This window comes from Protopterus annectens, chromosome 13.part0 (genome assembly GCF_019279795.1).
Source record: "Protopterus annectens isolate FY-2018-M chromosome 13.part0, PAN1.0, whole genome shotgun sequence".
NCBI classification, from domain to species: domain Eukaryota; kingdom Metazoa; phylum Chordata; order Ceratodontiformes; family Protopteridae; genus Protopterus; species Protopterus annectens.
In genome coordinates, this window is record NC_056747.1 from 1110114125 (window position 1) to 1110186213 (window position 72089).

The following is a 72089-nucleotide window of genomic DNA, read 5'->3' on the forward strand; positions in this document are numbered from 1 at the left end:
ATTAATAGAGCATACTATAAAATTGATTTATACCTACATGAGTCAGTGTGTCTTACTGGAATAAATTCTTTTTTTCTACTTCTGGTCTGTGCCTTATTGTCGGATTTGCCAGTCCTGTGGTTTGATTTCAACTACATTACGTTTGTTTGTGAGTTCCTGGGTTGGAGCCTTTTGTTTCTTTGGAGGTTATTATGTATTCCTACATCTCTCTCTATGTATGTATACATATATGCATATTTTATATATATATATATATATATATATATATATATATATATATATATATATATACATACGTATCCATATGATAGACAGGTATATCAACATGTTTGTCTACCATACTGTATACACACACTAACATACTGCTAAACATACATAACTGTGAAACCTACTTTGTACATTGCACTACAACCTACAGTCAACCTACATTGATATGTGCACATAGATGCTCTCACATACAGATGTATGTACAGCCTTCACTGATAGTTGCTGTATGTCCCCTGCCCTTTACACATCTTCATATACATATGGATACAGACCAATGACACATATGGAGGGTTCACAGTATGTAGACCTTTATAGTATTACTTCACATTACCTGTGTTTCACAGCTGCTTGTGTTGCTGTCTGGTTTTCTGTCCTGCTGCTCCACTTTCCAGTTGTCAGCTTTCAGGTGGCTGTTGCTGAACAGTTTTGTTTGTGTCTGCTTAATTTTATTTTTCTCTGTCTCTATCTCTCTGTCTCTGTCTCTCTCTCTCTCTCTGTCTGTCTGTCTCTCACGTCCTCCTCAGGGTGCAATGAAAGTATTGCATGTGTGGACTGGGAGTACAGCATACGTTTGTAGGTATCTGCATATGTCCATGTGATGGCCTCTGCACCAATTGTTAGCCAGCATTTGCTAATTGCATGCAGCCAGTTGTGTACTGATTGCAGTTCTCACTGTGATTTCAGAACAGTGCTATAAAAAGGTATGTGAGATAGGCATAGCCCTTTCAGATTTTAAGGGCAGGGACCATGCTGGTATGCTGTGGACAATGTTCTGTGAGTGTAAAGGTTGGTATCTCTCTCATATTTCCAGCTGTGTTGTAGATTAACATTCCTCCATTCATTTCTCCAGTTTCCTGTACTAACTGTGTATGTACACTGACACCTACAACTACTACTACTGTTAATGTGTGTGTGTGTGTGCTTTCCTTTCACTTTTGCTTGCACTTTGTTGCTAAGGCTTCAATATTTGCCCTTTACAGTCACTACTTGTATGCCTGCTAGGTGTCCTGACTGTAGTGTGCTAGCTACTGTAGCTTTCCTATTTTCCATGTACATTCACACCTTGGAATGCTTGCTATATCTGCTAGGGTGTTACAGCATGCAGTGTGGTCCGGCCATGGTGTGGGCCTTGACATCTATTAGGGTATTTGAGTATGCTGCTGAGCAGGCCCCAGAGACTCTCAGGTTCGTCTGTTATCTGCCTCATGGAATGGTACATATCAGTGGGGTACACCCATTAAATTGTCTGGTATGCTGCAGTTGTGACTGTGGGTTAGCATGAGCATATGTATTACTACACTTATTTTGCCATGCAAGTGGTGAATACTTTCAGGACTCTCCATAGTTACCATTGCATGTGTTACACCTTTCTGCCTACTGTTTGTACATTTCACATGGAGTCTGTGGGGCATCCCTGTAAGTCATTCACTGTTGCTATGTCTAGGCTCTTAACTATTCAAATATGGTGGTGTCAGACCTCTCATGTGTACAAATATTTGCAGGTTGTCCACATTTCCGCCTCATATTTTGGTCAATATCTCATGCACAGCTTTTTCTGGCAAATCACTCTGGGCTCAAGTCAGAATATAGTGACAAACATTCAAGTTTCAGACTTCATACCCTTCCAAACATCCCACAAAATGCAGACCCTGTTACTCTCTGAACTGTCTGCGTTTGTTGTAACATTATTTGTAATTTGTCCCTGGTTTTGGACCTTTGCTCCACATATTTTATTACTTGGTCCGGATGTGTTCCTGTAAGAGGTTGTGGGGTATGGGCAGTGATTATCTTGCTGTGAGTATGTGTGTGGCTTGCAAGGTGCTACAGTGGCATTATTACCTACTAGCTACCAACTAGCATGGCTGTTTCTGTTCACACACTACTATTATGGAAATCCACCAGTTTTGACAGTAATTCTAAATTACATGCTTTGTGTACTACACATCCTATATTCCCTTTACATTCATTCCTACTATTACATGATATATTTATTTTAGCACAATGTTCTTGTATAACAGTCATGGCTTAGTGGTAAATCATACAGACTACTGTTTCCAAGGTCCTGGGTTTGGGACTGCCAGTGGAATTTTATTTTGCTTCTGAACTGACTACAGGACCTGTCAATTAAAATGACTAAGGCACTTTTAAGCAGTTGTAACCGGGTTAGCGCTGGTTTGCGTGGAGCTCACGCATGCGCACTGGCATTTAGCTCTGCGCACACATGTGCACACCCGCTTACAACCGCTTAAACGTGCTTACTCTTGCGCACACCCGCGCTATTTTCTTTGAAAGAAATGAAAATGGGGAGACAGGAAAGTGGTGAAAAAGGGGTCACAAAGAGGGTAAGACAGTAGGGAAACAAGCTTGGGTTTTGCAGGATGGATGTAGGTAAGGCCCATAGCTGCCCATTTCTTCATCAGCAACAGCTGTGCATATTTTGTAATTTGGTGTGACATTTGATACCTTCCACCCCTGAGAGAGGTGTAAGGACAACAATAATACTTGTTGTACAGCCAATTGTAATTGATAGTTTCCATGTCTGGTAGACATATGTGCGGTATGGGGCGTAATTTTTTTGTGGGTACAGAGTGCCCTTTTTTTTTTTCAGGTGAGAGTGGTATGTCAGGTGAAGGAAGTCGGTATAGCTGGGAAGGTAGGTTGGGTAGGTCAACATACAAGACAAACAAGATGCATACAGGGGCGGTGTATGACACATGTGGGGGGTTACACAATTGACGGGGATGGAGGTTTGGATATCCAGAGCCCATGAGCCCACAGATGGCAACAGTGGAACTGATATCGCCACCCATGGGCAGTTGCCACTGTTCCTTCACTGCCCAGGACGGGGCTGTGCTGGGGGCTGTGTAGGACAGGCAACAGGCATGCCCGTAAGTTGTGCCACCTGTGCCTCAAGCTGGCGTAGGGGCTCAAGAACAGAGTCCCGGATCTCCCTACGCACCACAGTCTAGACGCTACGGAGGGTGAGTGGTGGTTCTCCTCCGGCCACACTTGCAGAGGGGGGGCGGGCCCCATCCACTACAGTGCTTCCACCTGCAGGTGGCACAGGGCCACCAGAGGATGGTCCAGACTGGGCACTAGTGCCAGGTGCACTCGCCAGCTGAGGTGGGAGAGGTGGGTCCGCTGGAACCCGCCTTCCCTGTCGTTCTATGTTTTGCATTATGTCATGACAGTTTGGGTTAGTAACATACAATACCATTCGCAATTAGTTGTAACAGCATGCATTAGTATTCCCATTAACCAAACACCCAGATATTCACACCATTGAACAGCAAGCATAACACATGCATAATTTGAACAGTAATACACAGTCCAACAACATGCAGGGTTGATTGATGGCAACAGGCCATCAGGTTTGGATGTATGAACAGGGCAGATGCATCAACGGACATGCAAATATTTATGACCCTTCAGGACAAATGTCCAGGGGTGTTAATTGTGATTGCACATACCATTTTCACATGGAATGGATTATATGTGGTTAATGGGTGGGGTGAAGAAAATATTATTAACACCTTCGAATACCAATAGATATGCTGTACATTTCTAATAGCTACAGATATATACACACTACTGTTCTAACTACAGTTTCCTATATGATAACTACTTCAATTTGGTGATAGGACTGTTACTGCTACATCAATATACATTTTATTGTTATTAATACACGTTCATATCTGGCTTTGTTCAGCTACATCATCCTGCTACATTTGCTTTATATAGCTATAGACAACTGTGGATGTTTGATATTTCAGATAATCATACTATCTGCATATTGCAGACTGACAGCAACATATCCAGATTTTGGGATATACATTCCAGCTGCAGCAACACTTTGGAAACATTTCGCAGTTTGGTTCTACTTGTCACATTCATTTCATTCAGTACTGACTGCAGTATACTTTATACAGGGGTTATTACTACTTTATTGGTGGATTTATAACTCTTTCTCACACCCTCTCACTTGTTTTCATTTTACTATTCAGGATGGTGCTTACTTCTAGGCTTTACTGACATGTTTTACCTGTAGTTATTACAGTCCTTTCCAGCAGTCTCACTTCTGTCATGTTTCAGTATTTCAACAGGGATATATTTCACACATGTGAGTTGCTCATCTTCTGCAGATGTACTTTTCAGCCTGCTGCAGGTTGTGCACTATGATATTATAGGTGGGGCATCTTTATTTCAGACTTTATTTCAGACATTTTCATTTTTCTGTTTGGATTTCAGACTGCAACACACTTTTGTAATCAAGCAATACTTGCAAACACTTTTACACTGTTACTTGCACATTTTATTACTTAGTGACTACACTGCACTCTTTTGCTAACTGTCATACTTTTATATTTCTTTACAGTTACTGGGAATGGATTACTGACCTGCCTGGTGGCACAACCGCACCAGCCTATCACCATAGGCTCTGCGGTTCGCAGAACGGACACCTGCAGCTGTAATATAAATGAAGTAATATTGGAATACACATCTCTATAATATCAGCTAATTTAATTTCTTACATACATAATTAAATGTAACTTACTCAGTAGTGGGGCATTGGGCTTTTGCCGGGCCTCCTGGATCCAAAGGTTCAATTGGTCCTGCTTGCATCTCTTCAGGTCCGCATGGTGGTGACGGACCTGCTCACCAGTCCTTGGAATCCCTGTGGCACTGGTAAGATCATGAGCCAACCGGTCCCACGCCTCAGCCCTATATGCTCCCCACAGGACCTGGCCCTGCATGAGTTGGGCCTCATGATTGTGGACTAGGAGCCAGACCATGTATCTGGACTCCTCAACGCCCCACCTCTGTGCTCAAAAGCAACTACCCTCACCTACACCTGACATTCTGGCTGCAAGTCAGTTCTACAATTGTTTATGCTGTGTATTCCCACCTATGGGGCTTATATATGCTGTTTTTCCCGCACTTATCTGTGATTGGCCATTTTGGAATTGTATCCACTTCACAAAACCTGCTTTGTCATGCTCCACTTTCCATTCATTCCTATATATTTGCTATTACTGCATTTCTAAGTACAGCTGTTGTAGCTTAGTGGTTCAGTACCTTGACTATGGTGCAGGGTATCCTGGGTTCGAACCTGGCCACTGCTTTTTATATTTTATGACTGTCTAGACAGGCTAGGGGGTGTGTCTGTGTAAAGGCAGTTTTGTTACAGCTTGCTCAACGTTGCCCGTCAGTTAGCTTGTTGGCGCGGTGCGCGGCTCCACGCAAATGGGGTGCGCTGGTTTATGCCTCATTTGGCTGTCAGCATGCATATCATGCTCAGCTCAGCTAGGGGCACACAGTTTCAGCATGTTAAACCACTGCTCACCTATGGGCACTCAATATGCACCTGTTAAACTACTGCTCAGCTACGGGCACTCATTTTGCACCAGTTAAACCACTGCTCACCTACGGGCAGATGCACGCAACTTGTTAAACTGTAGCTCAGCTATAGGCACATCTGGCATTTTTTTATTGTTTTGTTACCTCACATTTCTTCAAAATAAATGGACTAGTTCATTACATTTTACATAAAATGTGATTTTATATGTGTACATGTTTGTCAGGGACTTGTTTCGTGCTTATTTTTCTAAAAATAAAAGTTGGTGTTGTGGGGGCTTGAATCATGAATGCTCTCTACCGCTACGCTATTGCTTCTTGGCTTGCTTTGCATATTTAGTTCTTATATGCTTTCCCACTGACTGCTAACTGTAGCTGCGCTACGGGCATGCCCGTGCAAACGAGCGCACTCACGGTTAAACATCTTTACAATTTAAAAAAATATATCACATGTTCATTTATATATTTTCTGTTCATAGTCTGTGGGGGCATGTGTTGTGTTGTGTTTATTCACATTTCTGTGGACTCTGTCGTGGGTGTTTACTTTGGGCACTTTTATTCTTCTGGGGGCGTGTCCGCTTGCAGGGCTCGGCCTACGGACACGCACCCTACTGTCTTACACGGACCGTGTTAGACTTAGGTGTGATTCAGCATGCTCTCATGAATATGCAGAGCATGCTGACATCAATCCGTTTAACTGCAGCCTCCGTGTAAGAGTTATAACTCTTACACGGAGGCTTCGTGAATCCTGCCCAATATGTTTTACTTTTCCTTACCTATGGTATTGGCATTGTCTAAGTAAGTTGAAAAGTTTTCAAAGCATTTTTGAAGTATTTTATAGTCAATATTTGTATGACTGTCAGTGGCAGAGAGTTCCATAGTGTGCGACCTGCTACTGGGAAGGCTTTGGATAACTTTAAGTAGTATTTTGGTTTTCTACATGTACTGCATGAATTAGCTGATAGACACGGGTGCCTGGCATGGGTTTGTAGTGTAAGAGATTTTCAATGGATAGGAAATGCCTCAGATTAAGCAGTTTTACAATGAAGGTCGCAGTGTGAGTTGAGCATGTATGGGGACAGGTAGTATATTTACTTTTGCAAGAGTGAAATGGTTGTGACGTGTTTTAGATGATGAATATCCAATTGTCAGGCTATATTTAAACATCTTTGAAGCTTCTCTATGCTTTTGAGTTGTTCATGTACTTGCCAGTTATAGTTAGTAAGCAGTTTGAGAGGGTTCTGATGAAGTCCATTAATTAAACCACTGAACTATTGTTGTTCTACAAGTTTTCACATATTGTGCCATTCCCTGTGGCATGTTTTTGTTTTTGATTTAAGAGTGGAATTAAGTTGTTCTTACATTTTTTCTTAGTATCTTTGGGGATGGGTTTTGGATAATATGATATCTCTTCTGAAGCATTATCCATTTCTTATTGAAGCAGTGGGAGAAGTTGAAGTTTATTCAAAGGAAGTGAAAGCATGTTTAAAAGAATAGTTTATATAAGCATAGACATTGCAAGGGAATACTGAATGTATCACTTTATGCATAAAAATTGTTCAGTCATAGTTTTCTGAGAATGGGCATTTTATTAAATATTTACTATATTGTGGGACGTTTCATTGTTTGTTTGGATGTTTTCTGTTTTGAAGAAGACTATCTGAATTTATTCATTGATAAACACCACACTGCTTTTATTGCTATTTTGTGCAGTGGGGCTTCTATATAGAGTGGTTGCTACTTTCACCAAAGTTACAGGGACTTTATACTTGATAATAAACAAGCAGTGTAGAGGGGGAGCAAGTCCCTTTTACAGGGGTGGGGGGGTCTCTTCAATAAATAATACCTTCACTTATTTATTTATTTGCCAGCAAACTGTTTTGAGATATATTTTTGTGTGATGTGACAGATTTGCAGTTCTTTTATCTTATCCATTTCATGTTCACTATTACTGTGTTCATGAAATTTTCAGCAATCGTATTTAAATAATGAAAATATGTTTTTTGTTAATATAGAAGAGAAGGTCTTTGCCAGTTAGGATGGCTACATAATGGATATAGATATTCATTATTTTTAAAAAGTGAGAAAACTGGGAGAAACTTATGTTGGAGACAAAGGGTAGAACGTATGAAAAAATATTTAAATTAAAAAATATACTCCTAAAACTTGTTTTACATAAATTGATTTATATAAATGGCATGGTTACCAGATAAATTAGAAGGGACTCTTGTAGTTCTAAGATCATACTTCACTTGGTATCTCAGACTGTATTTGATAAAAATTGACTTATTTCTGATGGCAAATGGGGTTAAATATTAGCAATCGTATTTTTTTATACTATTTTTGTGAGAGTTTTGCAGGAAGCTATATGAAGATTGAATTGGACATGGAATTTCTGTGATAAGTTGAGGAATAAATAAAATAAGACATTATCACAAAATGTGCTTCTAGGGCACTGATGAAAGTTTGTAAAAAGTCAAAAGCTTACTTACAAGGAACAATTGCATAAACAGGCAAGTGGAATACATGAGTAAATGTGTATAAAATGGAAGGGATATCAGGGAAGTAAATTGGTTATGCGAAAAGGAATAATGGATACAAGAATCTGTCCCTAAACTATGATTTACATGGAAAGTCTAGAAATTCATCCACTCATGGTAATGCTATCAGAAAATACTTTATTTATATTTAGACACCAGACAGAACAGCAATGCTTTTGTAGCAGTTTGAGCCTGACTTTGCTCTCAAGACATTTTCAACTATTTTCACTTTATTTCTACTTTTTTCTTTCACATCTAGGCTACAGGTACCTATGCAGGAAGATCTGGGGAGTGCACTACAAGTGCCAGAGTGCCAGGAACTCAAAAAACAGTGTCTTGAGTCCAGGACTCAGGAGATTGTATTTGCACTGAAGAGAATGGAGCTTCTGCACTTTGTCCAAACACAGTAGCCATGTCTAAGCAAGATAAGTGCAGCAGCCATGGGAAGGGAGGGGGATGGGATTGCAGGTTAAGGTTTTAGACGGTGATAAGTTGGTGGGTTTAGGTTTAGGAAGCAAGAGTTTAGGGTTACGGAGCAGGAGGGAAATTTAAGATTAGGGAGTGATTGGGGATTTTAGGTTAGGGAGTAATTGGGGACTTTAGGGTTAGGGAGCAGGAGAGGATTTTAGGGTTAGGGAACATGAATGGAGTTTAATGTTTAGGGAGCAATCACAGAATTTATTATTAAGTACTGGGAGAAAAGTGCTATGATTAGGGTTAGGGATTGGATGAGAGTTTTAGGGTCAGAGTTAGGACCCTGGCAGAGGTATGTAGATCAGTAGAATTGGGTGGTGGGAGGGTTAGATAATTAAGTAGGACTGGGGTAGTGGGAATTAGAAGATTTGCCATTTAGAATAAGTGTCAGCAAGCAAGTGTGTTGCAAGGGTTCATATTAGCTTGCAGAATGCAGATTGGTAATGAAAGCCAAAGCAGATTTTTGTCAGAAAGATGTTAAATGACCATAAAACACAATACTGATTAGCTGTTTTGAACAATAGCTGTTATTACTTGGATGTTTTTATGAAATAGGGATCAGTGATAATTTCTTGAGTGCAGTTGAAAGGGTGTATGTTTGGCTACTGAAAAAACAATATCTGCAAACTGCTGAATATCAAATGTAAATCATTGAAAAGTAACATTACCGAATGCATATAACTTTGAAAAATCATTCATCAAATGGCCATAGTTGGCCAACAGCCAGGAAGTAATGCGATGCATAAGGTAAGTGAAGAAAACCTTTTAAATTTTCATTTTTCCCCACTGTAGTGCTATCTCAGAGTTGGTGTTTGTAGTTAGGGGGTGTGTGGGTGGCACAGCCCTCCACATTGGGGGTGTGGAGGTGAAACCCCCCACCTTGGTTGGTTGTGTTCATGATGTTGGCCAACTATCGCTATTCGATGAATGATTTTTCGAAGTTATACACATTCAGTAATGTTACATTTTGATGTTTTATGTTTCATATTTAGCAGTTCACTGATATTTCTTTTCGGTAACCAAACATAGATCCCAGTTGAAATTCAAGTTGTGTTTACAGGTAATGTGGTTAAGTTGGTCTAAATTGCTTTGGGAGACTACTTCTCTTATACAGTGATTTTTCTGTGAGGAAACAAAAGAATTTGGTAGTATTTACATTCATAAATTGCCTACCTATTGTATATAATGTTTAGAGTATACTTCAGTACTTTGTAGGGTGCTTTTAAACCTAATAATTAGGTAGTAAGTATATTTTATAATTTTGAACATTTAAGATTTCAAGGCTATTATATTTACTACTAAAATTAATTCACATTTGTTTTCCTACTCTGTTAATAATTACATGTTGTTTAAATTGTCTATGAGATTCCCTAACTTCTGTGATTACTCCATGTGTGGAAATGTGCTCTGTTTTATTTTTTGGGGAATTTCTTCACATGGGCTATGTCAGAAAATAGTCTATTGGGATCATTGTACTACCTCACTAAACAAACTAAAATTTATTTATCAATATGCAAATATAAAAAACTTGACTGCAGAAATTGTAAAAGGTTTAATTATGTTTTGTTTTGATTACATTGAAATATTAACAAGGTATTTAAATCCTGGGTGTGAAATCGACAGTACAGATAAATGCAGTTTATTATTAATGTCACTAGTTGTGGAGAATTATTAAGACTGTGGAAACTGAGTGTATCCCCTAGAAGTTCTGTAGAAAAAAAAATCTATCAGAATATTTGAAATAAAGATGCAGCAATAAAATTAAATCATTGAGAAATTGCTAAAAAGGGACTTCACTTGCAGATACAAGTTAAAAAAAAGTTTAGCAACTGGTAAAAGCTAGTGTGTTTCTCACTAAGCCATTTCTATACTAGAGATGAAACAAATTGTATAATACGATATATCTTAGAATAAAACCAATACCAATGGATATCCAAAGTTGTTGTTATATTCCAAAAAGTGATTCCACTCAGCCTTAAATACACTTGAAAAGTTCAGCAGCAGGCTAAAAGATGAAAGGGGCTGTACAGTGCTAATCTATGTATTTATCCTTTGTTAATTAGAGAAGTTTCACTAGGCTGGTGTTCACTTTTCAGGGTATCCCTAAGCAGTAATTTATTTTAGGAGAAATTTAGCCAGGGCTTCAGGGAGTTTCCCCTACTCTTTACCATATGGGGATGCTAGTGATGGTGGTACATCCTACTTCCTGTTTCTATTCAAGGTGTGTAGGCAGCCCAGAGAAACAGGAGGAAGTATGGCGAGTGCCAGCAAGCAACCAAGATTGAAGTATGGAGAAGGAGAAAATGAGAACGGAGACGGCTGAGCCTTTTTATGAAAGGCAGCTAAACAAAATGGAATCAATGGAGAATTTGTCGATATTGGAGGACAATGGAGCATTAAATAAAATCAGTGGAGTGGCTCCATATTTGGAAGCCTTATTTCAGGAAAAACTATTTGAAGGAGAAGAAGAGAGTCAGCAGGAATGTATTATTACAACCCTTAAATACGGAGGGTTGCGGGGTGTTTATTTAAAAGAAATGACCAACCAAAGTGAACCAGCAAGTGAACTGGTCATATCATGGAGTGAAATGATGGAGAAAATACAAGAAGAGGTCATAGAACAATTTACAAAAAGGAAATTATACACACAGACAGTAAAGGAGGGAGAAAGAAGTGAAGAGATGAAGGAAATGAAGAAGAAGTATGTAATAAGAATAAGCAGTAAGAGAGAAACAGGACTGGAGGAATATGAAATATGGGACACTATAGTTGCACTACTGGGTGTTTCACCCAAGGAGGTTAGAACTTTTATTCTTATCAATAAAGAAATGTACTGTGATATATTTTATGAACTAGGCCAGTATATGGAAAATTTCTTAGAACAAATATGAGACAAAAAAAAGAGTTATGAAGCAATTTAGAATGGAAGTTGAAAAAGATGAACTGAAAGAACATTTAAAAACAATATGCAAAGATGTGATGGGTGCAACAAAAATATATCATGAAAGAGGTTGGGAATATGAGATTATTTTTAAAATGCAGTGTGATAATGTTATGCATATTCCTAGTATGATTAATGTGAATGGTAGTGGAGGATCTATTAAATACAGAGGGGAACCTAAAGCATGCCTTTTTTGTGGAAAAATAATCAATTGATTAGTGAATGGGATAAACTAAACTGTTTTATTTGTGGTAAATCAGGGCATGAAGCAAAAAAACATGATATGAAATGTAAAAAATGTGGAAAAGCTTTACATAGATGGGTAGATTGTGAAGAAAATGTAGAAATTGTAGAAAAAGAAGGTATACAGGATTCAGTACATGATAAAAATATAGAAAAGGAACAAGAAAACCAGGAAAAAACAAATATATAATAATGGAGGCAAAACACAGGTAAAGAGAAGGGGAAGAACATTTGCTCAATATGAGTGAAGAAGAATATGTAAACTGGCAAGTAGTGAGAGGAAAGAAAATTCCATAGGAAAAGGTTAAAAGAGAGGAAAAGAGAATTTAAAAATTTAATTGTGAAAGAGAATAAAAAAGGTAAACAATGATATATGAATAACATCAATATCATTTAAAAGCTGAGGATTTTAGCTTTAAATGGAAATTGTATGAAGAGTATCTGAAGAAGAATATGTATTTTAGAATGGTGTACTTCAATGAACATGAATATTATCATATTGGAAAATACTAGCATTCTAACAGAAGAAGAACGATTACAAACTGAGAATATAGGAAAAGAAACATGTTCAGGTATAGGTGTATTATGCAAAGAAAATATCAAAATCTTTGACTTTGCAATAGTCAAATTCAGAAGAATAACAATATTAGACTTAAGGTGGAAAACTAAGGTTTATAGAATTATTGTATTATATGCATATGTTACAAATAAAAAAGAGAAATAATATTTAAAACAATTCTAAATTCTGTAGGTATTAATATGAATAGAATATTAGTCAGAGATTTTAATTGCAATTTATGAATATGAAAGAAAAATATCAATGATGTTAAAATGATATGTGAAATAATGGACAGTGGAAAGTTATACATATGTGATAAACTAAAATTGGATTTATAGAAGAGGAGAAATGAAAATGAAAACTGACTATTTCTTAGTATCAGACAGATTAAAAATATTACAAAAAGGGATACAAAGACAGGTTTTTCAGAGCATATAGCTATATGGATAGAGGTATATGAGAAAAAAAGAATACATAAAATAGGCAAAGGTATTAAAAGCCTCAGTGAAAAAGACAAATAAAAATGATAGAAAAGAAATGCATAAATTATGGAAAGCTCATACAGATATGGGAATATTTTATGGAAATTGGACAAGTTGGTGGATAAGTTTTAAAGAAAAATACAAAATGTGATTTTTGGAATGTCAAGATGAAAAGAGAGGAATAGAGAAATTAAGATACAAATAACTAAGTCAAGAAGTGTTTAAAGAAATATAAGAGATAAGAGAATCTTCTTTGAGAAAGAAAAATAAATATATGATATAAACTAAGAAAAGATTAAAAGATTGTTATATAAACAAATATATTGTTTACAAGGAAGAAAAGAAGTAGCATATTACTTGAATAAATGAGTAAAAGAGAACAAAAGAATAAGAGAATTAAAAAATAGTGAAGGAGAAAAGATAATAAAGAAAGATGGAATATTTGAGGTAATTCAAAAGCATATAGAACCAAATTTTGTAAAAAGCAAATGAAAACAAAGTAGAAATGGATAGTTAAAAGAACTAAATGAAGAAGATAATGAAAATCTAGAAAAAAATATAAATGTGAACGAGCTAAATGAAACATTAAAATATATTAATATGGATATAGCTACAGAATTGAAGGGTATTGAATGTCATATGTACAATGTATGGAAAATTGGCAAAACGTCCTTTTTATGGAGGTACTAAATGAATGGTTAAGGAAAGGTATAGTACATAAACATATATGTATGGGAGTCATGAAATTTATATTGAAAAAAGGAGATACATATTATATAAAAAACTGGAGACAAGCAGCATTGAATAATATGGATATAAGACTTTTATGAGAATAATAACTAAAATACTAATACATAAAGTAGATAAGTTGCTTGAGCAAATGACCGTTGGTAGAAAAGGGAAAGGAAGTCAAGAATTACTATGGATAGTAAAAGAAGTAATATACATTAATGTAAATAAAAAGATAGAAGCAAAAATTAAATTAAAATGTTAGAAGATCTAAGTAAGTCATTTGATAAAATACAGTATGAAGCTTTATGGGATATACTAGGGCCTTATAACATAAGTGATAGAATAGCTAAAGTAATTAAGTCTGTATATGAAAAAAATAAAATAAGAATAATTTAAATGGATGGCTAAGTGAAGAAAGTAAAATAGGACATGGAATCAAACAAGGATGCCCAGCAAGCAGAATCATATTCGCTTTAGTTATGAATGCAATTGTTAATAAAATCACTAGAACATTAAATATGGCAGGATATAAGTTAATGGATGATATGCGATTATCAATAATACTTACATATGCAGATGATATACTATTAATAGCTAAAAATAAAGAAGGGATGGACGAAACCATTAAAAAGTCAATGAAAGAGTTAAAGACAATTGGCTTATGTATAAATAAGGATAAAAGTAAAGGTTTTGGATTCATAGGAAATATAAGAGATATACAGTTTAACAGAGATACTATAGATATATTAGGAATAGTATTTGTAAAAAGTGAATATATTAAAAAACAGTGGGAGAAAATGATTTAGGAAATAAGAGACATATGCATATTTTAGAAGTCATATAAGCTATCATACAAGAAAAAAGTATATCTGAAACTCTATTTTACTAGGCAAGTTAACATATATAGCAAGTAAGTAGGTGATACCAATTAATTATGAAAAAGATGTAATGTCTACGATATTTTCATTCATATGGGGATCTAGACTAAATCAAGTGAGAAGAGGAATTTTGTATGTAAAGGAAGAAAAAGGAGGGTTGGGGTTAATAAACCCAATTGTTCATACAGCTTCATTAAACCTGTACAAAGCCTTAATAAATTATAAAAAAGAGAATAAGAATTTGACAGAATTCATTTTGTATGATAAATATAAATGCTTTGGGGAAAAAAATGGAAATAGGGAAAAGAACAAAAAAAATATGAATAAATATATAAAGGAATATCAAAATAAAATATTCTTATGGAAGTTAAAGTAAATATAGTTGAAAAAATAGGAAATAATGGTATTTAAACATTATGAAATAACACTATTTTATCTTTCCTTGGACATGTTTAGAGATGAAAAAGAAGAAAGCTATTAAACAAGATTCATGTGGTGTAAAAAATATATGAATGCAAAGATTTTATGTGGAAACTGTCAATAGGTAAACTACCTGTAAAGACTAATATGCCTTATAAAAGAAAACAATAATTGATATGTATTTACTGTGGAGAAGCTAAAACAACAGAACATGTTTTTTGTAATGTGCTAGAGTAAAGAAGTTATAGGAAGAAATATGTAAAAATAAAATGTTGAAATGTTTGGAAAGGTAGAACATAGAAACATGGATATGTTGGAATTTGGGTATTATGATAAGCTAAGACAAAAAGTGAAGAAGATTGATAGAATAATATTTTATATTTTATGGACATTATGGATGGAGAGATTTAATGAAGTTAAATTTAATGGAAAATGAATATTAGCAGAAATTCTAAAGAAAATATATTATTGGCTTAATAACATAAAATTGACTAATACTCTATAAAGGTGTAAATAATTGTAAATAATATACACAGTATCAATAGGGTAAATAATGTATATAAGTAATGTTTTTAATAAAGGATCCTTACTCTTTTTTATAAGAACCATGGGATCCTTTACACCCAACTATGCTGCCACCATCTTAGTTTAACTTACTCAGCAGTGCCACATCCCCCTTATACTGAACTGCAGTGCCAGCAATCAATCTACCTGGTCTGGGAATAAAATTCATGGTGTTTACACTAAAGGCAAGTATTCTACTTGTTAAACTAGTGACACTGCTAACATTTGAATCCAAGACTTTTTGGTGGTCTGTGTAGATCACTTAACACTGTTTGCCTAAGGCTAGTTTCCAAAAAAACCTTCAACTCAAACAGAAATAACCATGGAAATTACTAATGTTCATAAAATTATACCTAAAGCATTGAAGTGTCTAACACAAAAACCCAGCTGTTAAACCAATATAAACTATATCACTAAATGTGAACAAGTACCTTTTCATTCCTTATATCTCCTTACTCTCCCTTCTTCACTTACTTCCTTATTTCTATCAAATTATCTTCCCTGACTTTTTCTTTAAATATACCATAAGCCTGATTTCCCTCATTTCATATTGCAATTCCTGTTTGCATTAGACTAACTTACATTTATTTTTTTCTACAAACTGTCAAAAATTTCTAAAAATATTAAATGACTGTTATATAACTTGTACAATTTCTCAACCAATGCTTTTATGTTATCACTAGTTTGTTATAATTATTTAAATTACAGATGTTTTTGTTTTATTTTTGAAGATTGTGAAATTATTGTTCCCAAAATGTTTTGAAATAATTTAGAGCTTTTCGCCTCAGGCCTTCACTGAAAATGGGCTTCTACCCAGTTGGACTCTCCCAGTAATCAAATATCAATACATAAATAAATAAACAACCCTAGGGCACTGCCTTACATGTCAGTGAACTTACTGAAGTCAGTCAGACAAGAAACACTGTTTTAAGACAAACACCAAATTCATCTCAGACATTAGTTTTGATGAGTGAAACTATGAGGTTGGAGTAGTGTGTTGTGATTTTGTCAATTTTCCCACCTTATGGGTGGCACAGTGGTATAGTGGATAACATTATCACCTCACAGCAAGATGCTCCCTGGTTTGATTCTTGGCTGTGTGTCTTCTGTGCAGAGTCTGCATGTCCTCCCTGTATTCCTATGGGTTTCCTCCAGGTAATCCAGATTCCTCCCTCATTCAAAAGACATGCAGTAGTGATTGGACACTCTAAATTGGTCATACATGCAAGTATATGGTGTAGAAGACTTATTGTTGCAGGCTAACCACCTGGGAGTGTAAGCTTTAGCTACAGATGATTGTCACTGTTGAAATGACACCCTGACCTTATGTGCAAAATTGGGAAAAAGAGGTTCTGGATGGAGAGAATAGTATACCAACATATTTGTTTGCAATCCCAGCAAATTATAAGATAATTGGTCATTATCTTCATATGAACAAATTGAAAGATACCAATGTGCTGGAAGTCAGCTGGAAATGGCCTGATGTGCTCACATATGTTGAACTATTAGATATGTTTAACAGTGCTGGCAAGATACACCACTTGGGAAAACTTTGCATTTAAGTCAAGAGCTATAAATTCAGCATTGTGTGACATTATAAAGCTGATTTGGACTTTCTTTGATTCAGCTAGCTACAAAGTTATCTAAAGTTGCACATGTTATTTGTTAAAAAGTAGATAACTGCCTCAGAACAGTTTTAAAACAAGCTGGTGCACCGGGACCAACAGGGTGCCAGAATGTTTTTGCTCTCTGCTTTGGATGTTGATTCTTCAGCTGAAAAAATCATACTTCTCAATCACTGTGATTTGAAAGTAATGATTTTCTGTAAATTCACCGAAGAAATGTTTTCATACAGAAAATAAGTATTTACCTTTTCTCATGGTAAGGGTGAACTCAGAAGTCATTGAAATAATGTGTGTGGATATGAGTATCTCCTACATGGGCACATCTGTCTTAACCTGACATTGAAAATAGATACAAACGCCCTTGAAAAGTAGGCACAGCCAGCCAAAAATCTGGATATCTAAGTAGCATAAAACCTGAATACCAAATAGTGCATAACTATTTCTGCTTCCAGTTGGAAACTGGGATTCTACTTAGAAACATGTTTAAAAACAGAGAGCGACAAAACAATGGAAAAATATAACCACATTATTGGGTCTATGGCTAAATGTTGAAAGGAATAACCACTGAATGGCACATCAATGAACGCAAAGCATTGAAACTCCATCCATCAAAAGTGCAATTCATCAAACCTGTGAGACGGGCAAAGTAACTACTTGGCCAACACTGAGTTTATATCAGATGATCAAAAGCTAACAATACATAAGCTCAAAACTTTGAACTTGCAACCTCGAAAATGGAAAACTTCGAACGTGAAAAAAAAAAACACTAAACACCCAAAACAGTACAAAAAACACTCTATGCAGGGGGGCAAGCCCCCTGCACCCCCCACACCCCCGCTACTTATATTTACCAACTCCAAGATGGCACTACAGTGCAGTAAAAGGAAATCTTCCCTTCCTGCACTCTATGGCTATCTCCACTTTATGTTTCGATGTTTTCCATTTTCGAGGTTGCAAGTTTGAAGTTTTGAGCTTTGAACTTGTCAGCTTTTGATATTGTGATATGCGTCCCCAACACTTCCCTGTCTCACAAATGTCAGTATTTTAAACCCACCCATGTGGGGCCCTCCCCACTAACTACATATACCAACTCTGAGATCGCACTACAGAGGGGAAAAGTCAGACAGGGAAGTGTTGATCAACTAGTTACTTTCCCCGTCTTACAGGTTCGATGAAGTGCAATTTCAATGGGTGGAGTTTCAATGCGTTGCATTCCATGATGTGCCACAGCGATTAACCACAGACCCACACATTACCAAAGACACAGTATAAAATTTGTGAACCTAAATGAATTGTATTGCAAAATTCTACACACAAGGGCCTTCATTTTTGCTTCAGAAAAAGGGAGATGTAAGATGTTTGTCCTCTTGCTTTAAATTATTGGTGCCACTAGAATGTTGGTCATGTAGTATGGCTTTCTGTCTACAAAACAGCTTCAAAAATCAGATATGATGGGGAACATTGTGTGAAGCAGTAAATCATGCCTGAAAATAGGGATTTAGCTCAAAAAATAAGTACATCAGTGTATGGGTAAATCAGGCCTGAAAATAGGAACTTTCCTCCAAAATAGAGACATTTGAGAGGTCTGAATGGAGGATATAGAAGAATGCCTCTTGCATAAGGCTATTTTCATTTTTATTACAGTTCTGTATATCTGAGACAAAATATTTAATATTTTTTGGAAGAGCCCTCTCTTTTAGATGAAGTGCACTTGTTGTAACTAGGGTATCTATCTCTGGACTACTTTTATGCACTGAGTATTTTATTTTTGAAGATATTTAAATTTTTTTGTTAAATTTTTCCCATGGGGTTTCATTATACCTGACTATATCTGCACTGTGGATTAAAATGTTGTTGGTTAGAGTTTTTTCTGATGGTATTCATGGCTTCTGTGAAACACAAATGCTCATACTGGCCAAATTCAGGCCATGTTTTGAAAGTGTATATTTTAATGTATTTATTTATTTGTTGGTTGATTGATTGATTGATTGATTGATTGATTGCAGAAGTGTAATATGTACCTTTTCAGTAATAGTGAGCTCAGAGATGACTATATAAAGCAAATGTAATAGAGGAGTAGAAGACTTGTATTACTCCCAAATATTTTCAGACAAATGTTTTTTTCACAAACTTCTAACTATACTATTTTACAGCTGTAAAATAATATTTTGGTATTTTTAGGTGAACCCTTTATGGTTGTGTCTGCTGTAAATATACCTGCAGATCTTTAATTTCTTATTCACATCTTTATTTGGTAGTCTCTTCTCAGTAATAATAAGAATGGCCGAGTTTGCAATCCAAGTTTTTCCAGATCATAAGCCATTTTCAGTTAAGAGATGCTGACAAGCATTAAAAAATGTGAAGTCTGTATCCCGTTGTCTGATGCTTGACTTGATTGCTTTGGAGATATTGTGCTGAAACATTTTTATTTCTCAGTGGTAATTTATGTGTTTCCTATAATAGTCTATTAACAGAATTTAGTCAATATGTTTCACACATACTTCTTTGTCTTGTAAAGATCTTCGGTCTTTTGTGTATTTGATCAGGTACTTTTGTTTTATTAATCAGGAGACTTGTGTGTTTTATTCATTTCCACTAAATACTGCTTGCAGAAGAGTTGCACGAATGGAAAAAAATAATATATATAAATGTATGTATTTATATATATATATATATATATATATATATATATATATATACATACATATATAGATATATGTTATACTATATATATAGATATAGATTTAGAACATACACCAGTGTGATGAATTCAGTGAAATAGCTTGTTTTCTCATGTTTTTGACTATGGCTGTTTTATCTTCAGGGAGTTTTAAGTGCAGTCCAATGACATGTGAGCAAATTCCTCAGTGAAAAAGACAAATGCTTAGTGACTTAAGTCATCATGCACAAATCCACGGGAAAGATGCTAGAGGCAAACTGGTGGGTTTGAGCTCAGTTCCAGGAAGAATGTTTGGGAGGAAATGCCAGAATATGTTAGCAGTAAGCAATGAAGGAAAGGAATGGAATGTTGCCATGTATCACTGTAAGTTGCAAAATTAACTATTTTACGGATTGGGAATAACTGTAGCAGCCTAAGGAAAGAACTGCTAAAAGAAACTTTTTTCCTAAAGCCCTTCTCACACAATTGAGCTTACTTTGATCATTTTTCGGACCTGTTTGTTACATCATGTGTAAGAGCCCTATGCCTCATTCATTTCCTCGGGGTGAGGGTGAGCATACAGGGAACGGCACCATGATTTATTTGGAGGATATTGTTTTTTTCCTTTTAAGTCTTGACCCCATATGTTCATTCCCATCCAAGGGGCTGCTATGCAATAATCTTTTGCAAAGCATGTGCTGCCTCTGCATAACATGATTAGGTACCCTGCCCCCTCCATAGCCAAGCACCTCCACTTGACCACCAATCTCCAGCAAGAATTTTACTGTGGTGCCCCCACCTTGAGGTGTAAGCAGGTTTATTAAGCCTTACCAATCCTCTTCTCCCTGTGCCAGCTACAACCATCAGATGAAGTACTAGTTGAACTCAGGGTGCCCTTATAGGATCAGGATTTATCATTCTATGTAAATGGATCTGTTGAAAACAAATTGTTAAAGTAAATTATAGGAGAATGGTTGTAGCAAGTTAATGTATAATGACCAGGGATGAATGGTTTGATTGAGCATTATGTGTTCCTGTGCCTCATGTGAAAATGTAAAAGTCTTAAAATAACTAACTGTACAATTATGTAAAAATGAAGAGTTGAGTTATGTGGTATATAGTTTATAAAACACCATTCTGATAGCTCTTAGCTATTTATTAGGAAAGTAATCCAGTAGACCTTGGTGGAGTGTAACACAATTTGCCAAAAAGCACTACTGCGGTGGTGGGGCTGTGGTAATGTTGTCGCCTTACAGTAAGACATTGTCCTGTTCTATTCTCAGCTAGAGTGTCTTCTGTGTGGAAACATGCGTGAATGGGCGTACCTTCGTTGAAGGTTGTGCATCAGGGCCGGCAACTCAGCACATACAAATCTACTGCCAATCATTAGCAGACCGGAGTTCTGCTGTGGCGACCCCTAACCGGGAAAAGCCGAAAGAAGACACACACATACACTGTCATGCTAAGTGACTTACTCAAGGTTACACAGTAAGCAGATAAAGGAATCAAAGCATGGACTATAGCAAGTCTTGATAACAATTAACAGTCTTAATAATCTACACTATCTGCTAGATAACTCTGCAAAGAAGAGATATGTTAGAACAAGAAGACATAATCTGGAGAAGAAAGAGGGCCAAGGAGAAGTGTATGGATTTTTTTTCTTGATAGGATAGTGAATAAATAGTACAGTTCATCTGAGAAAGTTATGAGGTTCTTAGGTGGGAAGATTCTAATATAGCAAATATATGCAAAGGGCTATTCCCTTTGGGAAGATAGTAATAATTAGTTTGTAAGGTAACAAGAGTTGGCAGTGTATCCAGTAAGTCAAATAATTATCAGATTATTTAAATTAGAAAGTCATGATATGTCATGAAGTTTAATGTTTCAGATTCTGCTTTCCTTCTACTGGAAGGTGATAAACATATTTATGGTCACGGGGTTGTGTATGATATAGCTGAAGAGCTAATGAGTCATGCAAGTATTAAAGAGCATCAGAAAATAAAGGTAAACTCAATCTACAAAGGTATCATTAAAATCTGTAGTATTTCCAGGGGCAGTTGCAATACCTCCCCAAAAAAAGACTTGGGTTCAATTTTATTTCTAAACTTTTGCCATCATAATGTATCACTACAAATAAAGCACCCCATTAGTAATGCCAAGGCGCCAAATACTAGTATTAGGCTGTATTACTAATACAAGTGCTAGTACTAACCACAGTTAGTAACTGTATTACCAGCAGCTGGGCGATACATTTATAATATCAGTGTACTGTGGGACGCTGTTGCAGCATATCAAAAATCAAATGTGGGCTACATATTAGCACTACTTGGGAAACACACGTATTCATATTGCTAAAGCAATTGTCAAATAAAAATGTAGTACACAGGCACTTCGCTGATAACAGGAGAGGTATGAAAAGGACATTAGACCACCTATTTAATTATGGTGGTGCCACAGACATGGTCATCACCTCATTTATGATATCATTATAAAGCACTGAGAATGCCTTGAGCAGGTGAGACAGAGATCCCACTTATTGTTTTAACAGAGAAAAGTATCAAAGAAGTACTGATCCATTCTGAAGACAGCATCAAAGAAGTACTGATCCATTCTGAAGACAGTATCTGAAAGAAGTACTGATCCATTCTGAAGACGGCATCAAAGAAGTACTGATCCATTCTGAAGACAGTATCTGAAAGAAGTACTGATCCATTCTGAAGACAGCATCAAAGAAGTACTGATCCATTCTGAAGACAGTATCAAAGAAGTACTGATCCATTCTGAAGAGTACTGTCCATACCAGAAGTGATGAGGCTGTACAGCCACTGTGGTCAGGAAGCTGTGTGGAAAGGTAACATCAGATTAATCCATTAAAGTTCAAACCAAACTGACTCATGTTCAAATTAATTTCATTTATAGATCAACTTTCAAAATGTCAACGTAATCTAGACAGAGAGTTTAACTCATTTGCTTCAATGGTGCAACAGCAAACATTCTCCAAGTGGAGTTTGTTTCATTTTAATTTTGTAGGCATTCTGCTCAGAAGTTATATTAATCAAGTTGGAAACAAGAACATGGGGGGGGGGGGGTCACAGTAATTTTCTGTTACATTATGCACACACAACAAGCCTGGTAGCTGCATTGTACTTGGGAATGTTATTACCTGATTTGTGGAATATCAATGCAGAAATGTGGCATATGTTGTGGTTAGAAACTATGTATCATTTCATAGGCAGCACTCAGTCAGTCATTTTTTAATTGATCCCACAGCTATCATAGGTGAAAACCCTGAAAGGGCTAGATACTGACAACCTGTACAAGATCTCTGTGTTTATTTAGGACAAAATACAAGTGGATGTGCTGCATTCACCACCATTTTGATTATTCATGCACAGTCACCACTCAGCTATGTAAAATGGATCTCACTCAGTAAGTATCATCAGTAGTCATTTGGCTTTTGCTGAATAGTTGTACAACAGTGTTAATTTAGGTAATCTAGAAATGTTGGATGAATATGTCAAACACAGTGTTACTGACAGCTCTTTCCCCTGCCCTGTTTTAGCAGATATCCAAAATAGAAAATAGAACGTTTATGGTGTATCCTTTGCTGTTTTTCCAAACAGATGGTGCAAAGCAAAGAGTTATTGCCAGCATCATTAACAATATCTCCCAAATAGAGTGTATATATTGTCCCTCATTCCTGCTTCTTGTAATATGTCCCCTGTTGTACTTGCATGCACACTGTGTCCTGATGCAGTACCGACAGAGGACCTTGCTCTTATCAAAGAACCTGAACTTGACAATCCCTTCCTGTGGATGTCTGGAGGGCTGCTGTATCTTGGCCTGCCTTTCATCAAGTGTTCTGTATCCCTCAGGTGCCTCTGTGCCTTATCCTTTTATTGAGACAGTACAGGGTACTTGATTACTCAAGTGTTATTGATCCATGAAATGACAATGACTTATTCTGCATACTGTGAGACATACCAGTTCTTATCTTTGGTGCCGTGACACTATTTACTGCTGGTGAACGACATTGTCTATAAACTCACATGCATACCTCTGGGTACATGTATGTGCACGTGTGTATGCATGTGTGCACGTGTGTGTGTGTGCACGTGTGTGTGTGTGTGTGTGTGTGTGTGTGTGTGTGTGTGTGTGTGTGTGTGTGTGTGTGTGTAAGAACAAGGCAGACAGAGAGAGAGAGAGAGAGTAAGAGAGGGTATATGGCATATGTGGAGAGATAATCTGAACCACTATTGTGGTTCAAATGTTTTATCAAATTTACAGATAAACTATTAATGCTGTGTTCATTTCTTCTGGAACATGTGTCCTAACAACTCCTACAGTAATTATTACTAGATAGCATATAGCAGATCTGCACAAAGAGACCTACATTCATTTATGCAAAACATTTCCTTTTATAGCTAAGTGTAACTTTCTTACCCTTTTACAATAAAAAAGGGTGGGAGTATGTATATTAATATTAATGGTTAGTTTTGCAGTTCCCTTGTCCACTGTCAGGTATTCATAGAAATGTTGCACTGTTTTTATAAACTATCTATATTGTGTATAATTCAAATACAATAAAATCGGTCTATTTGCTTACTTAACAAAAGTGACTATGCCACACAAAAAAAAAAAAACAGCAGCGGTACAACTGCAGTATACAATGGACCAGGGTTAGACAGACATATGCTAAGTTTCCAAAATATGGTGGATGAATCCATTCCGCACTGTCGTTGTATAACCAGGGTGGGATATAAATTAAGGTCACTAGTTCAATAAATAAGGCATTACATAGCCCCAAACCTTTCTTAACCTGTGTTCACTGAAACAAGAGCTGAGATAAATTATGGAGTCATTAGTTCATGTCATGATAATAAAACTGCAAATACTCTCTTTTGTCTGGAATACATGCCTTTCTACAGATTGTGCATAAGCATCAGCTAGTGAAAATAAATAGTAATGAAGACAGGAAAATGATAAACAGACAAGCAATTTAAAGATCTATTGGAAGACTTTCTTGGTATCCAAAATCTAAAAGTCATACTCTGAAGGTACAGAAAATCTCAGAAATTGCTTTTATCACTGTAAGTGACCTACAGGTAATAGTTGCTACAAATGTCTACAAAGTTACAAGCTACTCATTTCTTACATCAGATATAACTTGACAGCAGAGATTTCTGGGAAAAATCACTGACTGTCTTTACAGCTACATGTGGGAACTTGAGTCAGCAGTAGCTATATTTTTTCTCTCTTTTTTTGCAATTGTTTGTGTTACTTGGGTTGCAGAGTTTCTGTTTCTCATAGATTAGTACTAGAGTAACTGCCCTTCTGGGTCATTTAAAACCCAGCCATTAACCCCATGTGAGAATCAAACCCTGAACCACATGTTTATAAGGTAAAAATCTTAACCATTATGCCACCCTTTGCTTCCTTGGCTGTGTGCTGCCATCTGCAGGTGTTCATCTTCTGGTAACTTCTGTTCCACTGCATCACACACCCTGTATAGCAACCCTCTGGAAGTGCACATTTGTTATATCAACCCCCCAGTTACTGACTGCAGGACATTATGTATTTTTGAATTGGTGGGTGGGTACATTTGATTGGTGTATTGGTACAGTGCCAGGAACTAAGCAGGAATACAACATTAGGATTATCTTACTTGATGGCTGTGGAGACTCAGAATTATGTGACAAAGCTACATATTGTCTGATTCTAAAGATTCGTTCTGAAAAACAAAATGGCAAGTTAAGAGAAAGCAAACCAGAGAAGTATAGAAAAAATGATACATGTATCAGATCAAAAGACCAAATTTATCATGTGGAAGTTTTATCCAAATTATTAAGTATATTAGCTACAAATGAGCTTTATCAAGTAGTCCAAAGTTTGATGCCCTTAGTCTCCATTTGCTTATGGACTGTATGACCAAGTCACTTAACCAAAGAGTGCTGGTATCAGATATTTTTGTAAAAATGTATGCTGAGACTATATTTCACAGAGTGAATACCTTAAAGCCAGATAACTAGGTTGTATAAGGCTAGTTCCCACCATGTCTCTAAGATGTCAGATTCCTTTGTGGTTTCATGTGTCAAAACTTCAGCCAGCCTGCATGACTCTTCAACTGTCTTCTGTTTTATGGATGACCCAGAGGTGAATCTGGCCTCCCACCTGTGCAATGACCCATCACTGATCTCATTGTAACTGCATGGTTACCTGTCACACACACAGAAGGACAGGTTAGCTGCAGGCACAGAAAAGGAGTGAAACGGAAAAAAACTGGTGCTGTATAGCTCCTTATAAAGATGTAACATAAAATGCACTGTAGGGGTGGAAGGCTCTGAAGCTTCTCGTGAAGGTTTTTTCCTCTTATTGTATAACTCTTTACACCCTGTAGTGTTTCTGAAGTCTCTAAATACTTAGATAACTCCACATTCATATGCACATCAGGCAACCTGGCACATCACCAAAAAATATTCAAGAAGCTGAAACATGTCTTTGCAACTCACAACTCATACTCAAGCTAAAAAAACAAACTACTTTTCCCCCAAATCCCTCTCTCATGAAAGAATAAAATTTAAAATCCTCTCTCTTAATGCTAATACAACAATTAAAATCAGTTTTCATAGCAAATGATTAGGGATGATGTTGGATGATAAGCTTAAATTTGACCTACATATCTAAAATTGCATAAGAAACTCACCAGAAACTAGAGATGCTTTACAGAGCCAAAACCTTTCTCACTAATGGAACTAAAACTGCAACTGTCACTACTTATCTCCATCCCTCACTACTTTACGGTGCTGCCTTCCTTACTAACCCCAGGCATCAGAAAAAACAAAACTCAAACAATGCTTTAATAAAGTGGTTACATTTCCAGCAAAAACTGGTTAGAACTATCCCATCAAGTAATATATATGCAGCTTTTTTACCACCTATAAAATCATCCAGCAATCATCTGCTTGTCCAACACTAAGTAACATTTCTGACAACTATCTTCCTAATCGGTCATTATGATCCAATGGCCAAAAACTCTTCTCTGTCCACAGACCTAACAAATCTGCTTGGCATGGTCTGTACTCATACCATGTTAGGCCTAGAACTCCTTATCTGTACCCATCATGTCAATACCTTCCCTCCAGTCCTTTAAAACCATTCTGATGAAAGGCATCCCAGCCCACATTTGGCTCTGATCACGTCAAACCTATGGCACACTATATCCCTAAATATGAACAGGTACCTATGCATATCTTACATCTCCTTCCTCCTTCTCCTTCGCTCACTTCCTAACTTCAGTCAGTTTCTCTTCCCTAACTCTGTCTAAATATGCCATAACCCTGTTCTTTTTCCTCACACTTCATATTGCAGTTCCTGTCTGTATTATACTAACTTCCCTTTAATTTCTCTAAATATTAAATCGTTGTCATATAAATTGTATGTATTCTTAACCAATGTTTTCACATTATGTCTAATTTGGTACAATTATTTAAACTGTAGATGTTTTTGTATAATTTTTGAAAATTATTGTTCTTAAAATGTTTTGAAATAATTTGGAACTTTTCTCCCCGGGCCTTCACTGAAAATGAGCATTTACCCAGTCAGACTTTTCCAGTAGTCATATCCATCCATACACAACCCCAGTTTATAATTTTTGCACATTGGATTGGTGACAATCATCTAGAGCCAAGGTTCACATGACTGGGTGGCTAGCCCTGCACAGTTGTTTTTCCATACCACATACATAAACACCTATAGACAGTTTAGGGTATGCAGTCCACCTACTGCATGTCTTTAGAAAGAGGAAGAAAACCAGAGCACCTGGAAAAAAACAACACAAGCATAGGGAAGGCATGTACATTCCACGCAGAAAGCACCCCAGCCAAAAATCAAACCAGCAAACCTCTAGCTGTGATGTGACAATGCTATCCATTGTGCCACTGTGCCATCCCATCAATAAATAAATAATAAATAAATAATTGTATGCAGTTACAGTCATCAGTCAGTTTACAAAGTCCCTCCACCACTTAAACTGCTAAAAAAGATCTGTGCCAGGGCCTGGAATGTTTCACCATAGGCTCCACACCACCATATTTTAAGGATTCACAAAATGTTAATTTCTGTTTTATTTAAAGTTGTATTAGTTTCTAACAAACAGCCCATGTAGTCTGAAACATTGTGTAGACTTTGTGGTAAACCCTTCTTGGTCCAGTAAAAGGTATAATATCCTTTGAGCTTCAGTGTTTACTTTTACTGCAGAGCATGTCTACAGTTGATGTATGACTTTTCTGTGTCTGTCTAGACCAGACTTTTATTCTTTGATAGAAAGACAAATCTGCTTATTCAAAGGGCTTTCATTAGAAACATGCCTCACTTAAACACAGGATTACATGTTAGAGCTAATATGGTTGGTGTTGATGGCGAAGAGTACATTGTTTTTTCAAACAATATCCATTACATTTTCATTTTTAGGCTACATAATCGGTAAAATATACATTTTTTACAGATTTTCCACTCTAATTACTAATAAGAAAGATTCAATTAAAAATGTAAATGTAAAGTTTGACTAGATACTTAACCTGTAAACGTACAGGAAGAAATGCATGCAGCCACTGCAAATCTGGAGTTAGCTGTACAGATGTTTTTTTTTCTAGTGAATAAAGGATACTAAAAAAGTGATTGGTATGAAACTTAGCAAATAACCACTAGTGCTGTATATGCGACAATTGTTGATCATAGGGATTAAGGCTCCTAAAACAGGAAGCCAGATACTTTGTTTTGACACACGTTTTGCTGTATCTGTATATACACCTTGGGAGTATAAATACCCTTTGAAGACAACAAGTTGTTATTTTCTCTGAAAATACAGCTTCTGTTTAAATAATCACTGAAGTCACTTTGTTTAAACAATAGCTCTGTTATTTATTTAGTGGACACCATTGAATACTGTCTGTTCTTTCTATTCCTCTCTGTTCAGTTTTACTCAGAAGAATATAAGCTACTTGTGAAAATAAACTATTAAATGATTCTGTCAAATTCAGAGTCTCTCTTTCCCTATAGACAGTAAAGGTCAAACAGAATAGTACTAAAAATTTGGGTAATCTATGTTAACTCCTATTTCATGTTACCTAGCACTCAGAAAAACTAAGTCTGTTAATATTTTCAATTTACTGTAAATATGTTCATTGTTATGTGTGCAACTTTTTAATGTTTTTTTACCAGTCAAATCAGCTCACTCCTTTTCATAAATATTGTGAAAAGCATAATACAGAAACACCATATACTCCATGGATATTTCTGTCTAATACCTGATGGTCATCCAGAACTCACTTTCTACCTAAACTGTCGAAAATAATTTATTTTCTAAAATGACCTAAGTGAGAATACACGTGGCAAAACTAGCAAAAATGAGAGGAAACTTTGAATCTCAAAGGGTGCAGTATCCTTCTGTGCTCTCTCATCAAATTCATTTAAATAAAATAGGACAGATGAGATGGTAATATTTTACTTTCATGCCTGCATCTTTAAGGATAAAATACATTTATCAGTGTAACAGTGAAGCTTTTCATTCACTCTATACATCTCAGCCCAACAGAAGCAGTCACTGTGTAGAAAAAGAGGAACTGCTGCTAACATATAGCCTCCATGGGATAAAATTTAACAGATCTGTTCTGTAGTTTAATTTGTTGGTGCACCTGTAGTTCTGCCACTTGAGGAAGTGTACAAGAACAGAAAATTGTACCTAATAAGATGCACATTTAACGTTACAGTGCTTCATCTAACAGGCTTTGTTTTTGTACTGACTTACAAGATAATTTATTCTCAAAGAATGCTTGGAGAACTGTCATTAATGTATTTTGGAATTATGTCTGTGACCCAGGTCAAAGGGTCTGATTGGAAGAGCTCACCTGCACAATCAACAAAATGAATGAACTAAAATAATGCTCAGCATGATTAAACTCAAAGTTAGTTTTCACTTATGCTTGGAAATTACCACTATTTACTGTGATTATATATTTCACATGTTGTAGTCACAATGAGCATAGTCAGAAAGTTGTTTTTGTTTTAACTGCACTAAGAAATTCAGAGTTTCATTGAGTAGGCCTGAAAAGAATGACATGATAGTAATCCTATAACTAGGTCTTCAGATATAAACGTAACACATCACAGTTTTGCAGACATCAAAAATATTCAATCTTTCTAGTTCCAATGTAAGTAAATTTGACCTGGATGATAGCCTTTTTAGATCTTATCAAGCCTGACCCTTGAAAAGTCCAAAGTTTTTGCATTTCTCATCAATCAGCAGAAGGTTCTGTACTGATTTTCTAAACCCATATAGGGTAGGGAGCATGACTGGTTAGGATATCTGCAGAAATATACCTGTTAATAGAAACTAGTGTGACGGTACTCTGACAGCCTTCTTTTTTTCAAAGCCTGAAAAAGGGAGATACGTAGTTGCTTGTGAAAACATTGATTGCCGCTGCACTGCCAAAAACCAGGACAGGACTTTACTACACCACCAGCTACAGGACAGGACTTTACTACACCACCAGCTACAGGACAGGACTTTACTACACCACCAGCTACACACAGGCTAGTCTCATTGAAAAACCTTGTGCAAGTAAGATACGTGCAGAACTATTAAGAAACAGGCTATAACTCTTATTAATTAAACTAACTTTTTTCTCCCAATCTGGCTTTGTCAAAACTTGCGACAGCTATGATTGTATCAAGATATTAATTGTCTTGAGGTAAATGGCAGCAGAAGGCAACGTACTAACTGCTGCTGTCATCATCATGGCTGATTTTACAAAAAGCCTTTCTTTTAGTCCAGTGAGAAATACTTGTGAAAAACTCTCAAAGCATTTGGTCTGACCTTCATGTTATGGCCAGCGTAACAACAAACAGGAGCACCACTGACACTTCTCTTCTAGACAAAGGAATCAGACAGGAGTATCCTCCGTCACCCCTCCCTGCATTCCTACTGAGCCTCTTTACTAATGTATAAGATGCAAAATATGTGGGATTGGAACAATCTAAATATGAACCCCAATGCCCTTACATCTGCAGGTAACTACTTTCAAAAGGCCATACCTAGAAGTGAGCACCGATTCAAAAGCTGCAAGACAAGTTTGCTTCTGTGTTAGACCAAGGGTCAGACACTAACTTTGCTGAATTGTTCCCAAGTAAATGCTCTTGCAAAATTATTAGATGCCAGGAAAGGTCCTCCCACCTTTTGAAGGAAGCAATGAAATGTTGCACATTTGTTGACTGGGAGAGTCCGACTGGACATAGGTCCACTTTCAGGGGAGAAAAGCTCCACAGTTAAAATATTACAGACATAGTTACAATTGAAGAACATAGCAATTCACTATCATTGCACAATCTGGAAATTCTCAAGAATTCCCTATAAGGCAATGCTTCTATGGTGTGCATAGGGTGACAGCTAATACCCAACAAAAACTGATTAACTTCATTAAATTTTCTTTGTAAATGTTATTTATTTATTTATTTATGTACATTGATTTTAAAGGACATTGGAACTATATTTTTATTTGTTCGGCAAGTAAGTCCACAAGGCACAACTTTCACTCTTCAGGACTGATTAGGAACAACAGTCTGGTTAAGTTCATTGTCCAGAGACATACAGATTCATAGATTCATAGATATTTTAAGCATATTAAGTCTTCTGACTATTTATACCTTGCCAGCACTGACTCTTATATAGTAGTCAAATGGAGACTCATAATATTTTGGGGCTTAGCTCTAAATAGTCGATCATGACTTACTGGTTTGATTCTACATAGAAAATGCTTCATCTATTAACCATGGTGCACGTCAGTGCTCTAAATGTGAACTTTCTCTCAATGGGCTACTTTCTGCCAATATACCTGCCTACTCTATTTCAGTACATATGGTGAAGGGAAATTCAAAACCGTAGTATGGACTTTATTTGGACAGAAAGAAAAAGAAGGGTAGCAGGCTCATTAATGCAGACATTTATAATGCACCGTGCTATTTAGACATACCTTTCTGTTGCTGTCATATGGATAGGGTAGACATCACGGTATAAAGCTGCCATACAACTGTGATGCAGTTTAGCTAGAGCTCTCAGGACATGAAGTACAATGCACAGAACAAGGAATACCAGGAAAGAATATGGGCCAGCACCCTTCCTCTTCTTTTGGCTTTTCCCAGTTAGGGGACTCCACAGCGGATTACCTGTCTGCTCATGATTGGCAGTAGAGTTTTATGGTGTTAAGTTGCCAGCTCAGGACGCAGCCTTCCATGGAAATAACATATATGCATGCACTCATGCCTAAGGTCAATTTAGAGTGTCCAATCCACCGACAGCATGTATTTGGGATGTGGGAGGAAACCGGAGCATCCGGAGGAAACCCACATGACCACAGGGAGGACATGAAGACTCCACACAGAAGGCACCCCAGCCGAGGATCGAACCGGAGAACCTCTTGCTATGAGGTGACAATGCTAACAAGGGCTTGTACCATTCCACTTAAATCATCATGATGGGTACTTGGAACTGTGCAAGACTGCAACCCACAGAAGCATTTATTTATTTATTGACATTTGATTACTGAGAAAGTTCAACTGGATAGAAGCTCATTTTCAGTGGAGGCCCAGGGAGAAAAGCTCTAAATTATTACAAAACATTTTAAGAACAATAATTTTACAATCTGCAAACATAAAACAAAAACATCTGCAGCTTAAATAATTATAACAAGTTAGATACAAAAACATTGTTTAAAAATCAATACAAGTTGTATGACAATCATTTAATATTTAGAGACATTTTAGACAGTTTGTAGAGAAATTAATGGTAAGTTAGTCTAATACAAACAAGAACTGTGATATGAAATGAGGGAAAAACAGACATAGTACATTGAGAGAGAAAGTCAGGGAAAATAATTTTATAGCAATAAAAAAGTAAGTGAAGAAGAGATAGTAAGGAAGTATAAGGAATGAAAAGCTACTTGTTCACATTTAGGGATATAGTTAGTCATGGTTCTGAGCAAGAACAGAGCCAGAAATTAGCTAGGAAGTCTTTCAGAGTGGTTTTGAAAGATGTGAGGGAGGGTATTGACCTGGTGGGTAAAAGGCAAGGAGTTCCAGGCCTTAGCAACCTTGTATGAGTACAGATAATGCCAAGCAGATTTGTTAGGTTTGTAGACAGGAGTTTTTTGGTCACTGGATCACAATAACCGACTGAGAATATAGTTGCATTGGATTGCTTTTAATGCTTGTCAGGTACAGGCATGATGTGGGATAACTTTATAGGTGGTAAGAAGCTGTGTATATGTTAGTTGATGAGGAAGTTCTAACCAATTTAGGCTTTTTAGTGCTATACAGTGGTAGAGTCTGAAAAGGATATTTACTGCAAATTTAGTAACTTTGTTATAGCATTGTCCAAATTAAAATTTTTGTGTAGCCTGGAGGATAGTAAGGATGGGGGCACCATAAAGAAGAGCGGGAGGAGATAGGTAGTGGCAAGTGTAATTTTAGTTATGCTGGTGAGAAATGTTTTGGCTCTGTCAAGCATCCCTAGTTTTTGATGAGTTTTTCTAATGCAAATTTGTATGTGCAGGTCTAATGTAAGATTATCATCCACTGTCACCCCTAACAATTTTCTATGAGATATGACTTCAATTTTTGTATTATCAAGAGAGAGAGGACTTTAAATTTTGTTTTTTCACGAGAGAGGGCTTTGCTGAAAAAAGTAATAGTATGGTCTATTTCGGGTTGAGCATGAGTTGTGATTTACAAAGCCATGTTTCAGTGGCTGTTAAAGCTTCCTGAGTAATTTTTTTGGAGGTGTAGCATGTTGTGTTGTCAGATGTGCAAATGAAAGTGGAATCACCTATGCATTGTATTAGGGTGGTCTGTTGTGTGGATGTATAAAGGGTATTGGTGAAAATATTAAAGAGGAGGAGACCAAGGAGAGAGCCTTGTGGTACACCAGTGGTGAGTGGGAAGTAAGGATAATGTGTGGGCTGCCATTTTACTGACTGATACCTATTGGAACGGTAGCTTTTGAACCATGGAAGGGTGGGCTGAGAGATACCTAGTGAAGACATTTGAAGTAGAATTTTGCTGTGACAAACTGTGTCAAAGACTTTAGACAAGTCTAAAAATAAGGAAAAGACTAGTTTGCCATTAACTGTAGCTTTATCGACAGTATCTATATAGGTTAGAAGGGCAGTGCTACTACTATGGGAAGGATGGAAGCCATGTTGTGTAGGGGATGGGAGTTCTTCCTAGAGGAGATAATCTAGCAATTGTTTCTGAATACATTTTTCAAGTATTTTGGTGAGGGGAGATAGGATTGCTATAGATCTGAAGTTATTAATGTCTATTGAATTTCATTCTTTGTGCAGCGGTATAATGTGTCACTTTTTCCAAAGCGTGAGGGAATGTGGGATTCCTGGAATGACCAATTTATAAGTATTGAGACAGGAATTATTATACCACCATGATGGCTACTGTGCACCAATTATCCAAGTCAGGGATAACTTTGTGAAAAGAAGCCAAATGTGACATGCATTACCACTCCAGTACAGACTGTACCCAGAAATTCTGTTCCACATTAGGAGAGATGGTATTCTGAGTATTAAGGATGCCCATCCCAGTCAAAGCTGTTCGCTCAGCACATCCTCAGATGACCTCTCCATATTACAAAATTAGAAGCTGGCGTCATAACCTACAGTGATGAAGCCTCTTAAAGAAGCAAACTGGAAGGAGCCAGATGATGTAACACAGTTGGCAATTCATAATTATCTCTGAAGGCAATGTACCTGTAACATACAAGGAAATAAAACCAAGAAAAACACAGGTGCACAACCTATGGCAAAAGCTACATGAGGTAAATGAACTTTATTTAGTAAGCTACTAAGTTCATTTGGTTATGTCAGGGGTTGATCCATTTGTACCATGGGACCACATGTCCTCTCCTTATAAACATTGAAATCTACTGTCTGGAGTACTGAGGGGTCCCAAACACATGCAAACAGTCGATCTTTCAGGTTGTAAGTACCCCATTCTGCAACCTTCAAGATCTATCATTGTGTTTTTCATTTGCTTTCCTTTTTATGCGTGAGCACTGTGTAACATTAGAATTTGTTAAACAGATCGTGCTTGTATTGTGAAAGGCAATATATTAGCATAGTTGTTGTAACTGTATTAAAGTGTATAAGTAACAGTTAAGTTTGTATGTACAAACCTGAAATGGTTCTTGACATATGTAGTAGACCTGACATGGATAGTAAACCTGTAATGATTTCATCCACCCCTACAAAAATGAGAAGGGGTCTTTAAGTTAATTAAGGTGACAGAATTTAGGGAGGGCTGTCTAAGACTAATGACAAACAGTAGAACTTAATACTGCATACCTAAAAGTGGAGATCATCGATCATTTTTATTGCTGTCCTAGCTCTAATGGTTAAAGTCCAGTGCAGGTCAAAATATCTATATATTTCCTGTTTGGAGGAGAAAAGGTGATACAAAATGTGGTGCAGATAACTTTTAGATGTTAAAATGTCATATCAGTTAATTGAAGCCAAACACCGAGCCCTTAACTCACCTTCCAGCCAAGCCTGTTTTTACATAAGACAAGCCCCCCGCATCCCACTCTGGGAGAGTCTTCTTCTGCACTTCATGCCATAAGCAAAAATCTCCAACCACATTGACCTGTCCTCCTTTGGTTATCATGCCTTTTGACCAGGCACTTTTATTCATCCACTTGGTTGTGCACACTTGATAGGGTACATATATAGATCCCTATCAGAACATTGACTGACCATAATACCAAACTACATACGATCAATATGGAAACACCGTAAATCCACAAAAGTGAAAGTAAACATTGCCAAAAGTGTAAAACATTGAAATATATCTGAGCATGAACTGCCAGCATTTATGATTTTCCCCACTGCAGTGCGATCTTGGAGTTGGTGTATATAACTTACAGGGGGGCCCCACTGTAAAAATGTTATGAAATGTGTAATTTTGTTTAAAATGCTTCTTTTTTATTTGTTTGTTATAGAGGTTTCGACTGGTGCCGGTGGGGCATGCGCAGTTGCGTTTCAGTGTTTTATACTTTCGGTAATGTTTACTTTCACTTTTGTGGATTTACAGTGCTTCAATCTTGATCATATGCAGTTTGGTGTTCTGATAAGTTGATGTTTTGATAGGAATCCAAATATGTATATATATATATATATATATATATATATATATATATATATATATATATCATGTCTGCAAGTTTATCTTTACACATATACAAGCTGTATGTATGGCTACATCATTCATTCTCAAACACAGATATGTGCATGTAATGCATACAAAATTATACTGTCCGGTGTAAAACACAAATATTTATGCATATACAATATAGGACAGGTGCTACATGAAAATAGAGTGATTACAGAGTTACATCAGCTCCAGCATACAGACGTGTTGTGTATATAGGTGCAATAACATACACACACACATACAGTGTATGTAGAGTCACTATCACTTTGATCACATACAAGTAAGTCAGAAACACCCTGCCATCATTCTCACGTCTAATGAGATTTCTCACATACACTGTATGTCGATTCATCATTGACTCTTATTTATGCAAGCATTAACACATATCAAAAAATAAAATGTGAGGTTAACACCATGGGCCTGCTTTTCACTGCTATAAACAAAGCATACACAACTACAATGCATAATAGAAGAGGCATATATCTACCATTAAATACATAAATATAATTTGCAAATATATTTTTATATACCTGTATATCTACTCCAGCAAACAAATTCAAATAACTATATATATATATATATATATATATATATATATATATATATATATGAATATAAATGTATCATGTCTATAATATATATAGAAATACACACACACACACACACACAAAGTTCTTCTCTACCTTCTGACTGTATTCTTCTATTAATATTTAACATTATTTAGTATTAAATAGTAATAGTATTTCAAAATATTTAGAATTACTTTTGTAGTATAACAGTTTATCACACAATTCTATTGCAGATGGGATCATTTTTACAAATGTCATTACTCCCATCCTGATTACTGCAGTGGAAAAGCTGGGGAATATTTCTTTTCTTTTCAAATGTCATTTCGTATAGATTATTGTGTATGGTGTGATATTTAAAGCAGAAATGTTCCTTCAACTGTTCCACACTGCATCCTACCTATATGTAGTTACAATAACATACTGACATTGTTCCCAACTTGTTTCTGCTTGTTAAGCCCCTTTCCTACCATATTGGTACACTATGGTCTCAAAGTTCTCATCAGGACTACTCACTGCTTTCATGTTCCTTCCTTGAAATTCTACTTTTCTGTCATTCTAGCTGCAGTTTGTCATTGATATAATTTGTTGTCCCATTGTTTCTCGCTTCTGTCATAAGACAATGATAAATATGAAGGAAGAGACTTTGGAAGAATTACTACACATTTAGTGTAAGTTTAATATTTCATGTTCCTTATTACTGACACGATTCAGTAGACACTTGGAAAAAGCTATTGTCTCCTGTGAACTTCAAGAGTGGACTTTTGGCAAAGAGCAATTAAGATTGGCCAGTAGGTGGCACTGTGGAACTTTGGCATGCCATTTTGCATACTGTTTTTTTTTTTTTTTTTTTTTTTCTGTAACTTGTGAGCTATTTCTTTCATCACACTTCAAGCATTAGATCCTCTGTGGTGTTTGTGCTTTTGTATTGTTAAGAATTGTCACTACAGGGCAGAAAGGGAAACAAACAATCTTGATGTCTGGTATGTAGAAGTATGTAAAGTAACCTCTGCTCAGAACTCGCATCGATTCTCCAGGATGTGCTCAGATCATCTGATGCTTTTCATTTTCTCATGCTCAGTTTTGGAAACTTCGGGATTCAGTAACAGACATAGAGGGTTGTAATCTAAAGTATGCCATTCTGTTTTCCAACTCTTTTTGCTGAACCTGTTGCAGATCTTTGTATCATCCACAAAGAATTATCATTTCAAAACCAATTCCTTTGGAATATCATTGATTGTATGGATTCATTTATTGATGTTTTATATGGATAAGGGCAGAGATGCTTTGGGGCCCTTTCAGCTATTACATGGGGTGACTTACAAAGCAAAAATAAAATATAAAGTAAAAAGTATATACAGCGTGGTATGCACTAAAGGCTAACAGGTGAATGCCACAATTTAACTAAGAAGGAAATAACAATTCAGAAAATGAAGAGCACTGGTTCTGGCAGTGCTATTCTTGTAACTTCATTTCCTAAACAGTAGAGTCTATTTCCAACAGGACTTTGATAGGTTCATAGGTAGTTATTAGGTTTGCAGTGTTGGCGACAAGACCAGATTTTCAGTTGTCCCGAAGGACTGTCTGGTCGTGTGACTTTCTCACAGTCAAGCAGTAGGCAAATAACGGTTGAAGGATTCAAACTCTGTAACACACGATCTAAAGCTCACATCCCTAACCCTCTGTGCCAAGTGCCAGATGGAATTTCAGATGGTATAACTCACTGCTGATTTCTGGGAATCGTCACTTTCAATTTGTATTAGTGACGTTGCTAACGGACTAGAAGGAAGCTACGTCTTTGTTTTTTTTTTTTTTTTTTTTGCATTGGGATCTGAAACAGCACTGACACTGAATGTGAGCTGAATCATAATAACTCTGAAAAACAACTAGAATTATCTGGTGTATACATCTTTAGATTTATTACAAGGTATATGAAAATGCACCTGGATGATATACAAGGAAAGATTAAACAGATAATGTGTGATGAGACACTAACAACAAAAATGGAAAAGAATATTGGTATATTAGTATGCAGGGCAGATGGGTAGCAGTGCCCAAAAGAAAGAAAGAAGCTACATCCATATAAGAAGTGCAGAAAAGCATTTATTTTCTGTGCCAGATAGTGCAGAGGAGTAAGTCTCTGAGCTGTTAACAAAATACTTCCTGTTGTAAGGGGATTGATTCCTTTTACCTCCATTTGCCTGTTGTATAACTCTGTGCAAGTCACTTAACCAGACAGTGCTACCAATGAAAAGACACAGTTGTATCCAATAGGCTTATGCCATTAAAAATAAAAAAATGCAATGTAGTTATCCTAGATTATTTAAAAATAACAGCCATCAGTCAATGAGAAAATAAAAACTAAAGGAAGATGTAGGAAGAATCGTGAATATATAGTTAAGGGTATCCGTTGGTCATGTCCAAAATATATTCAACAGTCTCATACAGATTCACAGACAATGATATTATCTGGAGTATTGCATACAAGAGTCCTAACTTCTACAGAGGCATTAACATATGGAAGCGATGCAAGCAACTACACAAATAATGTAGAGTCTATGCTGGAATCCTTGTAAAGATATACTAAAAAGGATGCAAGGAAGGAAAGAGAAAATATCAGAAATAATTAAGTGACCTAAGGAAATTAGTGCAAACGAAAGGGGCTTATAGGTTCATACTAGCTAACTGATCCAGTAAATCATTAGCAGTCGAGCCACTGAAATAAACACTATTGAACCTCTATCAGGGGCTTGTGAAGATAGCTCAAGGGTGAATTTGTAGACCCCCAGGTTCCCCCCGCACTCATCCAATTTAAGTTTAAAGAGAGCTATGGAGTTACTTTGTTTTACCTGGAGTGGGATATTAGTCTGCATGTAGGAAGGTGTTTAAGAGAGGAATCTAACTCAAGGACAGGAGACATGATAGAAACATCTATGTACATCAAGATAAATAACCAGAGAGGTATTTATCCCAATGACCGGGACATGATAGAAACATGTATATACATCAAGATAAATAACAGCCACATGTAGGAAGTTGTTCGAGAGAGGTATCTATCCCAAGGAGAGGAGACATGATAGAAACATGTTGACAGAGGTATCTATCCTATTGACAGGAGACATAAAAACATTTGTATACATCAAGATAAATAACAGAGTTCATGAAGACAGCATTTTGCTAAGGATGATAGATAAAATAATAGGGGGACCATGTACTAAACACAGGGAATGGCTGGCTAATGGATGACATTGGGAAGCATTTTTTTATTGTGCATTATAACCTTCCTTAAGAGTAACGAATGCCTAAAATAATAAAATTCAAGAAAATATTGGACACAGCTAAATCAGATCTAGTGGAAAGATGATACAGGGAGAAGAAAGAAGATATTGCCTGGCAAGAAACTGATACATATCCACTGTGCAAAAAAATGAGAATTTTGGCTGGGTTAAGAGAGACATAGTGCTGAAAGAGTCCTTTTTGCAATCTGGTGATTGTTAATGAGGGGAGAAGAAGCAAAAGATTCAATGACACAAAAGCTGATCAGCAAATATTTAATTTCTAACTTTTGATTCTAAAATGTCATATTGGTACATTGGAGTATGTGTTGTGAACTTAAATTAATGCAGTAACCAATTATTTAGTATTTATTATAAAGTAACTAGTTACCATGATTTGGCAACAATAGTAACCCCTTTCTTTTAAGCTGCCTTGTCCTGCTGAATACCAAGAACAAATGTAAGCAGTATGAGGTGACAAACACTAAGCGTTTGTGCTGGTGCCACCAGGTTTCATTAATGACTTAGACAATACACCAACTATCATCAGTATGAGGTGACAAAATGCTAAGCGTTTGTGCTGGTGTCACCAGATTTCATTAATGACTTAGACAATACACCAACTATCATCAGTATGAGGTGACAAAACACTAAGCGTTTGCGCTGGTGTCGCCAGGTTTCATTAATGACTTAGACAATACACCAACTATCATCAGTATGAGGTGACAAAACACTAAGCATTTGTGCTGGTGTCACCAGATTTCATTAATGACTTAGACAATACACTAACTATCATCAGTATGAGGTGACAAAACGCTAAGCGTTTGTGCTGGTGTCACCAGATTTCATTAATGACTTAGACAATGCACCGACTATCATCAGTATGAGATGACAAAACACTAAGCGTTTGTGCTGGTGCCACCAGGTTTCATTAATGACTTAGACAATACACCAACTATCATCAGTATGAGGTGACAAAACACTAAGCGTTTGTGCTGGTGCCACCAGGTTTCATTAATGACTTAGACAATACACCAACTATCATCAGTATGAGGTGACAAAACACTAAACGTTTGTGCTAGTGTCACCAGATTTCATTAATGACTTAGACAATACACCGACTATCATCAGTATGAGGTGACAAAACATTAATCATTTGTGCTGGTGTTGCCAAGTTTCATTAATGACTTAGACAATACACCAACTATCATCAGTATGAGGTGACAAAACACTAAGCGTTTGTGCTGGTGTCACCAGATTTCATTAATGACTTAGACAATACACCAACTATCATCAGTATGAGGTGACAAAACACCAAGCATTTGCTGGTGTCGCCAGGTTTCATTAATGACTTAGACAATACACCAACTATCATCTCAAATGACACATCTGAGGGCCATAGATTAATCTGCAGAAGTTAATGCGGACACTCTGGCATATCAGTATTTTAGGGGAAAAGTAATGACTAGTAATTACATAATATAAAGGTGCACTATTTATTCTGCTGTTTGTATTCCTGTGAGTCCATTTCACATGTTTGCAATGCAGTGGGCTGGCTTGTTCAAAACTAGTAATAAGTGAAAAAGTTCTGACAAGTTTCTCAGCTCCATAGGATCTGTCAGAATTGAAAATGATATGTAAAATTACATTTTTTATGCGTGGAATGCGAGCAGCATCTAACAATCCCATCTGATGCAATAAACTATGAGCTGTAAAAAGAATTGGGGAGCTGTGTCAATATCACAATTTGTACTATACATGATATCTACATATTATCATTAGTAAAAGTTGTATCTGCATGCTTTGTATTAAATCAAAATGCATTCACGGTGCATATGTGAATACCACTAAGGATGCATCCTATCTCTCCTTCTCTTTGTGATTTTTATGGACAAAATATCAAGTTGCAACCAATGTCTTGAGAGTATCCAGTTCAGTAATGAGAAGTCAGCATTTTGTTCCTTACAGATTATGTCTTACAGAAAGAGTTGCCCTCTAAAGATGAGAGGAGAGCAGGTACTTCAGGCAGAGAAGATATCTTGGGGTCTTTTCTTCTACTGAGGTAAAGTAATTTTGAGATTGATTAGCAGATCAACACAGATGTAACAGTAATCCAGGCATCGTACTGCACTTTTATGTAGAGCAAGGGCTGAGTTATAGGACAAAGTCCTCAGTTTACTGGTTGGTCTATGTCCCATCCTCAGCTAAGAATAGTAAGCAAAAATATGAGATTATGGATTCAAGCAGCAGAAATGAGGTTGACTGCCATCCAATTGTAGACTCCTGTCATATAACCAAAACTGTGGACAAGATAATCTACCCACAAATATTGGAATATATTCAAAAGGATTGTATTAACATAGACTAACAATATGGATTCCTCCTTAGCAATACTTTAACTAACTTAATCTATAGCAATATGAAACATGGACAATTCACAGGTGCATTTTTCCTAGATTTTAAATGTGTCATTGAAACTGTGGACCACTAGCTACTACTTTAACCACTGCTCAAAACTGGCTCTGGCCAATAAGTAATTCAAAGATTCTAAAAGTACCTCAGCTATACAACCTCAACAGTATACCTTAGAAATGGTCATAGGTAGTGCGTACTAACAGAGCTGTAGCTTGGTACTACCTTGGTGCTCTGGGCAGCCTCACAGACTGGTGGCCCATCAAACTAAAATTGACAACCAAAAACAGATCTCCTCTGGTGCTAGATCTTGCCAGTTTTAAAGAAACTCAATATCTCAGTCATGCAATCACCCATTTAAGCAGTCATGGCTGTTTAAATTAATAAATACTAGCACTAATGCCAAATTGCCAAACAGATGAAATGGCAGTAACGCCTCTTCGACCCGATCTGTTCACAATCCCCACCCCCCCAACAACAGCTTGTACTCAGGACATCTGCCCCTAAGCCCTACCCTAACTATGGGTCTGTGTACAACAAAAACAGTCCAACAGTATTTAGTGCTAGGGCTCCTTATTATTCTAGATATTTATCGATAGTCTACTGTATGACTCCCCAAATACCAGTTGCACACCATACCCAGATGACATTGTGCTTATAAGAGGGTATAGATTATCCAGTGCATGAAACATATCAATTACAAATAGATTTTGCTCAGTTATGGAATTGGTTTACTTTTATCTAACCGTTAATACCTAAGAATCTATAGCCATGATATTGGGAACTCAGAAGAGATTTGTACAAACTCAGGCTCTAATCGTTAAGGATCCAGAAGGAATATCAAAACCTTTAATTGAACTGAAAAGAATTATGGGGGTTATGTTTGATAACAAGTTATCCATTGGCAGGCAAGTACATCAACAATTTGGCAAAGTTTTAAAGAAACTACAAGACTTTTAGAATCATGCAGATGTTTACTACTGAAGTTTGACCATCAATAGGTGAAAATGTCCTCTGCACTTCTCCTAGTACAGTCTATTATTAGTCTGTCTAAATGCCCAGTAAAATACTACTGTCCTTCAAGGATCTGAGAATGTATCTCCTTATATAGGTTCATAGGTTCATAGGTTCATACTAGGCTATCTGCCCGAGGGCATTTATAAGCCTAGCCCATAGTTTTGTGGCTTACGCCACCCCTTTAGTTTGGAGAAACTATGCCCATTATTTTGCTGTGCCTCTGTCGAGCAGTGACACTGAGGTAACCCCTGGGGTGTATCTGCGATCTCCCATCCATTGGTCAAGATTCCTCTTGAACAAGGCCAGCGAGGTGCTCTGCCTCACATAAACCGGGATTTTGTTCCACAGCATAGGGAGTCTTTGGGTGATGAATCTATCCCTCCAGCACGTCCTATTAATAACCGTGTCGAGGTTTAAGTCTCCGCCCTTGTGGCTCTGAGGGATCTAGATTTTTGAGATGAAGCATGTTCATCAAATCTGGGTTTGACATGGCCTTGTATGTCAGGCATAGGTCACCTCTGAGCAAGCGGTAAGCAACTGAATATAACTGGAGTTCTTTCAGTCGGGCAGCATAAGACAGATTTTGAGACCCTTTATCCTTTTGGTGAGGAACTTTTGTGGCCTCTCCAGCTGCTGCAAGTGTCGGGTCAGATACATTCCGAATGGGGCATTGTACTCGATCATTGGTCTGATGAGTGATGAGTATAGAGACTATGACTTCCCTTGATCTAGATGTGAATCCCTTCATGATAAGGTGGGCAATGTAGAAGGTCTTCCTAACTACTTTAGCAATATGAGTGTTGAATGAAAGGCTACTGTCAACCTGGGTTCCCAGGTCCCTAATAACTTCTTCTGTGTTCAGGGATTGCCACCTATATGGTAGCTAGGGGTAACCTTATTTTTCCCGAAGGGTATGACTATGCATTTCTTGGCATTTAACTTTAGGCCATGGCTCTGGCACCAGTTATCCATTTCTGTGAGACCCTTCTGAAGGATATCTGTGTCGGATGTGTTTTCAACTACGGCCCAGTTTGCAGTCATCTGCAAACTTTGTCAGCCATAACCCTCCTGTGTTTGCTTGTACTTCAGAAAAGTAGATGCCAAACAAGAGTGGGCCCAGGACTGAGCCCTGTGGGACACCACTTGTGACAGGCTTTGAGTCTGACATGGCGCCAGCAACTCTGACCCTGTGGGTTCTGTCACTCAGCCAGTTTGCAACCCATCTTGTAATGTATGGGTTTACATTTAAGTTGATGAGTTTTTCAATGATACCCGAGTGAGGTATTGTATCAAAAGCCTTCGCCAGGTCTAGGTAGGCTGTATGGACTGCCTTTCCTCGTCAATGGCCTTGGTGACTGTTTCAAAAAGTCAACCAAGTTTAGAAGGCATGATCTGCCTTTGACAAAGCCAAACTGGGTTGGATCCAAAGTCTGCAAGTTCCCTATGTCTTTATTTATGAGATCCATTATGATCCTCTCCATGGCTTTGCAGATAAGGCTTGTCAAGCTAATGGGACGGTAATTTCCAGGGTCGGTGGAGGCACCGCCTTTGTGGAGTGGGACCACAGTCGCTGTGCGCCACTCCTGGAGTGCGTATCCGGAGGTGAGACTAAGATTAAACAGCTGTCCTAACTGCGGGTTTAATTCCTCGTTGAGTTCATGGAGCACACAGCCGGGGACACCATCAGGTCCCATGGATGCTGTGTTCTTTGCCTTGGAGAGAGCAATTCTCACCTGGGCGTTAGAGATGTTTGGGTGGCTACAATCATTTGGTATAGATATCTCTCCTTTAGGGGAGTTTGCACTGAACCTTTCAGCCAGTATGTTGGCAATGTCTGTAGGATCAGTAATCTTCACATCATTTTGAACTAATTCTGAGCATATCTGGGAGTTTCCTCCTAGGTTTCTGACATAGCTAAAGAATGCCTTATGGTTGTCTTTAGAGTCCTTAGCTATTTTTTCTCAAAATTAGCTTTGGATGATTTTATGAGAGCTCTTAGCTTTTACTTATAGTGATCAGCGGTGTCTTACCTTTTAAGGATTTTGCTCTATCTTGTAGTAGCTTTCTCCTTTTGTTGTAGAGTTTGTTTATGGCTGGGGTCCACCAGACTGGATGCTTGCCTTTGGTACAAAGAGTCTTTGTTTTGCTTGGGATTGCCTGATCCATGCAGCCCTGCAGGTGCTGGTAGAAGGCATTTGTAAGTGATTCAGCGGTTTGAGTAATGTTAACCGCCGGCTCAGGGGCCTTAAAGGAGACCACACTAGTCTTTAGAAGTGTGAAGTCGGCTTTTGAGAAGTTCTTTACTGTGGTCTTTTTCATTTCGGGTGGGGGCGGGATGAGGACCTCCAGCGAGATCAGTTTGTGATCAGATCTCACCAGTGAGGGGTATTCACTCCTTTATCATATCTGAGGGATCACTACTGTAATACCATGCAGAAAAAAAATAGTTATCAGTTGAGACAAGAGCAGATGTTTTACTAAATACTCTAACCTATAAGCTATTAGACGAAAGCTACTACTGATCTTTAAAAGACACAGTACAGCCTAAGTAGTCAAGATTCCCTACATCTACAGAGACTACAGTGTACCACAACAACATGAACAACAAACAGACTTCTACAAAACTATCTCTGTAATGTGGAATGCTGTGTTATACAAAATATAAAAAGCAAGCAAACTATCTCTTGCTGAAAGTTCCTGAAGACACACCTCACAAGCAAATATAAGTGCAACTATTATAAGGAACCAGGTTATATGTACATAGAGAATCAGTATCTATGTTATTGTGCTAAAAAAAAAAATCACACTATACTCAGCAGTGTGCAACCTTAGTAGTTTACAATGACAGCTGTGCGACCCTTATAAATGGGTAACTAAATATTGATAATATTCTGAGCTGAACTGAGCTGGGCTACCAGCCACAACTCCGAGCTGAGATACCAGGCGACTAGAGGCTTCTGAGCATCTCAAAAAACATAAGTTGCCTGTATTTTTTGCTTGATTATACTATTTACTGCACTAAACTACACTGTTTGCACTGTATTTGTCTGGCTTATCGTGCCTGTTAAATCGTATTATGTTGCTGTTTTCATGGTTTTAAAGCTTTTTTGCTATTTTCACTGTTTGTAAAGTAATTGTTGCTACTTTTCACAGTTTACAAAGCATCTGTTTGGATTGTTCTGTTTTTCCTGCCAAGCAGTGTCTTAAATAACTGATTTGTTTGCTGTTTAAAAAATTATTTAGTGTCTCCTTGCTGTTTTTATATTGTTTAAAACATTTTTTAGTGTTTCTCACCTAAATTAGGGTAACTAGTAGCTGTAGCATAGTCCAGATACAGTTTGCTGCATCTGGGTCTGTTTGTAGTGGCTGTTGTATTCTGAGCACATTTCCCAAGCCATCTTTGATTGGAAGGGGCCCTTCTGCACCCTTGTGAGAGAAGTGTGCTGATTGGAACCTGTCTGGTGAAGGGCGATTGGTCTAGAGCTTGGAGTAAGTACCCTCATTGGTTCTTTCAAGTTTTTACTTTTTTTTTTATTTTTAGCTTCTGGTATTTAAGCCCCACATTTGAGTGGGTTTCTGCTTGTTTCCTCATCTCTCAGCACCACTCACTGCTGCTCAATTGTGCGCCATAGCCAGGCAAATAATTTTGACAAGTTTTCACTTCGCTACAGCTGTAGTCTGTTAGTGTAGTCCTCATTTTTAGTACATCTCTGGTCTAAGAAGTATTGCTAGTGAGCTGTGACCTATTAAACCAATAGACAAAAACCCCATCAGTAATACCCATCTACAGTGCACCTCCTAGATCAGTCCTGAAAGCACCCCCTTTGTGATAACAGTTCTTCAAACCCAGCATTATGGACAGCTGGACTACTCGTGTTTCTCCTGCCAGCCTTGTTGACTTGGGTCTCCTGAGGCAGTGTAGCAGCTGCCTCCTGTACACTGACAATCCTCTACTAATAACTCACTCTTGTACAGAGTGTGAGATATGTATCTACACCAAGAATCTTGAATCCCTGCTCTCTCATACTCAAAACAGTAACACTGATGAGTTCATCAAACCACCCTCTGCTAATCATGCACATAGTACAACTACTCATACACACAGCACACAGCCAACATATAAAACAACATACATGGAGGGTCTCTCAAAAAAATTACCAAAACATCTGAGACCTCCAAAACAAAACATTGCTACAACTAACACAGTTCCCACAGCACCCAAGAAACATAGTAACACCAGTGTCTCACCTACCAAGCCCTTAAGGTGTAACACTCAAAAAACAAATTTTCTTGTCATTGGAGACTCCATAGTGAGACACATGTATGTCCTGCTCACTAGGTTAGAGAAGGAGAAAGTCACGGTCAGCTGTCTGTCAAGAGCCAGGATTCCTCAGATCATGCATGCACTCAAGTATCTTGACAGCAAGTACCATTATGACTCTGTCATATCTCATGTTGGCTGGAACGAATTGAGTGTACCTCATTGGACTATATGAAGAGAGACATGCTTGAGCTCTCTGAGTATGTGTTCCAGGCAGGTATGTTCCTAGCCTTGAGCCGCATATTACACTCACCTAAAATGATGTCACAGTATAAACAAAAATAATCGATTTCAATAACTGGCTTAGTTTTTGGTATCATTCAAAGGGGATCCATTTTCTGTCAGCCTGGAATGACATGGTTGACAAACCTCACTTCTTTGCCAGAGATGATTTGCAACTGGCACCACTAAAATTTAGACTGCTGGCAAAGGCTCTTGCCTATCCATAGTGCCTTCTTTTATGCAAAGTCTCAAAAACAAAATTGCTGACGTGAAAATTACCACCATAACAAAGTAAGGGTTATGCTGCTAAATGCAAGGAGCTTAAACCAAAAATTGAAAACCCTGGAAGCACTTCTGTCACTGGAGGATGTACATGTCTGTACAGTCACAGAAACCTGGTTCAAGGCCTCAGAGAATACCCTAGCCTTGCAAGGCTACAATACCTTCCACACCTTCAGACCACAAAATGAACATGTGGGAAGCAAAGGAGGGGGTATTTTTATCAGGTCTATATTACTAGACTGAAAGATCAGAAATGCAAATGTATGTACATCGACACATAAAGATCAATGTACATAAAGAGTGAAACACGTAAAGGGCGAAAATCGGAACGCTGAACGTGTTTCTTAGCCTGCAGCGTGGTGATGGGGATAAGGAAATAAATATATCCTTTTCCCGACTGTAGTGTGGTCTCAGAGTTGGTATATTTAAGTAGGGGGTGTGGGGGGGGGGAGCAAAATAATGTAGTTTTTTATTTGGAATTTTACTTACCTGTGTGGCACATTCTGATGATGAAACATGTTCGGCGTTTCGATTTTCGCTGTTTACATGTTTCGCTGTGTATGTACATTGACCTTTATTTGTTGATGTACATACATTTGCTATTTAGTACTTTCATGGTTTCAATATAGACCCATTTCTATCTTTATTGGGGATAAATTCACCTCCCATCTAGTTAGATTGGACAACTTCATGGAGTTACTCCAAGTTCAGATTACTGTGGGTAAGACCCCATTCAAGTCATAGCTAGTTATAGATCACCACCCATGGATCATGATGCACATGAGGCTTATTCAACCAAACTGGAGTCAATCCAAATATTGCTATACACTCTGGTCATGGGGGATTTCAATTATCCCACCATCAACTGGGAAACCTACTCTAGCCCTAATACACTAGCAAAAAAGTTCCTTGACTTTGTTAACTCAAATGCCTTGGAACAAATTGTTCAAACCCCAACAAGAGAAATAAACATAAAAGATCTAGTCCTTACTAACATAACAAACAGATGCACCACCGCAACTGTCGGACCATCATTAGTCAAATCTGACCACAAATCAGTCATCTTTGAACTGGCACTAATACCAGAACTCACAAAGGTGGAAGTCAGACTAAAAAACTGCACCAAAGTAAGCTATACCCTCCCAGGGGAAGGTATAAATGCCTTCCAAGCCCCACCCCCAGTTGAAAGTGGTAACTACACCAAAACCTATACTATAACCCTGTACAATCACTTGTTTAAATGCATAGACTTGGCTAGTCCAGAGAGAATCAAAGCCAGAGCCCCAAGTAAAAATAAGCCCCCCCCCCCCCGATGGACATCCAGCATCAGCAAACTTTGCAACAAACTCAAAAAGTTGTTGTCTAAGAAACCTAAAGTGAAACCCAAAGTAAAATAGCAAGGACTAAAATAAAGTAAGGTAAATTGCATTTTTTCCAGTACTGCCTGTAAGGGGGGCATTGGTGCCATCCTTAACCCACCCTTAAGGCGTAGGCATGGATTAACTGTGCAGCAGTTTATGCTCCTTAAAAACCAAATACTGTCTTCTTCTGAGCACCAAGCTGTGTAATGACCAGATCTAATGCCCATGTTCATCTGCCATCTGGTCAGCTGTCCTCTCCAAAGCTTGCATCATTCTAGCTTACTGGCAAAACTTTGATTTATTTAATTGTATTTATTCGGCCACATTGATTATTGATCATTACAACTTAGATTTTTTCCTAGCAAACTGACAATGAGAATGACTTATGTTTTTCTTATTTTCACCTTATTGTCCAGTTTTTGCTTTCAACAGGTAGTACCAGTGGCCAGACCATTCCCCTGCTAGCCAACATCCAATATTTAACCCTATGCTTCTCACAAATGAGAGCCAGAAGTCAAAGGTTTTCTCCAGTTTCTTTAATGCATCCATCTTAACAGGCAAAAGTAATTTTGGTCAACAGCCATCAACTGATATTTAAGATTTTACTGGCTGCACTCAGTAACACTGGACAGCTCAAGCATTATCCCTCTAATATGAGTGGCCTAATATAGATTCCATACAAACCGACTCTGATGAGTATGAGTGTGGTCTATTGGTCATTCAGTATAAAGAAACCACACTGGTTTAATGTGCTGATAACGCTGCAAGCCTTTTTTACACATAATACAATCACCAAGATCAGAGCCAAACTCCAGTCTGCCATGGATTCAGTGCAGCTATGGCTTAAAACTATGAGACTGTGTCTTAATGTTACAGAGACCAAATCTATGCTGTTGACATACAAGAACCAAAATCACTGTCATTCTGATATCAGTTCTTTATCCACAGCTGCTTCCAGTACCTCTACTCCATCTAAAGATTGCCTTACCTTAATGTCTCTGAACAAGTCACAACATGTGTCTGAGTATAACTGATTATAAATTATGGTTTAAAAACATGTAGTTGATACTGTGTCCATACTAGACCAAAAACTGTATAGGGTCTGTCAAGCAAAAGAATTTCTCTCCCTCGCTGCTTGGTTATGCATTGTTACTATGCACCTTCTCCCATCATTTCTATAGTTTACACATCTTTCACCTAACTTAGAGTCCCCACTACTGCGTAAGACTGAGCTGGCTTACTACAGGATAGCTAGATTTGTTGCAGGACATCATCGCAGAACACAGTGTTGCTCAGCCTTCTGACGCCTGAGGTGGTTGGATTTGAACCAGCACCCATACCCTAATTTAGTTGACCTTAGTTCCCATACTCATTTACACTCCAAGTGTTGCTACTACTCTTCTGTGGCATAATGTAGATAGAGTATTTCCAACACCTGCTGTGCAGTTAGTGCAAATCCAAAAAGACACAAGAAACTAATAGAAGAGGTTCTCAATAGCCAGTATACTGTATGCTAACAAACTTTGGAACACCCCCACTCCTTTTATTATATATAATATAATAACTATATTATATAGCTATAACTGAAAAAAACTCTACAGGTGCAGTGGAATTGTCACTGAATTGTGACTTAGTACATTATCCCTTCAAATTGAAAACTGTATTCCAGGCACTTTTACTAACTAGGTACCAACGTAAAGATTACCTGCAGTGTCTTGTTTTCTGTAACCATATGAAATCTTGGGACCTGCTAGACTGAGACCTGAAACATGGAGACTGAATGGGTGAAAAATGGATTTACATATACTAAGCCTGAGATGGCCATTTCTCAGAGCATTCTCTTTTCTCCAAGGTATATTGATCTCGGAATTGGTATATATACATTTGGTGGGGCGTCTTGAAGTACTCCCCCTGCAAAAAACAGCAGTTAAAGGGAGAACAATCTTTGAGATTGCACTCATTTCTTCAGATGGTGGTCTTTTTTTGCATGTCTGCATTTGGCATTTACAATGTCGACTTTTCAGTAGTCCTTGTTTTCATCAATGCATATTTATCTTATAGCAGTTATATATTAGTAGCTTTATGGTAGCCCTTTGTAGACCCTTCAAGCTTTTATAGATGTCAATCATTTTAAATGTGTTATTTGTACATCCTGTATGTCTCAGCAGGAAATGTGTGTATGTAATGCTTACAGTAATTTGATTTCTGAAAAATGGACAGTTAGCCTACAATTTTTAGCAGTTTATTTTTGTTTTTCAGTTGTTGCTATAGTTGCAGAAGTTTTTCCTCAGTCATTGTTATCGTCTGGCATCTTTGCACACACCTTATCTCTGTTTTCAAGCAACCTTTACAACTAATTCTTTATGAAATTAATATTCAAAGTCATATACATAATGTTTTGTTATCTATGGTGACATTGATATAAATCATGTTGTATGCTATCTCATTTTGTATGTGAGTTGATCTTAATGGGTATTGGCTTCACATACTTTAATATCTCTGCAGCTTTTCTCCCAGGATTCCTCTGAAAATGCAGAGTCCCATTTGAACATTCCATGTCAACAAATATAGATAAATAAATGAATATATATTTAACTGACTTATATATTGACTTGCGTTCATATGATATGTTGTGTAAAAGTTTTCAGTGACCGAAACTGCTTTTCCTGATGCCTGTAGCATGTCAAGGTGATGCATTAAGAGTTACAAATACCCTCCCTCTTGTCAACAACTCCAGTTAGTGTAGCTCCTAATAAGCTGTAGGTACCCACTACTAGTTTCCAGTACCAAATGCCCATGTCTTTTCCCTTGCAAGGTACGAGTGATCCTAGCCAACCAATGTCTGAGGCTCCTGGCTAGTTTGCTAACTGCATTTTCCTCATACCAGGGGCACACCTGGGCATATTCCATGAAAAATACAAAGTTCATAGTTCATAGGTCAGTACAACTCTAACTGCCCTCAAGGGCCAGTTTAAGGATAACCAACAACTCAAGGTGAGAATCAAGCCATGTAGGTATGAGGCAAAGAATCTATTTTATGTAATTATATGTACTATCATTTAAATAAGCTGTCCCAGTATATTTTATTTAATGATATATTTTCAATGGCTTTTTCCCAGAATATGTGGTTGACATTTGATTTTATTTGATTAAACCACTGTGTTCAGTATTGACAAAAATATCATACATTGTACAGGTGTGTGATTCTGGATGTTCATGTATAATTCCAAAATTCCTGGCTATGCACCTGTCCCTATGCTATTGCTGGTAATTCTTTCCTTCTGTTATAGGGACTATCTATGGTGTTTGTATGAAAAAATCCTGCATTATCTGGCAGCCCATATTAATGATGCACAAATCCACTTATCCTCAGGCAGGTGCCAGGATGTTAGCAGAACCACAAATTTCCTGTTACCTAAGAAATAACCCATGATTTGACCCCTATGCCCTAGTGGGAGTAGTTCTTAAAGCATAGGTAAGCTGTTTGAATGAGCCTTTTGCAATGCAAGCTCTGTCTGAACCCTTTGACAAAAGGCAGACTTTACATGCTTTTTCTCTTCTTTATTTCTCTTTGAAAAAAGCCATTATGTAAAACAAACTCTGAGCATTTTCATTGTTTACCTCATTCCTTTTTAATCCATGACAGCGTGGGTGAGTCCGTTACCTAAGGCCCTGTCCTTCCTCCCAATCTCACCTCAGGCACTTTTCTGTTTTTCTTCACTTTGCTGTGATCTGCTTTAGCGTTCAAGCTGCCTACACTAGCACGCTAGCTTCTGGTGCAGTGATATAACAGGTGACATCTTACCTGAAGGCACAAAATGACATTTAGGCTTTTTTTTTCTTTTTCAAGGACCTCCCTTTTGCATTTCCCTAAATAGAAAAACACACACACAAGAAATGTAGTTTAACCATTTAACCAGTTCACTGCTGTGCCAGATGAAAGAATACCAACATATCTAAGGTAATTATTTTAAGGGAAAACATTTGAGAACAGTTTTTTTTTATTTTCATTTTTTAATGCATTTGTGACTAATGTACAATGCTTGCATTTATTCACAGTCTAATAATGCTTTGAGTCAAATCTGTTTGAGTTTAAAGCCACTGAAGAATTTGCCAGTATTTATTGCCACGTTCAATACTCAGTATGGAGACTAGCCTGGTTAACTGCCAGATATTAGTTAACTAGTGACAGCATCTCCAATAGTTTGCTAAGTTAGTAGTAACAGCTTGATGTCCTTTCATTCACTGCTTCAGTATACATTACAACTGGGGATTCCCTGTCGTGAAGAGGTCCTTTTGCAAAATGTCAATTTTACCATTTGTCTTCTTCAGAGCCTGGGATTCATGATAAACTTCAAAAAGTCTTCCCTGACTCTTTCTCAGGATCATGTCTTTCTGGGTTGCATGATTCAGAGGGTGCCAATGCTGGCATCCCTGCTGCCTCCAAAGGCCTTAACTTTCATGTCTTTCTTTCAAATTCTTCTTCTCCTGGCCTCCCTTGCAGCCAGGGAGTTTCAGAGAGCTCTGGGGTTCATGGCTTCCACCATTCCAATGCTCCCTCAGGCCAAATTCCACATGAGGATGTTCCAGTGGTTTCTGACGTTGGTGTGGCTTCAGCATGCATATCCTCTAGAGTTTCTAGTTCCTCTTCAATTGTGTCTCAAGAAAGAACTTCTGTGGTGGATTCAGCAGTTGTCTCTGAATCCAAGGATCCCTTTTCAACCTCCTCTTCACTGTCAGCATCTGTTCACAGATGCTTCTGATGTGGGATGGGGAGCAAAGTTTGGCTCCCTGAGGGTTCAGGGAGTGTGGTCACCTCATCAGCAGAAGGAGCACATCAACGTCAAAGAGATGAGATCTCTTGTGCTGGCTGTTCAGGCCTTTCATCCTCTCTTCTCTCCAGAGCCTCTCAAAGTACTCACAGACAATGCTACAGTTATGTAGTATATCAACAAATGGGGGGTACAAGATCTTACTGTCATTGCTGGCTGGCACTTCTGGTATGGGATCTGGCTATCAAGTATCAAGTGACTGTTCAGGCAGTTTATATTCCTTCAGATCAGAACACTGTGGTAAACAGTCTGAGCAGGTTCTTCACTCAATCCCATGAATGGATGCTTCACAGGTATGTGTTTCTAGATATTGTTCACCAGTGGGGTAGTCCTCAAGTAGATCTCTTTGCCTTCCCTCTGAACAGAAAATTTTCTCTACTTTGTGTCAGAGTCCCAGGTCCTCTGTTATGGAAGGTGGACAGCCTCTCATTTTCTTGGAAGGGGATGTTCTTTATGCATTCTCTCTCCTTCCTCTCATTCAGAGAGTCCTTTTCAAGATTCAACAGGATGCTCCCAAAATCTTGTTGTGACTCCCTTTTGGCTGTGACAGCACTGGTTGCCTGTACTTCTGCATCTAACCAAGAGCAATCATCACAAGTTACCTCACAGGGTGGATCTCCTCACACAAGACAAGGGGTCTCTCATCCACCCCACCTGTCCACACTTCAACTGACACTGTGGGTGACAGAATTTTGATCCCTCATGGACAACTTTTTTTCTGAGGATGTGCTGCAGGTCCTGCAGGAGGCCAGGAAACCTACTATTAGGAAATCTTACTGGAAGAGGTTTTCTATATGGTGCCTTTCTCATGAACTGGACCCACTTTCTGTGGATGTTCCTTTGGTTCAATCTTATTTGTGTGAGTAACTCAATGTTGCTTTGGCATATTCTTCTATTAAGGCCCACTTATCAGCTCTTTCTGCTTGTCTGCCTTTAATTCACCTGTTAGCTTCTAGATCTGAGGCTAAACAATTTCTTAAAGGTGCCCTTAATATTAGACCTCCCAGGAAGACTGTTCTTCCTCCTTAGGATCTTAATTTTGTTCTGGAAAAATTAGCTCAGGCTCCTTTTGAGCCTGCTGTTTCAGCTTCCTTGCAACATTGTTCTTGGAAGACAATTCTTTTGTTAGCTCTTATTTCTGCCAGACGGGTGTCCGAGTTGCAAGCCCTTATAGCTTGCCCACTTTTTTTTGTTATTTCATGAGGACAGGGTGTCCTTGCATACTAATCCTTCTTTCATGCCCAAGGTGGTTAATGAGTTGTCACTTCAGTCTATTAATTTGCCTACTTTTTTCCCCTCTTCGCAATCTGACAGTGAGAGGGTGCTGCATAACTTAGATGTGCATAGACAGCTCAGATTATATTTGGATAAAACTAAAGCTATCAGAAAATCAGACCAGTTGTTTGTTTTATTTCATTATAGGTCTTTAGGTTTGGTTTTTTCCACGCAAACTATTTCTACTTGGATTTCAAAGGCAATTTCCTTTTGTTAAACTTATCATGGAGACAGCCTTCCTTCTTCTTTAAAGGCTCATTCTACTAGAGCTATGGCTTCTTCTGGTGCTTTTTTCAAAGGCTTAGACACCAATTCCATTCTTGAAGCTGCTACCTGGACTTCTGTGCATACTTTTACCAAACATTACCAGCTGGACGGTATCTCCAGAGCTGGAGCTGGTTTTGCTGCTGCTATTCTTCATGGCTTCTTAGAGGGCTCTACTGCTGCTTCCTCCTCATAAGCTTCTTCTTGACCTTTGGCCTCTCCCGTTTGTAATGAATACTGCAGCGGTAAATGTAAAGACACAGTACAGTTGTGTAAAATCTTACCATAATGGTAGATGTCCTTGCCTTCACCACTGCAGTATTCACTCCCTCCCTCTGTCCCCCTAGTCTTTTTTCCTTATTCAATATGCAGGTTCACCTTGATTTTCCTTGGACTGCTGTTCCTACTGGGGCAATCAGTTCTAAGGACAGTACACCTGAACATCACCTTTATGCCTTACGCTATGCAAGGAGTATGTAGGTGACATTCAGTGCACCTTAAAGAACTGGTAGACTTTGATAAACTGGCTGGACGGTGGGCTTCACAGAAGGGAATCCCCATTTGTAATAAATACTGTAGCAGTGAAAGCAAGGACATCTATCATTATGGTACGACTACTTTCCTATAAGAAAAGAAGCAAAGACATGACAAGGATACAAAACAAGGATACATTTAATACTGTGGAGAAAGTCAAGAAATACTAGAAATGCATGTGCATTGGGCAGAAATGTTTTGAATGGAAAAGAATGAAGGGTTCAGTGAGCAGAGAGCAAGAGAGAGGAAGAACATTCATAATGAGTCTGGTCAAGACATGGAAATTGTGGCAATTGCATGCAAGGACCTAAGGTTGAGTTATGGCCTGTGTAGTAGAGTAATTAGCTAACGTGAAAGACTGTCATGAATAAGAAGCTGCGCTGAACCCGTATTAAGCAGAGTGATGATACTGTCAGGTAAAATGCTAAGAAGTCATCCGGTCGAATATGGATGTGCAATACTTACGAAGATCAAAAATAAGACTGGAATCAAGGTAAACACCACTAATAACTGAAACAGACCCTAGTAGACAGCTCCATGTCTGAGAACACACCACAAAAAAAAGCACCAGCAACAGTAGGAACAGCAGTATGTCTTATATTTTTATTCCACGGAATTTAGTGCTTTCGTCTTACTAGAAGACTTCATCAGAATAAAGACACTCAGTTTTCCACTTGATTTATACTAGTCATTCCACAAATAAAGAACAATCATTGGCTGAAAATTTTGCATCATTTCCTGCCATTACAAAATCCAAACTAGCATTGTTAAAATTAATACAAAATTCACAGCAAAATGATATTAATAAAAGCACATGTTTTTAAAATCGTACAATTAGTATTTTGACAATTCACACTTATTTCTAAAACCATTTTTCATTTGAAACAAAATTTATATACATTTTCCATCACAACTTGGCAGCCCTCATTTTTAATACAGGACCCAGCAAAAGTTGCCCATTAAGTCCTGGGAGGTGTCTTTGCATTTAACTGCTGTTGCCATAACAATTCACAAGTCTCCAATAAAGTTTCCTATTGTATACCCCTTGGGTTTGGTTCAACTTGCTCTAACACCCAAAATAAAAAGTCTCCCACTAGGGTAGTCTTTCAAATGTTTATAAAGTGCATTAATTTCCATACATTTAGAAATTTCATAATGGTGTTTGTAGATCCTAGTTTTTAACTGTCCCTCCATTTCCCCCACATAGTAGGCTGAACACACTTGACAGAAAGCTAAATAAACCGCCCCTTTGGGTGTACAATTAAATAGTCTGCAGTTGTTAATGGGTTCTCTATAGTATTTAACTGGATTTCTTGTCTCTGAACCAAGAGTTTATATTGATTACACATCTCACACTTAAAAATTCCCACTTTCCGAAGAGGATTTTTATGACCTTGTTTCTTAGAAGCCCCTTCAAGTAGTTTTTTTTTTTATATTGGGCCCTGTATTATACCCAAAAGGGGGGGATTTTGAGAAAACATCAGGTCTGTTAGGCATTGTAGAAAAATATGCTGATATTTCTGTATAATTCTTTGGTTTTCTTTGGTGTCAGAACCTTGTGAAATCATCCTTTGGTCCACTCTGGTAGCTGCAGGTCCTGTATTGTGGGGTTATTATGACCTTGGGCATTAAGTCTGTTGGTTAAATCAGAAGTACCAAGTAATGGGATATATTTTATACCCCGCCCTTTTTCAATTTCTTCCTTCATATTTTTAACCATAATTTCTGGATAGACCCACAAAAGAAACATCTGGGCCACAAAACTTAGTTCCTGTTCTAAGTCTTCTAAATTAGATGTCATATTGGCAATAACCACCCTTTGCCCTTTAATGATATTTCTGTTCTGGTGAAAGGGGAGGTTACTTGAGTAATGTAGGTAAGAGTTAGTAACATTACTCTTCCTATAAATCTTTGATTGAAATTTAAAGTTAACCCAAATCTTTCTCTGATTTTACATCCAAGTAACTTATTTACTCTGTTCCAATGTTATAAGTAAATTTTAAAAATTCTGCGTTTGGTTTATGTAGGTAACAAAATCATTTACTTCATCCCTAGTACCTCACCAGAGAATAAAGATGCCATCTAAAAAGAATGACTAGTATAAATCAAGTGGAGTGTATTTATTCTGATGAAGTCTTCTAGTAAGATGAAAGCACTGAATTCTATGGAATAAAAACTTAAGATATACTGCTGTCCCTGCTGGTGCTGGTGTTTTTTTTTTTTTTTTTGTGGTGCGTTCTCAGACTTGAAGCTGTTTACCAGGGTCTGTTTCATTTATTAATAGTCATGATGATGCTTGCAATGGAAGCTGAAGCCAGTGCACTAGAAATTTGTCATATTGTTAGATGTCTATATTAGAATCCTGCTGAGCATGGAGCCATCTTTAAATTTCTAGTCTCCCACCAGGATACAAGTGCTCTTCAGCAATTACATTCTGCTTGCTGGTAAGCCATTAAACCTCAAGAATTTGTTTAAAGTGTTCAGATTTGTAAAGTAATACTTACTTTTTTCTCTTGACTTGGTGGGCTCTGCCCCACTCCGTTCGCCCTTGCTAATGCTCGGGCTCTCTCTGCTTCCCTGCCCTGCTCCCTATTCCTTCCTACCCCCACTACCTCTACATTTATAGTAATCACAGCCACACCCACAGCTCACCTCTCATCACCTCCACCAATCACAGCTCCTCAAGTCATATCACATTATACCACACCAACTTGCTACACACAAAATACTCCCAATCACTCTCATTCCCACTAGGTGACCATAGTGGTGGTGCTGCGATAGCATTGTTGACTCCCAGTAAGATGTTGTCCAGTTCAATTCTCAGTTAGAGTGTCTTCTGCATGGTGACATGCGTGAATGGCGTACCTTCATTGAAGGTTGTGCATCAGGGCTGGTAACTCGGCACGTAAAAATTAATTACCAATCATTAGCGGACTGGAGTTACGCTGTGGCGACCCCTAACCAGGAAAAGCTGAAAGACACAATCACAATCACTCTCATTTCCACTAGGCATTTTTTACATCACCCACACTACTTCCCCATCCACATATAGTGTAACCCTATAATTCCTATTCAGACCCCCCCCCAGAACCAACTTAAACTTTATAACCATGACTATCACACAACTAAGTCTAGCCTGTCTTCTCATAATTCTTTACCACACCACAAGTTATCACTCTAGCAATATCCCTAAACTTAGTAGCACAACACTACATTATGCACTCTCATATACAGACACCATACATTATAATAATATCTGCCCACAATTGTTCAAGAACTACATAACAGACCAATTTAGAACTAAGCACATATGCTCTCATTCATACTCCAAAAAACCACAATACTTTCTCACACTCCTCACCAAACTCCAACGTCTGTATCGCCATTTTAACACCAGGTTCACCATAAGTGGGGATATCCACCCCAGCCCAGGACCAAATCCATCCTGTCCAACACAAACTGCTTCAACACAAATGTCAGAACATAACACCCCCACTATCTTCATCCCTGGTCAAATCAACAACAACAGCAAAACCAACCATCTTTTAATGCTAAATATTAATATTAGAAGTATCAAAAATAAAATTCCTGAACTCCAAATCACAACAGCACACTCCTCCCCAGACATAGTTGCTTTAACAGAAACCTGGCTAAATAAAAACATAGCTAACTCAGAAGTTCTCCCTGCCGGCTACAATATCATTAGACAAGACAGACCACTTTGTAAAGGGGTGGAGCTGCCTTACTGTACAAGTCCAACTTAACTGTACATCAATTATCAAACTCCTACCCCACCCCCAACAATTGGGACATACTTATCTCACAACTTCAACTTCACCCTAAAAAGGTCATGACCACAATTGTGATCTATATTCCACCTGGTAATACACCTGCTAGCCTTGAAGACTTCTTATCCTGGTGTTCTTCCACATACTCACAAGAAACCCTTATTCTGGGGGACTTCAACCTAGATTGGTTCACCTGTATATCAGAACCACCAAGTAATCTAATAAATCTCCATGGCTACCAGCAGCTAGTCCAAATTCCAACTAGATGTGATAAAAAATCTAAAAGGGAATCCATCCTTGTCTGAGTCCTAACTAACAACCCCACATTGTACCCTCACACAGGCAGTCTCCCAGACACATTAAGTGACCACAACATAATATACTTTATACGTAGTAGAACAAGAATATGCAAAACCACTAACTATATATCCACTAGAAACACAAAAAAAATTTCTCTCCTGAGGTCCTCAACACTTTGCTCTGTAACTGTGACTGGACCCCCCCAAAAACCCTCCCACTTGACTAGGCTGTAGCATATTTCAACAAAACATTTCTACAACACCTAGTCACTGTCGCTCCATTGCGCAAAATCAAGGTTAGAACCTCTACAAACCCCTGGCACAGTAAAGAAACCAAACAAATCCTCAAGTCTAGAGACACTGTCTGGCTTTACTATCAAAAAAACAAAGAAACACAAAGCCTAAGTACCAAGAACTGCACAACCATGCAAAAAATGCATTAGGCTGGGCAAACAATCCTACTACACAACATTACAAACTAAATACCAACACAACCCCCCAAAATTTTGGAAAAATGTAAACCATCTACTAAAATCCACCTAAAAGGCTACCCCCAAACCAACCACCCCTGACACTAAAGTTCCCATCGAAACACAATTCAACTCCCACTTTGTGAACTCAATTCGATCCTTAGCATCACAGGACAGTTCCTTCCTAACTATCCCCCCCCCCCAACACAAATAACACTAATACAAGCTTTACCCTCAAAACAGTTTCCACCACTTCAATCAAAAGCATGCTCTCCAAACTAAATACCTCATCAACAGCAGCTGACCTACTCCCCAGCTATTTCTTGAAACTCACAGCAGATGCTATTGCTATCCCAGTCTCCACTTTCATAAACAGTTCAGTTGTTGAAAACTCTGTGCCCAAACTCTGGAAAATATCCTATGTTACACCCATACATAAAGGCGGGACCACCACTGAACTTAATAACTACAGACCCATTGCTTTACTCTCCCCCCGGCCAAAATCCTAGAAAAATGCACCCATACCCAGATGCTAAACTATCTCCTAGACAGCAACATCCTGTCACCTACTCAGCATGGTTTGAGACCTGCCCATATTACCACTACAGCCCTCCTCTGCTTCACAGACACAGTAAACCATCTCAAAAATGAAGGCCTACAAGTGTCAACTCTTTGTTTGGATATGTCCAAAGCATTTGACACAGTCTCACACCAAATCCTGCTAAACAAACTAAACCAATATCACCTATCAAATTCCTCTCTTACCTGGTTCCAAAGCTACTTAACTGACAGGTACCAAGCTGTGAAATGGGAAAATTCTCTCTCTCCTCAGCTGCCCATAACTATAGGAGTCCCACAGGGTTCTATATTAGGACCACTACTATTCACATCTTCACAAATTACCTCCATACCTCCACACAGCATGCATCTATCATTCAGTATGCAGATGACACTACCTTAATCTGTGCTGCACAAAACATTCCCACCCTCCTGCAAACAACTCAGCTAGCATTCTCTGACGTTGAAAACTACCTTACCAAAGCCCAACTTATCCTCAATCCAAAGAAAACTCAGCTTATGATTATAACTAGTTCTAACAAAAACACTGATAACAGTCAATTCACTATCTACTCCACAAATGCTACTCCAATCGTTCCAGTGGCACAGGCTAAGCTATTGGGAATAACCATAGACTCCCACCTAAAATTTGATAGTCATCTCAACTTAACTATTAAAAAAGTACATGGCAAACTGGGATCACTCTACCGTATCAAACCATTTCTTACCAGCAACACAAGATCAGCCATTGCTCACTCCCAACTTCTATCCACCCTACTCTATGCATCTCCCATTCTGACTAATCTCAACAAAACTGAATTAAGCAAAATGGAAGCCTGCTAAAACAGAATTGCCCGCTTTGCTGCAAATTGCTGATATAGAACTCATCACTGTACTGCTTTGAGACAGCTCCACTGGCTTGAACTACCCAACCTCCTAACCTACAATCAGCTCTGCCTCTGTCATTCGGTCTATTACCTCCTCAATAAGTGTCCTGCCCTCAGAAACCTAGTACAACATCACTCAGCCAAAAGGCCTCTTAGATCATCAAGCAAACTACTACTAGAAGTCACCAACAGCTACAATAGCTTTGGAGATGTACTATATAGTAGTTCGGTGGCTAAAAAATGGAACTCTGTCCCTACTAACATTCAAAACACATCATCCAAAGCCTCCTTTAAAGTCCTCATCAGGCAACATCTCAAGCAAAGTTGGCAGTGCCATGATTGCTCTCCAGGCTAGTGAAAGAGGATAAGGTATACTCACTAAATCTAGAGTACTTGATAATAGTTTTCAATCTTACTCACAAACACTGGCTAATCTACAATGTATGTACTGTACATGTGTATTATGTATGTATTCTACCTATGCTCCAAATTTCAGCTGTACACCACAAATCTATTAATTACCTTTATTTTTAAATTAATATTTTTTGTTTGTTCTCTCCACTGTAACTGTTGATCTGCCACATACCACTGTAAAACATGTCTTTTGTAATTTGTGTGTATACTGATCATGTCTAAATAACTAAATGTGTCTGTAATTTTTCTTTGTGGCACTTTTCTCCCCGGGCCTCTGCTGAAAAAGGGCCTTTTCGGCTCAGTCAGACACTCCCGGTTAACAAATGTAAAATAAATAAATAAAACAAATGTAGAATGCTCCATCTACTGACTTAAGGATCATGGAATTATGTCATGAGGTCCATGACTTGGACAGTCCTTATACAAGTACATTTTAACCCCTGAACAGTAAAACAGTACTTTTTGCTCAACAGAAAAGAGATGTTGTATTGGCTATAGAAATGCCTATAGCAACCACCAAGATAACAACTTAGCTCTGCAGCTAAGAAGTGTATGTGTGCTGTAAAGGAGGTGATAGAGTCAAAATACAACATAAGGCATTTGTACATATAATGTAAGGTGCTTATACATATAACGTAAGGCATTTATGCATACACATAAACAAAACACCTAAAATCCAGTCCAGTATGTTTTATTGCTAGAAAAAAGTGTACAGCAGGCATATGAAATAATGTTCATTAGCATTCCTTTAGCCTTCACTTAAGATTCTTCTCTTTGAAGGTGCAACATACAGGTACCAGTGGAAGCAGATTATCTATCTATAGTTCTACACTGTGTTTTTAATAAAAGTTATTGCACTGTATATCATCAGAACATAAATACAATACCAGGAAAAAATAACAAAGACTATAAGAGGTCTAGCCATATGCTCCTTCAGGCAGACACTTAAGTTCATGCATCCTGTGTATTTTGTGTTTGATCTCTTTGAAGTTCTTTCTGGAGTGTAACCTTTAGTTGTAATGTATTTATATAGACAACAGTTTTGAAGAATTTCACCTGATAAGCTGAGGATCATTTGGGGTGAGTTTTTTGTGTTTGCAGAGGAGGGGGGATTGACATGGGAGGTTGACAGACTAGATTGTTTTTGTAATATTTTATTTGTCAGCAAGGCTGCGATACTAGAAATAGATCTGGATCATAGGGTTGCCATACATAAGCTTGAGGGGTAGTGCTGACAAGGATGAACAGGAGGAGGTGTACTTAATAACATGTTATCAAACAGCAGTATTTATTCACTGAAAACAACAAAGTCATGCATGAAAATTGAAAAATAGTGGGCACACCCAGAATAAAGCCATTGAAGTTAAAAGGTGCACACTTCTTATTTGTACTGCTACCAATTGGTTAGCACAGTACAAGCACAGGCAACATTTGAAATGTTGATGAAAAGGCTAGGATTGATAGACAGAGACAGTTTAGTCTGAGGTTTGAGTCTTTCTGTAGCTGCAAGTTGTGCAAAATTGAGAAAGTCACTTATTTATCTCTCTATCTATCTATCTATCTATCTATCTATCTATCTATCTATCTATTTATTTTATATATTTGCTAACTCTGTAACTGACCTGGATCATTGAATTCTTTTCAGGCATAATAGATCAATGCTTTAAGCCGGACCCTAAAAAGTGGCACTTGTGTCTAGTCAGTCTTATCTGTTTAATTAAGTAATAGAAAATTGCCAGAGGGATTGAAAGACAATGCCAAACCTTTCACAAGTTATGTTACAGGCATCCAGCTACATTCTGTCTATATACATGATCATATTTGCATATATGCTGTGTGTGTGTGTGTGTGTGTGTGTGTGTGTGTGTGTGTGTGTGTGTGTGTGTGCGTGTGTGTCTGCGCGTGCGCGTGTGTGTGTGTGTCTCTGTGTGTGTGTGTGGGTGTGTGTGCATATGTGTGCCTGTGTGTGTGTGTTTGTCTATTTGCATATATGTATGAATACCAGTTATAGCATCAAAGACTATGAACAATTTTAAAATAAAGTTAATGTAACTGCATTTCCCAGTACCACAGACATTTTAGTAGACTAACTCATCTCAAAATGGGTTAGTAAATTATATTCTATTGTTTTACTGCTTTGAGTCTTCTGGTATCGTATTTTTAATTTTAGTCAAATGTGCTGTTGTATTTTTGCATTTCTGCATGTGTCCTCTTAGATTTGTGTATGCCTATACATTTGTCTATTAAAATCCCTATATCCATCTATCTATCTATCTATCTATCTATCTATCTATCTATCTATTTATCCATCTTTGTATTTGTGTGTGTGTGTGTGTGTACGTGTGTGTGTGGGGGGGGGTCTGAAAATGTCTGTCCCACTGGGTTCACAGTAGGATTTTAGATCAGTACATACAATCTGTCCTTAAAGGAGTAGCACACAGTATACATAGGAGAGGTCTCATAACAACAACAAAAAATGGCACTACTTAAACAGGATGTGAGAATCATAACTTAAAGGCAGATGATATTCTTATTTGGTAATGGTAGATTATAGTGCTTGTGAAGTATATGTAATGGTAGACTATAGTGCCTTTGAAGTATATGTAATGGTAGATTATAGTGCCTCTAAAGTATATGTAATGTTAGATTATAGTGCCTCTGAAGTATATGTAATGGTAGATTATAGTGCCTCTGAAGTATATGTAATGGTAGATTATAGTGCCTCTGAAGTATATGTAATGGTAGATTATAGTGCCTGTGAAGTATATGTAATGGTAGATTATAGTGCCTGTGAAGTATATGTAATGGTAGATTATAGTGCCTGTTAAGTATATGTAATGGTAGATTACAGTGCCTGTTAAGTATATGTAATGGTAGATTATAGTGCCTGTGAAGTATATGTAATGGCAGATTATAGTGCCTGTGAAGTATATCTAATGGTAGATTATAGTGCCTGTGAAGTATATGTAATGGTAGATTAAAGTGCCTGTGAAGTATATGTAATGGTAGATTATAGTGCCTGTGAAGTATATGTAATGGTAGATTATAGTGCCTCTGAACTATATGTAATGGTAGATTATAGTGCCTCTGAAGTATATGTAATGGTAGATTATAGTGCCTCTGAAGTATATGTAATGGTAGATTATAGTGCCTCTGAAGTATATGCAATGGTAGATTATAGTGCCTCTGAAGTATATGCAATGGTAGATTATAGTGCCTCTGAAGTATATTTAATGGAAGATTATAGTGCCTCTGAAGTATATGTAATGGTAGATTATAGTGCCTGTGAAGTATATGTAATGGTAGATTATAGTGCCTCTGAAGTATATGTAATGGTAGATTATAGTGCCTCTGAAGTATATGTAATGGTAGATTATAGTGCCTCTGAAGTATATGTAATGGTAGATTATAGTGCCTGTGAAGTATATGTAATGGTAGATTATAGTGCCTGTGAAGTATATGTAATGGTAGATTATAGTGCCTGTGAAGTATATGTAATGGTAGATTATAGTGCCTCTGAAGTATATGTAATGGTAGATTATAGTGCCTCTAAAGTATATGTAATGGTAGATTATAGTGCCTCTAAAGTATATGTAATGGTAGATTATAGTGCCTCTAAAGTATATGTAATGGTAGATTATAGTGCCTGTGAAGTATATGTAATGGTAGATTATAGTGCCTGTGAATTATATGTAATGACAGATTATAGTGCCTGTGAAGTATATGTAATGGTAGATTATAGTGCCTCTGACGTACATGTAAAGGTAGATTATAGTGCCTCTGAAGTATATGTAATGGTAGATTATTGTGCCTGTGAAGTATATGTAATGGTAGATTATAGTGCCTCTGAAGTATATGTAATGGTAGATTATAGTGCCTCTGAAGTATATGTAATGGTAGATTATAGTGCCTCTGAAGTATATGTAATGGTAGATTATAGTGCCTGTGAAGTATATGTAATGGTAGATTATAGTGCCTCTGAAGTATATGTAATGGTGGATTATAGTGCCTCTGAAGTATATGTAATGGTAGATTATAGTGCCTGTGAAGTATATGTAATGGTAGATTATAGTGTCTCTGAAGTATATGTAATGGTAGATTATAGTGCCTCTGAAGTATATGTAATGGTAGATTATAGTGCCTCTGAAGTATTTGTAATGGTAAATTATAGTGCCTCTGAAGTATATGTAATGATAGATTATAGTGCCTGTGAAGTATATGTAATGGTAGATTATAGTGCCTCTGAAGTATATGTAATGGCAGATTATAGTGCCTCTGAAGTATATGTAATGGTAGATTATAGTGCCTGTGAAGTATATGTAATGGTAGATTATAGTGCCTCTGAAGTATATGTAATGGTGGATTATAGTGCCTCTGAAGTATATGTAATGGTAGATTATAGTGCCTGTGAAGTATATGTAATGGTAGATTATAGTGTCTCTGAAGTATATGTAATGGTAGATTATAGTGCCTCTGAAGTATATGTAATGGTAGATTATAGTGCCTCTGAAGTATATGTAATGGTAGATTATAGTGCCTCTGAAGTATATGTAATGGTAGATTATAGTGCCTCTGAAGTATATGTAATGGTAGATTATAGTGCCTGTGAAGTATATGCAATGGTAGATTATAGTGCCTGTGAATTATATGTAATGACAGATTATAGTGCCTGTGAAGTATATGTCATGGTAGATTATAATGCCTCTAAAGTATATGTAATGGTAGATTATCGTGCCTCTAAAGTATATGTAATGGTAGATTATAGTGCCTCTAAAGTATATGTAATGGTAGATTATAGTGCCTCTAAAGTATATGTAATGGTAGATTATAGTGCCTGTGAAGTATATGTAATGGTAGATTATAGTGCCTCTGAAGTATATGTAATGGTGGATTATAGTGCCTCTGAAGTATATGTAATGGTAGATTATAGTGCCTGTGAAGTATATGTAATGGTAGATTATAGTGTCTCTGAAGTATATGTAATGGTAGATTATAGGATTATAGTGCCTGTGAAGTATATGTAATGGTAGATTATAGTGCCTGTGAAGTATATGTAATGGTAGATTATAGTGCCTGTGAAGTATATGTAATGGTAGATTATAGTGCCTGTGAAGTATATGTAATGGTAGATTATAGTGCCTGTGAAGTATATGTAATGGTAGATTATAGTGCCTGTGAAGTATATGTAATGGTAGATTATAGTGCCTGTGAAGTATATGTAATGGTAGATTATAGTGCCTGTGAAGTATATGTAATGGTAGATTATAGTGCCTCTGAAGTATATGTAATGGTAGATTATAGTGCCTGTGAAGTATATGTAATGGTAGATTATAGTGCCTGTGAAGTATATGTAATGGTAGATTATAGTGCCTCTGAAGTATATGTAATGGTAGATTATAGTGCCTGTGAAGTATATGTAATGGTAGATTATAGTGCCTCTGAAGTATATGTAATGGTAGATTATAGTGCCTGTGAAGTATATGTAATGGTAGATTATAGTGCCTGTGAAGTATATGTAATGGTAGATTATAGTGCCTGTGAAGTATATGTAATGGTAGATTATAGTGCCTCTGAAGTATATGTAATGGTAGATTATAGTGCCTGTGAAGTATATGTAATGGTAGATTATAGTGCCTGTGAAGTATATGTAATGGTAGATTATAGTGCCTGTGAAGTATATGTAATGGTAGATTATAGTGCCTGTGAAGTATATGTAATGGTAGATTATAGTGCCTGTGAAGTATATGTAATGGTAGATTATAGTGCCTGTGAAGTATATGTAATGGTAGATTATAGTGCCTCTGAAGTATATGTAATGGTAGATTATAGTGCCTGTGAAGTATATGTAATGGTAGATTATAGTGCCTGTGAAGTATATGTAATGGTAGATTATAGTGCCTGTGAAGTATATGTAATGGTAGATTATAGTGCCTGTGAAGTATATGTAATGGTAGATTATAGTGCCTGTGAAGTATATGTAATGGTAGATTATAGTGCCTGTGAAGTATATGTAATGGTAGATTATAGTGCCTGTGAAGTATATGTAATGGTAGATTATAGTGCCTGTGAAGTATATGTAATGGTAGATTATAGTGCCTGTGAAGTATATGTAATGGTAGATTATAGTGCCTGTGAAGTATATGTAATGGTAGATTATAGTGCCTGTGAAGTATATGTAATGGTAGATTATAGTGCCTGTGAAGTATATGTAATGGTAGATTATAGTGCCTGTGAAGTATATGTAATGGTAGATTATAGTGCCTCTGAAGTATATGTAATGGTAGATTATAGTGCCTGTGAAGTATATGTAATGGTAGATTATAGTGCCTGTGAAGTATATGTAATGGTAGATTATAGTGCCTCTGAAGTATATGTAATGGTAGATTATAGTGCCTGTGAAGTATATGTAATGGTAGATTATAGTGCCTCTGAAGTATATGTAATGGTAGATTATAGTGCCTGTGAAGTATATGTAATGGTAGATTATAGTGCCTGTGAAGTATATGTAATGGTAGATTATAGTGCCTGTGAAGTATATGTAATGGTAGATTATAGTGCCTGTGAAGTATATGTAATGGTAGATTATAGTGCCTGTGAAGTATATGTAATGGTAGATTATAGTGCCTGTGAAGTATATGTAATGGTAGATTATAGTGCCTGTGAAGTATATGTAATGGTAGATTATAGTGCCTGTGAAGTATATGTAATGGTAGATTATAGTGCCTGTGAAGTATATGTAATGGTAGATTATAGTGCCTGTGAAGTATATGTAATGGTAGATTATAGTGCCTGTGAAGTATATGTAATGGTAGATTATAGTGCCTGTGAAGTATATGTAATGGTAGATTATAGTGCCTGTGAAGTATATGTAATGGTAGATTATAGTGCCTGTGAAGTATATGTAATGGTAGATTATAGTGCCTGTGAAGTATATGTAATGGTAGATTATAGTGCCTGTGAAGTATATGTAATGGTAGATTATAGTGCCTGTGAAGTATATGTAATGGTAGATTATAGTGCCTGTGAAGTATATGTAATGGTAGATTATAGTGCCTGTGAAGTATATGTAATGGTAGATTATAGTGCCTGTGAAGTATATGTAATGGTAGATTATAGTGCCTGTGAAGTATATGTAATGGTAGATTATAGTGCCTGTGAAGTATATGTAATGGTAGATTATAGTGCCTGTGAAGTATATGTAATGGTAGATTATAGTGCCTGTGAAGTATATGTAATGGTAGATTATAGTGCCTGTGAAGTATATGTAATGGTAGATTATAGTGCCTGTGAAGTATATGTAATGGTAGATTATAGTGCCTGTGAAGTATATGTAATGGTAGATTATAGTGCCTGTGAAGTATATGTAATGGTAGATTATAGTGCCTGTGAAGTATATGTCATGGTAGATTATAGTGCCTGTGAAGTATATGTAATGGTAGATTATAGTGCCTGTGAAGTATATGTAATGGTAGATTATAGTGCCTGTGAAGTATATGTAATGGTAGATTATAGTGCCTGTGAAGTATATGTAATGGTAGATTATAGTGCCTGTGAAGTATATGTAATGGTAGATTATAGTGCCTGTGAAGTATATGTAATGGTAGATTATAGTGCCTGTGAAGTATATGTAATGGTAGATTATAGTGCCTGTGAAGTATATGTAATGGTAGATTATAGTGCCTGTGAAGTATATGTAATGGTAGATTATAGTGCCTGTGAAGTATATGTAATGGTAGATTATAGTGCCTGTGAAGTATATGTAATGGTAGATTATAGTGCCTGTGAAGTATATGTAATGGTAGATTATAGTGCCTGTGAAGTATATGTAATGGTAGATTATAGTGCCTGTGAAGTATATGTAATGGTAGATTATAGTGCCTGTGAAGTATATGTAATGGTAGATTATAGTGCCTGTGAAGTATATGTAATGGTAGATTATAGTGCCTGTGAAGTATATGTAATGGTAGATTATAGTGCCTGTGAAGTATATGTAATGGTAGATTATAGTGCCTGTGAAGTATATGTAATGGTAGATTATAGTGCCTGTGAAGTATATGTAATGGTAGATTATAGTGCCTGTGAAGTATATGTAATGGTAGATTATAGTGCCTGTGAAGTATATGTAATGGTAGATTATAGTGCCTGTGAAGTATATGTAATGGTAGATTATAGTGCCTGTGAAGTATATGTAATGGTAGATTATAGTGCCTGTGAAGTATATGTAATGGTAGATTATAGTGCCTGTGAAGTATATGTAATGGTAGATTATAGTGCCTGTGAAGTATATGTAATGGTAGATTATAGTGCCTGTGAAGTATATGTAATGGTAGATTATAGTGCCTGTGAAGTATATGTAATGGTAGATTATAGTGCCTGTGAAGTATATGTAATGGTAGATTATAGTGCCTGTGAAGTATATGTAATGGTAGATTATAGTGCCTGTGAAGTATATGTAATGGTAGATTATAGTGCCTGTGAAGTATATGTAATGGTAGATTATAGTGCCTGTGAAGTATATGTAATGGTAGATTATAGTGCCTGTGAAGTATATGTAATGGTAGATTATAGTGCCTGTGAAGTATATGTAATGGTAGATTATAGTGCCTGTGAAGTATATGTAATGGTAGATTATAGTGCCTGTGAAGTATATGTAATGGTAGATTATAGTGCCTGTGAAGTATATGTAATGGTAGATTATAGTGCCTGTGAAGTATATGTAATGGTAGATTATAGTGCCTGTGAAGTATATGTAATGGTAGATTATAGTGCCTGTGAAGTATATGTAATGGTAGATTATAGTGCCTGTGAAGTATATGTAATGGTAGATTATAGTGCCTGTGAAGTATATGTAATGGTAGATTATAGTGCCTGTGAAGTATATGTAATGGTAGATTATAGTGCCTGTGAAGTATATGTAATGGTAGATTATAGTGCCTGTGAAGTATATGTAATGGTAGATTATAGTGCCTGTGAAGTATATGTAATGGTAGATTATAGTGCCTGTGAAGTATATGTAATGGTAGATTATAGTGCCTGTGAAGTATATGTAATGGTAGATTATAGTGCCTGTGAAGTATATGTAATGGTAGATTATAGTGCCTGTGAAGTATATGTAATGGTAGATTATAGTGCCTGTGAAGTATATGTAATGGTAGATTATAGTGCCTGTGAAGTATATGTAATGGTAGATTATAGTGCCTGTGAAGTATATGTAATGGTAGATTATAGTGCCTGTGAAGTATATGTAATGGTAGATTATAGTGCCTGTGAAGTATATGTAATGGTAGATTATAGTGCCTGTGAA